This window comes from Oncorhynchus clarkii, chromosome 23 (assembly GCF_045791955.1).
Source record: "Oncorhynchus clarkii lewisi isolate Uvic-CL-2024 chromosome 23, UVic_Ocla_1.0, whole genome shotgun sequence".
In the NCBI taxonomy this organism is placed as follows: Eukaryota; Metazoa; Chordata; class Actinopteri; order Salmoniformes; family Salmonidae; genus Oncorhynchus; species Oncorhynchus clarkii.
In genome coordinates, this window is record NC_092169.1 from 11,852,088 (window position 1) to 11,924,176 (window position 72,089).

The window sequence follows — 72,089 nt, forward strand, 5'->3', positions numbered from 1 at the left end:
ATAATTACGATTTTTTTTATTCACAGGCGTCACCCTTCCTACACCTCTGAATATAACTTGAAACCTGTTTGATCACCATGCACTGCAAAATCATTCTGGCTGTGGATACGGAGAACATCACCACATTAACATCAACACGCCAGAGGATATACCCATTGGACTTGGGGCTTTGCAGGGAGTTTACCTCATAATTAGATGTTTTAATTCTGCTTTGCAACTAAAATCATAACAAACACTAACAACTAAAATATTGTCTTATTGTTCTTAATGTTATGCGCATTATTCATAATAATAATACAAATTATTAGGGTGGGGGTAGTTCAAAATATACCCCAAAAGGTTCTTCAAAATATTCTTAGAGGATCCATTAAAAGGGGTTCTTCGCATCAAATCAAATGTCTTCTTTGAAGAACTTATAGGGGTTCCTCCACAGTTTCAATTTGAAGAACCCTTAAAGGTTACTCCAGGAACCTTTTCTTTTTAGAGTGTGTGACGTAACAACAGGGCCTGGCCTATGCTAAAAGTGTATTAAAAAATAAAAAGTGGTTGTTAGGTGTTAAGCCTGGGTTAAAAGATCATTACAATTAATACAAGACAAAAAGCTATTGTGATTGTGTTGCATTTAGGAAATAAAGATATCATTGGTTTTAACAAGGTAATGGTAATATTTCACTCAGTACAGAAACTAGTAGGTGACTTAACTTACCCAGACCTGAGGCTTAATTTACCTCATACCCAGGGTAAGTTGTGCCAAGAGACCACTTTTTGGACAAGCTATGTTTTCAAAACTAATGTTTACATGAATTGTGATTATTTACAGGGATACACAACATCCTGTAATATTTATGTGTGTAGGTATCTTTCTGGGAAAGAATACTATATTTCCCTTGACGGAGTCATGCTGATTGTAAGGAAATTGCTCAACTTACCCCACTCTCCCCCTACTGATTACAGGCAGAGCAGAGCAAGCACGCACCCTCACCTCTCCCTTTTCATTTTCTTTCTCTCTCCTTCTCTCTCTTTCTACCTCCATCCATCTGTTTCTCTTTCACTCTTTCTCTGAATCTCTCTCATCCCCTTCTTCCCCTTCATCTCTCTCCCTGTCTTCCTCTGCTGTTTCTTTCTCTCACTCTTCATCCCTCGCTCTTCATCTAGCCCACCCTATCATACTAAAGACCTACCCTGCTTCTCACTCTTTAAACAGGTTGAATTATTTGAACTGCACTCTTCAGTATTTCTCCAGACAAATCACATGACTCCCACCCTCCTCTTCATTATCCATTCTTCCTCTCTTCTCTTTTTTAACAGCTCTTCAGCTCTTTCCCTCCTCTCCAGCACCTAACTCATCTCTAAGCCTTAACCATGCAGCATTAAAGTGTAGAGCTGGAAAAGTGGCTTGTATTTGTTTGATGTATCCCTCTCATAGGGTACACACACAGTCACACAGATAGGCAGTTGCACACGCACGCACGCACGCACGCACACACGCACGCACGCACGCACGCACACACACACACACACACACACACACACACACACACACACACACACACACACACACACACACACACACACACACACACACACACACACACAAAGTCAATGGTTGTTTAGGAGCACAACACTGGAACAGCAGTTACATACGTTCACATTGTAGCATGAAAGTGCACACACACGCCTATCCATCCCCCCCTACACACACACAGCACAGGGGTTTTTCATTGAGTCAGGCAGTCAAAGCCGTCCAAAGTTGGCTGTAATAATCCATTGGTTCTGTTCTCTGCTGATTCGGGGCTCTAAGCCTGTACAATTATTCAAATCCAGGCTTTTAGTTGCAACACACCTCTCTCCATGGGGCTGTGGCTCTGTAATCTTGCCTTTGGCCCTGCGTTTCAAATGGCCTTAACTCCCATAAAGAATACATATGAAGAGCAACACTAGTGGCTAATCTGCCTGTTTAAGTTGCTGAAATTTACACCTGTCATGTTGTCTCGTGCCAGGGCTTGTGGCAACTGATAGCCATAGCAGCCATTTTTTCAAGATCATCCTGTGGAGAGCCCCGTTTTTTATTAGTTATTAATCTCCTCCTCTTCCTACTCCTCCTCCTCTGCCTGCTGTCATACTTTCTAACTTGCGGAGACAAGAGATTGAATCCCCTGGCTGGTTGTGCGAGCTCGCCACTGCTGTGACGCAGGTCGTGTCACAGAAACGTAATCCTGAGTTGAGGATTGTGTGCATGTACACACAGAGAGAGCTGTAGGGAAAGGAGAGAGAGGGGTGGGTGTCAGAGAAGAACTTGAAAATCCAATGGTTGCTTTAGGTTAAAATGCTGTCAAATGTTTTTTTTATGTGCTTGTTCATTTAATCTTTGCAAATAGGAGTTGAGTGGGATCCCCACCCTCTGTGTTTTGGCATCCGAGTCAGCCTGTGTGTATGTGTGTGTACATGTTTGTGCACTGAGTATATTTTGTAGCAGTGTTTTGAGCTCAGGGACATTGCTGCACACATACACACACACAAACACACACACACTGGAGCAAGCATTTGTAGGGCTGGGACAACGATCAGCTCAGGACAGCTGCACAGCAGCCCCAGGTAACAGGGAACTTGCAAAACCTCAAAGCAATAGGGGACCGCTGTCGTTCCGACATCTGTCTCGGCACACTCACACACATACTGTTTTCAACTGCTTTTTTTGTCTATAACAAGCTTTTGTATGAGCTGGCCACCATATGTTCCCATAGCCTCAATAACATGCTACAAGTCACACTCCCCTGAGTTCATATGGACACAGAGCATGTGGATGTACTATCCTTTAGGAGAGTCTAGATAAGGATTTTAAAGACTTCTTGAACTATTTAGCTGGCAGGGTGTAGCTGTTCTTAGGCCGTTTGCTGCTGGCTGACAGGCTGTCAGGGCCTGGATGTTTACCCACTGCCAGCAGGCTAAGGCTGTACGAGCGGCCCAGGCTCGGGTGCGGTCTGGGAGGTTTAGCCCCAGTGGTGGATCTAATATCCATGTTGGCTGAACAGCGTGGGCACCATCTGGCTGTCTATCCCTCTAGGTCTGCAGCATGTCCCACACACCCATTTAGGCCTTTGTATGAGTCACACACATTCATACATACAGGCTTTGGGTATTCCGTTTCATGGTGTGACACACAGTGGTTCCTCCTTTAAAAGTTTCGAGCTAATGCCGCAACCTTATCACATTTTTAAGGGAACATTAGATAATGTTCTGGAAATGTTCTTGGTTTGCTGTGACCCTTGTCCATGTCATGTGTTAGCTGCATTGAATTGTAAACCATAAACATAGGTTTTACAGGACTTGTTGTGTTCTTATGTTCATCTGACATAATACCATAGTTGACTTGCTCAATACGGACATGGTCATGCTACAGGACTATTATGGACTACAAAGGGAAACCCAACCACGAACTGCCCAGTGACGCGAGCCTACCAGACGAGCTAAATTCCTTTTATGCTCGCTTAGAGGCAAGTAACACTGAAGCATACATGCGAGCACCAGCTGTTCTGGACGACTGTGTGATAACGCTCTCGTAGCTTATTTGAGCAAGACCGTTAAACAGGCCAACATTCACAAACCTGCAGGGCCAGACGGATTACCAGGAAGTGTACTCAAAGCATGCGCAGACAAACTGGCAAGTGTCTTCACTGACATTTTCAACCTCTCCCTGACCGAGTCTGTAATACCTAGATGTTTCAAGCAGGCCACCATAGTCCCTGTGCCCAAGGAAGCGAAGGTAACCTGCCAAAATTATTACCTCCCCATAGCGCTCACAACGGTAGCCATGAAGTGCTTTGAAAGGCTGGTCATGGCTCACATCAACAGCATCCTCCCGGACACCCTAGACCAACTCCAATTTGCATACTGCCCCAACAGATCCACAGATGACGCAATCTCAATTGCAATCCACACTGCCCTATACCACCTGGACAAAAGGAACCCCTATGTGAGAATTCTGTTCATTGACTACTGCTCAGGGTTCAACACCTTAGTGCCCTCAAAGCTCATCACTAAGCTAAGGACCCTGGGACTAAACACCTCCCTCTGCAACTGGATCCTGGACTTCCTGAAGGGCCACCCCCAGGTGGTCAGAGTAGGCATCAACATATCTGCCATGCTGATCCTCAACACGGGGGCCCCTCAGCGGTTCAGAATGGCACAAATTCCCCGACAGCATGGCCAGGCATGAATCCAACACCATCATTAAGAATTCCGACGACACAACAGTGGTAGGCCTGATCACCACAACGATGAGACAGCCTACTAGGAGGAGGTCAGAGACCTGGCAGTGTGGTGCCAGGACAACATCCTCTCCCTCAAAGTGATCAAGACAAAGGAGCTGATCGTGGACTAAATGAAAAGGAGGGCCGAGCACGCCTCCATTCATATCGACAGGGGCTGTAGAGTAGCGGGTCGAGAGCTTCAAGTTCCTTGGTGTACACCATCACCAACAAACTATCAGGGTCCAAAAACACCAAGACAGTCATGAAGTGGACATGCCTTCAAAAAGATCTACAACTGCACCATCGAGACCGTCCTGACTGGTTGCATCACCACCTGGTATGGCAACTGCTTGGCATCTGACCGCAAGCTGGGGCCAAACTTCCTGCCATCCAGGACCTCAATACCAGGCGGTGTCAGAGGAAGGACCTAAAAATTGGTATTGACCCTCTTTTTTTACACTGCTGCTACTCAATGTTTATTTCTATTTCCACATTTTGTTACATCAGAGACTTATTCTAAAAATGATGAAATTACATGATTTACTCATCAATCTACACCCCATAAGGATAAAGCAAAAATTGCAAATGTATAAACATTTTAAATAAAGAAATACCTTATTTATATAATTCTTCAGACCCTTTGCTATGAGACAAGACATTGAGCTCAGGTGCATCCTGTTTCCATTGATCATCCTGAAGATTTTCCAACACTTGATTGGAGTCCACCTGTGATAAATTCAATTGATTCGACTTGATTGGGAAAGGCACGCACCTGTCCATATATGGTCCCACAGTTGACAGTGCATGTCAGAGCAAAAACCAAGCCATGAGGTTGCAGGAATTGTCCGTAGAGCTCCAAGACAGGATTGTGTGGAGGCACAGATCTGGGGGAGGGTACCAAAACATTTCTACAGCATTGAAGGTCCCCAAGAACACTGTGGCCTCAATCTTAAATGGAAGAAGTTTGGAACCTTCAAGACTCTTCCTAGATCTGCCCGCCTGGCCAAAATGAGCAATCAGGGAAGAAGTCCTTTGGTCAGGGAGGTGACAAAGAACCCGATAGTCACTCTGACAGAGCTCCAGAGTTGAGAGAACCTTCCAGAAGGACAACCATCTCTGCAGCACTCCACCTATCAGGCCTTTATGGTAGATTGGCCAGACACAAGCCCGCTTGGAATTTGACAGCCTGCTTAGAGTTGGCCAAAAGGCACCTAAAGGACTCTCAAACCATGAGAAACAAGATTATCTGGCCTGAATGCCAAGTGTTTTGCTTGGAGGGAACCTGGCACCATCTCTACGGTGAAGCATGGCAGTGGCAGCATCATGCTGTGGGGATGTTTTTCAGCAGCAGGGACTGGGATACTGGTCAGGACTGGGAAAAATGAACAGAGCAAAAACAGAGAGATCCTTGATGAAAACCTGCTCCATAGCGCTCAGGACCTCAGACTGGGGTGAAGGTGCACCTTCCAACAGGACAACGACCCTAAGCACACAGTCAAGACAGCACTAGCTTCAGGACAAGTCTCTGAATGTCCTTGAGTTGCCCAGCCTGAGCCCGGACTTGAACCCGATCGAACAAGAATAAGAATAAGAATAAGCCTGTAATGAAACAAAATGGGGAAAAAAGTTAATGGGTCTGAATACTTTCAGAATGCACTGAATGCAAAGTCATCAAATTGATCAGAAATACAGTGTAGACATTGTGAATGTTGTAAATTACTATTGTAGCTGGAAACAACAGTTTTTTATGGAAAACCTACATAGGCCCAGTATATGCAACCATCACTCTTCTGTTCCAATGGCACGTTATGTTAGCTAATCCATGTTGATAATTTTAAAAGGCTAATTGATCATTAGAAAACCCTCTTGCAATTATGTTAGCACGGCTGAAAACTGTTGTTCTGATTAAAAAAGCAATTAATTCCGGCCTTCTTTAGACTAGTTGAGTATTGATCTGGAGCATCAGCATTTGTGGGTTCGATTACAGACTTAAAAATGCCAGAAACAAAGACTTTCTTCTGAAACTTGCCAGTCTATTCTTGTTCTGAGAAATTGAAGGCTAGCATCCTGGATTCGCCTCTTCACTGTTGGCGTTAAGACTTGTGTTTTGCGGGTACTATTTAATGAAGCTGCCAGTTGAGGCCTTGTGAGGCGTCTGTTTCTCAAACTAGACACTATCATGTCCTCTTGCTCTGTTGTGCACCGGGGGCCTCCCACTCCTCTTCTTATTCTGGTTAGAGCCAATTTGCACTATCCTGTGAAGGGAATAGTAGACAGCGTTGTATGAGATCTTCAGTTTCTTGGTAATTTCTCACATGGAATAGCCTCAATTTCTCAGAACAAGAATAGACTGACTAGTTTCAGATGAAAGGTCTTTGTTTCTGGACATTTTGAGCCTGTAATCGAACCCACAAATGCTGACTCTCCAGATGCTCATCTAGTCTAAGAAGGCCAGTTTTATTGCTTCTTTAATCAGGACAACAGTTTTCAGCTGTTTTAACATATTGCTAAAAGGGTTTTCAAATAATAAATTGCCTTTTAAAATTATAAACTTGGAATAGCTAATTTCAATGTGCCATTGGAACACAGGAGGGATGGTTGCTGAAAATGGGCCTCTGTTTGCCTATGTAGATATTCCATAAAATAATCTGCCGTTTCCAGCTACAATAGTCATTTACAATATGAATAATGTCTACACTGTATTTCTGACCAATTTTATGTTATTTTAATGGACAAAAAATGGGCTTTTCTTTCAAAAACAGGGACATTTCTAAGTGACCCCAAACCTTTGAATGGTATCGTACATGTACATTGGACTTCAATAACATTGACTAACCCGTATCCATGCAAATTCACTCTGTACCGATACCTCCTGCATATAGCCTCGTTATCGTTATTTTATTGTGTTACTTTTTTTTACTTCACTTTATTTAGCAAATATTTTCTAACTCTGCACTGTTTGTTAAGCGCTTGTAAGTAACCGTTTCACGGTAAGGTTGTATTCGGCGCATGTGACAAATAAAATGTGATTTTATTTGAATAGATTTATTATGAACCCCATTAGCTGTTGCCCATGTGGCAGCTACTCATCTTGTGGTTGAACTTGTATCAGTGTGCACAGAAAGAGAGGAAGTTCGTGCATGTCTCACTGTCTTACAATAGAGTGTATTGTGGACTGAAACACTCATACACATCCTATCTGAGATTATAATCAGTGACCATCCTTTCCCAGGCATGGAGAGTTCAGTGGTGCTGAGTGGGAGGGCTACGGTGAGCTGATGCTATCGTGGCTTTGACAACGCTCTCTCCTCTTTGTGTTTGTAGTACGTAGCTCTGTCTCTCTCGCTCTCTTGCTCTCGCACACAAACAAACACACACTCTATCGCTCTCTCTAGTCCCCCCTCTCTCTCTCTCTCCCTCCCTCTCTCTATCTCTCTCTCCTCCTATCTTTCTCTCTACTTTTTTTTCTCTCTCTCTCTCTCGTTCTGACTCCTGTACCTAATGTTCTGTACCACCTGTCAGTGTGTTCGGGTGCAGGGTCCTTGTGGTGATGTGTGGGTGGGCCTGGACAGGGTGCAAAATGCCCAATGACTCATTAACTGTTTTCTCCCTTGGATAGTCTGTTCAATAGCAAAACACAAGGCTACAGTCTCATTTCACATTCATCACAGACTCAAAGACGGAACTTGCTATTATCACCATTACATAATTACCTTCAACCTTCACATCATTTTTGCTTGTTTGTGAGTAATATGTCTGTCCAGTTTGTTGTGGTGGTTTTCTTCAATATTTGAATTTTGAAGTAGAGGGGAAACTCCTGTGTGACAGTTGCAGGACTAGATAACGGGGTTGAGGGTTACGTCTAGTTGTGGTCTGTTGTTGAGCTTATAACCCAGTTACAGGGGGAATTAGCTCAGGTTTGGGGTCTCTTGCTAGTGTTTGGGGTCTCCCACTCTCTCTAAACAGTAGATAAGTGTAGCAACTAGGGAGAAGAAATGGCTAGCCTTTTAGTCTTTCTCCACTCCTCTATACTGAACCGACTCTCTCTATTGCAATCTCCACTCATCCTTGTGTAATCTATCCTTTCTTTTCTAACCATCTTTACCAATCACAGAGTAGTTGTTTTAAACCTCTCTTCATCCTATCATCCTTCTATACTGGATCCCTCCCCCATCTCTGGTCACCTGTGAGCTGCCCCTCACTTTCCCTCACTTCCTAAATATCATATATTGGAGAAGGCCTCAGGGCTTCCTCTAAAGGTGGTTGTTTCCTTAGACTATGACCTCTGACCTTTGTGACTGTTGACCCTGCAGCATCCCAGCTGTGAGAGTGGTAGCATGGTTGGATTGTTTTGATGCAGAACAGCTCAAGACAGATACACAGATGAACACAAACACACACACACACACATTTCAATGATCATAAAGAGTTTGATTGTGTAATATCTTAAGTTAATGGCTCTTCATTGGAAGCCCTACTCCTACAGTAGTAGTGCTGGGTTTTAACTGCACCAGGCCTGTGGCTAATATTCCCACATGAGTATTATTTATGTGTTATCATATAATGGCTTAACGCCAAAAACTGCAGGGTATTTCTTTCCATGGAATGTACATTTGATTAAAGGCAATATGTGGAATTATATAAGGGATCATAATCTGACCAGCGCATGATCATTCAACACAGACTCAGACGGCTCATGTTTCGTCCCCACACACTGGAATCAAATGGTGCAAAGCCAGGAGCATATAGGCTTTCAACACTCTCATTTTACCCTGTATTTTCCTAGCACCATAACTGTGAAATGTCTTCCAGTTTTATATACATTGAGTGGACACATGCCAAATTGGGAGGACCATTCTAGATCTAGAGCGAGGGGCCTTGTCAAAATCCGTAAGTCTGACATGTTTCAGAAAATTGCCCGCAACGTGGTGAAGTGGTGTGGAATGGTGGGTTGGACTGTCGGATTGTTGCCTTTAATACTGAGATCACTACTACAGCCTCTCGCTCATTCCATTTGAGAGAGAGAGAGAGTGAGAGTGGGAGAATGTATGGGTTAAGCAACTCGCCCAGCGAGAGAGAGATCCTCCCGAAAGCACTTCCATGTCCATACTATTATCCATTTTTCACGTCCAATTGCTCTGTTACGGTAATCGTCAGAGGCCCACCATGGGCCGATTACTCACAGCTGACTTCAGAGGGGCCTGTGGAACACTCCCGCCGTTCTCCTGCTGGCTCTTTATGCACTATTAACCCATTCCTGCTTATTAATTCCCTCCCAGTCATTCCGGAGCGGCTACTGCATGATATCCGTCATCATTCCATGACTATTAGCAGAACGACCAACAGTTATTCTGTGTGCACTACCGTAGTCCTGTTTTCTGCTCCGCTCTTGAAGGAAATGTAATCGCTTGAGTGCTGTGCACAGAGACAAGAACAATTTATGTTCCGCTTTTATGAGGTAATCCTGGAGTTGTTAGATGTTTTTCATATCAGCAGTTGTCCAAGTTCATTTCTGCATGTCTTTTGTGGCTAAATGCTCCTAGGAAGGTTATTGTGAAGGTGTCTGTAAAATTCTATTGTTTTTAATCTCATTTGTTGGTAACAGCTCATAGGCCACATGATTTGTTTCAACATTGTAAAGGCCATTTGCAAGGTTATTGAGAAGGTAACACTTCATTTTAATGGGGTCCTTGTTACAGTGTCATTACAAATGATAAGCATACCCATAACACGATGCAGCCACCCCCATGTTTGTAAATATGAAGAGTGGCACTCAGTGATGTGTTGTGTTGGATTTGCCCCAAACATAATACTTTGTATTCAGGACATGAAGTTCCTTTCTTTGACACATTTTTTTGCAGTTTTACTTTAGTTTTTTTGTTGCTAACAGGATGCATCTTTTAGAATATTTTTATTATGTACAAGCTTCCTTATTTTCACTCTGTCATTTGGGTTAGAATTGAGGAGTAACCATAATGTTGTTGATCCGTCCTCAGTTTTCTACTATCATAGCCATTAAACTCTGTAACTGTTTTAAAGTCACCATTGGCATCATGGTGAAATCACTTTATTTTTAAATGGTTGTAATGATTTTATCTTCATGAAGGTCTTCATCCGTAAACGTCAGTTAAATGGTTGTACAGTAATTGTGCCCGTTGTGGAATCCAATTGGCTGCTTGAGAATTAGCTAACTTAGAATGCTGAAGAAAAAGGCAGTGTTTTAAAAAACTAGCAGTATTTCAATCTTCTCCAATTTGCGACTTAGATAATGGGATAATAGTAGTACACCTTCCATCCTTGGACGGAGATATGTCTTCAAGCCAAATCCCTTGTCTGTCACCGTGGCATAGGAGCATTTCTACTTGAAGGCAGACTGAACTTAAGTTGAGTTTTGGATAGCTTATAATAGTAACATATTTAAACTCAAATTATGCTATTCTGTTCTTTTGAAATATATTTTCTTAATTTCACAATGTTTCTTCAGATCAGGCAAAAAATAAATATATATATATTATTATTATTTGACTGTGAAAATGTAGATGCCCCAAGGGCATGGCATTGGCTGCTATTTGTATTTGTTGAGGACCGGCTATTCTAGTGTTAAAGAACAATTCCACCATTTTATAAACAGTTATTATGCTATTAGTATATATATGCACACATTGTGTTTGTCGTACTGCATGATTCCTCGTTTTTGTCATTTTGAAGCTTCTGTATTTCCCTCGTCTACAGCATTTTATCTCCCATGATGCAATGCTTTGCCTGCAGTTAGCTTAGCTAACTGCCTATCAAGCCCAGTTGAAGCTTAATCTAAATATATTTTTTATGTCATAAGCTATGAGTGCATTTCACATTACTTTTGGGTTGTAAATATATTACAATGTTTGCATTAATGTCATGCTGAAAATATGTTCATTCCAATGTCACCAATCAACTGCAATACACTCAAAAATAATTTGAATTTGGATGATAACTAGCTACGCTAACCATAACACAGAGTTACTGTATCTAGTTAGCATGATAGCTGGTTGGACTGCTAATGTTACATCCAAAATAATATTGTTTGCAACAATAACAGTCAATAATTTTAGAGACTGTCTTCAACTACAGTCCAAACAACATGTAGCCCTTTTAGAAGAAAATAAATTTGCAGACAAATCATTTAGGAATCCTGGTCTCTCAGCCTGTATCTTTGGTGCTAACAGTAGCAATGCTAGCTAGCTAAGTAGCTAAACCTGCTGCATCTGAAATATAGTTTTTTTAAATGATAACAGACAAATACTGCCTCAGTGACGGTCCAAGCACCCATCCAGCAACATTGGAGGCCAATTGGAACTAATAAATGTATGACGTTTACAAGAAATCCAATACAAAAAAATATAGGCTATTGTGCCCCTTTTAAAGCACATATTGGCAGCTGGAGCTGCAACTTCGGTCGATAATGGTCGGAGTGGTTTTGCCAAATGCCTTGAACAACAGAAAATGATTGGAGTAAGCTGACGATAAATATCATTCAATAGGTTTTTGAGGGTCTATTTTAAGTATTTACTGATGTTGCGGAAGATGATGATCACTTGTGATTTATCAGGCCTTTGATAGTGAATGGCTGCAGTTATAAAGCTATTAAATATGAAACTGAAATTGTTCAGGAAAGAAGTTCCTGCAATAAAATGGGTTCTGAAGTTGTTATTTTTTTAATGTATTTCCCCCCCTTATACTTCCTTGAATTGTGTACTTCTTTTACGATTGCATCTTTTAGGTAATATTTTGCCATTGGTGGAGAATCAGGTACTGTGTACTAATGTAGCCAGCTTTCGGGGTGTAACAAGTCTTTTATAAAGTATATATAGTGCACACTTTAGATGAGGAGCTGCAAAATAGTTTATTAATAGCTAAATGGTAATGTTACATGAAGTAAAATTATGGGACCTGTTAAATTTTTATTTTTTGTGGTAGTTGAAGAATTGTACATTACTTTACTTAAACAAACAGTGAAATATAGTCAAATTTAAATGTAGTAAAATAATTGGTCTGATAATTTTGATACTCTACAACCCTGTGTCAAATCGGAGGGCCTGTTGTCCGGACCTATGGGGGTACCACATGGTTAAATTCTCGGGCTGACTCTTTTCTCTGTATATATCAACAATGTTGTTCTTGCTGCGGGTGATTCCCTGATCCGCCTCTACGCAGACGACACCATTCTGTATACATCTTGCCCTTCTTTGGACACTTTGTTAACTAACCTCCAAACAAGCCTCAATGCCATACAACACTCCTTCCGTGGCCTCCAACAGCTCTTAAACGCTAGTAAAACCAAATGCATGCTTTCCAACCGTTCGCTGACCGCACCCGCCCGCTCGACAAGCATCACTACTGTGGACGGTTCTGACCTAGAATACGTGGACAACTACAAATACCTAGGTGTCTGGCTAGACTGTAAACTCTCCTTTCAGACTCATATCAAACATCTCAAACATCTTCCAAAATCAAATCTAGAATCGGCATTCTATTTCGCAACAAAGCCTCCTTCACTCACGCCGCCAAAAACTGACTATCCTACTAAAACTGACTATCCTACCGATCCTCGACTTCAGCGATGTTATCTACAAAATAGCTTCCAATACTCTACTCAGCAAATTGGATGTAGTCTATCACAGTGCCTTATGTTTTGTTACCAAAGCGCCTTATACTACCCACCACTGCGACCTGTATGCCCTAGTCGGCTGGCCTTCGCTACATATTAGTCACCAGACCCACTGGCTCCAGGTCATTTATACGTCTATGCTAGGTAAAGCTCCCGCCTCATCTCAGCTCACTGGTCACCATAGCAGCACCCACCCATAGCACGCGCTCCAGCAGGTATATCTCACTGGTCATCCCCAAACCAACACCTCATTTGGCCGCCTTACCTTCCAGTTCTCTGTTGCCAGTGACTGGAACGAATTGCAGAAATTGCTGAAGCTGGAGACTTACATTTCCCTCACTATCTTTAAACATCAGCTATCTGAGCAGCTAACCGATCGCTATAGCTGTACATAGTCCATCTGTAAATAGCCCACCCAATCTACCTACCTCATCCCCCATATTGTTTTTATTTACTTTGCTGCTCTTTTACACACCAGTATCACTACTTACACACCATCTGCTCATCATCATCTGCTCATCTATAACTCCAGTGTTAATCTTCTAAATTGTAATTACTTTGCTACTATAGCCTATGTATTGCCTTACCTCCTCATGCCATTTGTACACACTGTATATAGACTTTATTTTTTTCTATTGTGTTATTGACTGAAACGCTTGTTTATTCCATGTGTAACACTGTGTTGTTGTTTCTGTCGCACTGCTTTGCTTTATCTTGGCCAGGTCACCGTTGTAAATGAGAACTTGTTCTCAACTAGCTTACCTGGATAATGAAAAAAATAATAATAATAATAACAAATATCAACCTTAATACTTTGGATTGTGGGACAGTTAGATCGCACATTTCATCGGAAGTTACTACACTAAGATCACTACACTTTTATAAACTATCCTACTAGAATACGACAGTATAGAATACTACAGTATAGAATTCCACAATATATGCCAACAATATATGCAAAGACAATGAGACACAGTTGAAGTTTTAAATGAATAAAATCATTTTGGACGACAGCAGGATGTTCATGAAGTCCTCTCTGGGCTGGTGGGAGATCAGTGGGATGAGGGGCCAACTGGCCGGAAAGGGGGAACCCCTTCACTCGGAGCACTTCAGGGGGGACACACAAGTTAACTTAGCACAGCATTCATAGGGCCCCATAGAATCCATTCGATTTTTTGCCTGTCAATTTATTTTTCCCAGTTTTCCATTTTTCACTCTCAAAATCACACGTTTTTAATAGAAAAACAACCCAATTGGATGATCTAAGTCCACAACAATGCTTAAACCATCTCAGGAGAATTTTTGAGGTCTGAGAAAAATAGAAGCTATTTAGATTTTTGGGAATAGTTACCCTTTAACAATAGAATTGCAGGGCCTCGAGGGACCCCCCCTTCAAGCTAATGAGCATTCATTCTGACTGCAACGTTCTAACAATGTAATTAATACAAGTCGTGTATGCGATTGCAAAATCATTATTTTGTTGTGTTTGTGAAGGTCTTAAGTAACATTAGAATGAGAAATAAATATATATTTCAAATAACACAATAGCATTTTCATTCGTTATATGTTCGTTATATGTTATGTTATACAGTATGTAAAAAAAGCTATGAACTAGAACTATGAAATCATATGTGCTGGAACCCGGTAACAGCTTATTTTTATAATGACAAAAATATAAATTCCAAAAACCACCAAGATGAATGGTCAAGTGATGAAAACATCAGTAGCCTAAACATAATTATAGCAACAAGTGTATTTGATAAACAGTGAAAATCAGCACAAACTCAATAATGTCACAATTGATAAAGAAATAAACTACAAATACACTATTCCATTCAAGGTAGGGAATGTTGTAAAATAATTTGTATTCAAATTTCTATTTATAGTATTTATAAATAGGTCAAATATACCATTAGAAGATAGGACCATTAATGAAATAATACATCTTCAACTATAAGGAGCTGGAACACAAAAGTACAAAAGTATTTAAAAGCCCGAAATTAGGCAGGAATCAACATGGTTGAGATTAAAAACAAAGGAAACAGGGGACATAGAAGGCACAGTATGTGGGTATGTACTTTTGTATATGTGGTGGGAGTGGTTGTGATGGAAGATGGGGTGTGTGATTGGTGTGATTGGAAAAGTGTATTGAGTTAAGTGAGGGAAAAGGTAAAATGGTTGCAAAATCCAAAGCTAGGAGTTGTGACAGAGAAAGAGTTTTCAAGTTTGTGCAGATATGGAATGTATTCAGAAAGTATTCAGACCCCTTGACATTTTCCACATTTTGTTATGTTATAGCCTTATAGCAAAAGAGTCTCATAGCAAAGGGTCTGAATGCTTATGTAAATAAGTTGTTTTTTTTAACTACATTTTTTCATAAATTTGCAAAAATGTCTAAAAACCTGTTATTGCTTTGTCATTATGGGGTATGTCTGTAGGTTGAATCCATTTTAGAATAAGGCTCTGATGTAACACAATGTGGGAAAAGTCAAGGGGTCTGAATACTTTCCTAAAGCACAGTACATGTTAATTAAAATAAATTACAAATATAGTTTATTTATTTATTGTCATGTCATGATTGAACAGTCCCCAACCATATATCCTAGACACCCGACTGAGCGACCCACACACGAAGAAGATGTGGGTCATAGCAATACTGCAAGTAGCCAATATTCTGCCAAGACAGAAAGATAAACACGGTCAGAGACCCACTAAAGCAGCACCGCCCTTCAAAAGTCTGAGCCTGCCTGGCAGGGTTGGTCCAGCAATAGCCAAAGCCCCTGGATGGGGATGGGGAATAATATTCAAGGAATCTCTGAAAGCTGCTAATGAGAACCTTGACGACCTCATACCTAGCCAGTGGGAATTACGGTGGCGTACACCAGCCCAGGTAGTGACAGTGCTGGCAACACTAGCTGCAGTAACCCATGGGGAAGGGGTCACACTTGGACAATCTGAGAGGGGGAAAATTATTCTGTCCCTGGATACACAAAATAATCGAATGGTCTGACTTCACATAGGTGCTTGGGAAAATGGCCACAATGGGGGACCAGCATGTGTGTGTATCGTGGGAAAGGGGTGTATCCAAGCTCAATCAGCTAGGATAAGACATTGCTTAATCAAATCTCTGCATTGTTGCTCAAACAGCTACAATTGTATACATATTCACACATTAAGTGTCTCTTGAGTTGGGCTTAGGGTTAGAACAACTGTGAAATATCTGAGCTTGTGGTTGTTTGTGAGGGAGGGGTGGGTGGGAAGTGTGTGTATGTTTCCCACATCTGTTGCTATGGGGTAATGATGTTAGAAACAGCATAGGATGAATCACAATGGTTTGCTGCCCGAAAAAGTACGTTTTGCAATGTCAGTCCTGGTTATATTTAACAATCCTTCGTAGGAAGTGCCTGCATTATTAATAAGCATATTATTTGTTGATTGTGGAAAGAAATTAAGATATACAATTTTTTTTTCATATACACTACCGGTCAAACGTTTTAGAACACCTTCTCATTCAAGGGTTTTTCATTATTTTGTACTATTTTCTACAATGTAGAATAATAGTGAAGACATCGAAATAACACATGGAATCATGTAGTATCCCAAAAAGTGTTTAAGATATCGAAACATATTTTATGGAATTCTCTCAACCAGCTTCACCTGGAATGCTTTTCCAGCAGTCTTGAAGGATTTCACACATTTGCTGAGCACTTGTTGGATGCACTTGTTGGAAGTCAAGGGATTATGGAGGAGAGGACATCTGATGCAGCACTCCATCACTCTCCTTCTAGGTAAAATAACCCTTACACAGCCTGGAGGTGTGTTGGGTCATTGTCCTGTTGAAAAACAAATGATAGTCCCACTCAGCCCAAACCAGATGGGACGGTGTTATCACTGCAGACTACTGTGGTATCCATGCTGGTTAAGTGTGCCACCCCATAGCACCTCCTCCTCCATGCTTTACGGTGGGAAATACACATGCAGAGATCATCCGTTCACCCACACCGTGTCTCACAAAGTATCAAAATACAGAGAGGTGTTGGTAAAGGTATATTGTCCTGCTAATATTCCATAATGGGCTATTATAATACTATGCATGGTGTCCAGGTCAGGCTAACCAAACCATTTCTTTATTAAAGACTATCAGAAAGAACGTTGGTACTTATTAATTTGGATCCAAAACCATGAATGTGTGAGTCACTCAGCTTTATGTAGGTGCCAGCTATATGATTGTGCCATCAAGTTGATAATATATAATGATATTTTGGATATAAGCCACCTCCTTTTGTTTATTAGGCTATAGCAAAACAGCATAACGGTCCGGACGGCCCTTGTTGTGCCTGTTGAGCAGTTGGTGAACTTCTGTTGTCAGAAGAGGATTGGAAATGTCAAGGTGAATCAACGACCTGATGAACCCGCCAGGTATGTTGACTCTACCTATTGTAGGTGGAGTTCCAGAGCTTACAGGTGATACTGGCGTGGATTGTGACTCCATCTCGTTCCTCGCCCTCTTCAACGCGTCATTATCTGTCTCTCCGCCAATGCCACCTGGCTCTGGACCAATGCATCAGCTGTCGCTCTTATCTCTGCCCTCCGATAACGTTTCTCTTTCTGCTGGTCTGCCTTCAATGACTCAATCTCAGTCTTCAACGTTTGAATCTGATCGATCTGCACCTTCATCAGATGAGCAGAATGGTACTGCCCTGAGCCCCCATCGATTACAGTGGCATATGATAGAAACGGTAGATCAATTAAGAATTAAAAGTGACTCCAACACACAAATGCTGCGTACACATTTTAAGAATCTAGCAACACTAACCGCTTTCTTAGCAACCATGCATTTTTAGGTGCGGCCCGTGGTCCAGCTCTTTGTCCACTGATCTCCACGGATGGTTGTCGACATGTTTGTATGCTCTGCAAAAACACGTTTTTAGTACGTAATCATATATATATTTAACCTTCATTTAATTGTCAATTTTATTACACAGTATGCCTAAACATTGACAGGCTATATAAAAAAAATGTAAACAAAAAATCAAAAATACCTTAAGTATTGGTGATCCTTTCAACTCCGGCTCATTTTCAAGTCTTCTCGTGTTTACGGGCTTAACCCTGGAATGGGTAGCACCATAGAAAGAAGCTGTCTTCATGAAAACGATGTCCATTTTGTCTGTTTTTTGGTCGCAATGTAATTTCTTTCAGATAGAGGAATGTTAGTCAGGCTATAAAGAGTCTATTGCCCTGCTAATCGGGCTACAAGTGTTTGGAAATCTGTTTTCAAAATTCCAGCAGCTGTCCATTCTTTATTGTAACCACAATGTCACAAATCATTTGTATTAACCTTTCCAATTACTTTTAGATTTTGGGATTTACAAAGGTGTGCTTTTCATGTCATTTTTCGATAACTTTTGAGTGACGCCTTTAGTGAGAAGTCTAATGCTTTCACATTTAATAATATCTGCCCTTCGAATTGATATCTCAGGGGTATTTTTCATGCCATTATTAGTTACATTGTCTTAGTTTGAACGTGCAGATTGACACTAAGTACAGCGGGAATGTTTCCCTAATCAGCACCATTATTAGTGCAATTCCCCTTAATGTGTTGCTCTGTGCTACCCAGTAGGGCGGGGTGGGGGTCCACCCCCCCACCCCCTATCCTCCTCCTCCCTCTCCCCATGGGCTAGGTCAGTCTTCTGTGCGAGGCTCTGCTGCCCATCCAGTGCCCACAGCTGGAGAATTGCAAGACAATCCCATTGTGTGCCACTCGGGAGCCATGACCCATATGACCAATATATACAGTGCCTTGCAAAAGTATTCATCCCCCTTGGCGTTTTTACCATTTTGTTGCAATACAACCTGTAATTTAAATAGATTTTTATTAGGAATTAATGTAATGGACATACACAAAATACAGTGCCTTGCGAAAGTATTCGGCCCCCTTGAACTTTGCGACCTTTTGCCACATTTCAGGCTTCAAACATAAAGATATAAGACTGTATTTTTTTGTGAAGAATCAACAACAAGTGGGACACAATCATGAAGTGGAACGACATTTATTGGACATTTCAAACTTTTTTAACAAATCAAAAACTGAAAAATTGGGCGTGCAAAATTATTCAGCCCCCTTAAGTTAATACTTTGTAGCGCCACCTTTTGCTGCGATTACAGCTGTAAGTCGCTTGGGGTATGTCTCTATCAGTTTTGCACATCGAGAGACTGAATTTTTTTCCCATTCCTCCTTGCAAAACAGCTCGAGCTCAGTGAGATTGGATGGAGAGCATTTGTGAACAGCAGTTTTCAGTTCTTTCCACAGATTCTCGATTGGATTCAGGTCTGGACTTTGACTTGGCCATTCTAACACCTGGATATGTTTATTTTTTAACCATTCCATTGTAGATTTTGCTTTATGTTTTGGATCATTGTCTTGTTGGAAGACAAATCTCCGTCCCAGTCTCAGGTCTTTTGCAGACTCCATCAGGTTTTCTTCCAGAATGGTCCTGTATTTGGCTCCATCCATCTTCCCATCAATTTTAACCATCTTCCCTGTCCCTGCTGAAGAAAAGCAGGCGCAAACCATGATGCTGCCACCACCATGTTTGACAGTGGGTATGGTGTGTTCAGGGTGATGAGCTGTGTTGCTTTTACGCCAAACATAACGTTTTGCATTGTTGCCAAAAAAGTTCAATTTTGGTTTCATCTGACCAGAGCACCTTCTTCCACATGTTTGGTGTGTCTCCCAGGTGGCTTGTGGCAAACTTTAAACGACACTTTTTATGGATATCTTTAAGAAATGGCTTTCTTCTTGCCACTCTTCCATAAAGGCCAGATTTGTGCAATATACGACTGATTGTTGTCCTATGGACAGAGTCTCCCACCTCAGCTGTAGATCTCTGCAGTTCATCCAGAGTGATCATGGGCCTCTTGGCTGCATCTCTGATCAGTCTTCTCCTTGTATGAGCTGAAAGTTTAGAGGGACGGCCAGGTCTTGGTAGATTTGCAGTGGTCTGATACTCCTTCCATTTCAATATTATCGCTTTCACAGTGCTCCTTGGGATGTTTAAAGCTTGGGAAATCTTTTTGTATCCAAATCCGGCTTTAAACTTCTTCACAACAGTATCTCGGACCTGCCTGGTGTGTTCCTTGTTCTTCATGATGCTCTCCGCGCTTTTAACGGACCTCTGAGACTATCACAGTGCAGGTGCATTTATACGGAGACTTGATTACACACAGGTGGATTGTATTTATCATCATTAGTCATTTAGGTCAACATTGGATCATTCAGAGATCCTCACTGAACTTCTGGAGAGAGTTTGCTGCACTGAAAGTAAAGGGGCTGAATATTTTTGCACGCCCAATTTTTCTGTTTTTGATTTGTTAAAAAAGTTTGAAATATCCAATAAATGTCGTTCCACTTCATGATTGTGTCCCACTTGTTGTTGATTCTTCACAAAAAAATACAGTTTTATATCTTTATGTTTGAAGCCTGAAATGTGGCAAAAGGTTGCAAAGTTCAAGGGGGCCGAATACTTTCGCAAGGCACTGTACATCGAGACTTGCAGCTGTAATTGCTGCAATAGGTGACTCTACAAAGTATTGACTATTGAATGGCACACTCACGCTCACATTTTAAGTTTTTTAAATTCTTATTCTTGTTTGTTTCAACCCCAAAATATTTTGCATCTTCAAAGTGGTAGGCATGTTGTGTAAATCAAATGATACAAACCCCCCAAAAAATATATTTTAATTCCAGGTTGTAAATAAAGCTGTTTTGTGATTTAAAAGGATTTATTTATGTTTTTAGAGGGAGCGATACCGAAAACCTATAGTTATCTCTTTGGTCTCCCAGTCAAGGCCGGCACAGGTAATGAACCAGTATCTGTAGCAACACAGCTTGCAGTGCTATGCGGTGTCTTAGACCATTGCACCACTCAGGTGCTGTACAACGTGACCGGTCGGGAGTGGGTTACAGTACTACAGTAAGTGCAAAACAATCCTAACAAAATAAAATTATAAAAACCTTAGTGTAACAACAGTTTTAGTATGTAATACTGAAGTCGTGCACAATTATCAGTTTCTAATTGGGTTTATGTCACCCATTCATTGTCAGTTAGAGACACAGTAGGACCCAAAAGCATAATCAGTGCTCTAACTCCCCCTTGCACTGGTCTGGAGAAATGAAGTAGTCATGCATGGTACTGAACTAAACCACAAGTTACTCCTAAGTCCCAGAGCATAATCACAACATTTTTGTGTAGCTTTCATCCTTTGCCAAGATAATCCATCCACATGACAGGTGTTGCATATTAAAAGAAGTGGTTAAACAGCATGATCATCACACAGGTGCACCTGGTGCTGGGGACAATAAAAGGTCACTCTAAGATGTGCAGCTTTGTTACACAACACAATGCCACAGATGTCTCACCTTTTGAGGGAGCTTGCAATTGGCATGCTGACTGCAGGAATCTCCACCATAGCTGTTGCCCGAGAATTGAATGTTAATTTCTCTACCATAAGCCGCCTCCAACATCATTTTAGAGAATTTGGCAGTACATCCAACCGGCCTCACCATCAAAGACCATGTGTATGGCGTTGTGTGGGAGAGCTGTTTGTGGTTTTGAAACGTAGTGAACAGAGTGCCGCATGGTGGCAGTAATTGTTGATGTGTCAACATTTAAGACCATGGACAACATTGGCTGACAAAACCAAAGACTTTCAACATACACACGTTAACACAAAAATAATAAGGGAGATTAAAAGATGGACAGACCAGCCACACGGACAGCTGATGAAACTGAGGAGTATTTCTTTCTCTCTGCAGAAAAGCCCTTTTGTGGTGAAAAACACATTCTGATTGGCTAGCAATGGCTGCACCCCTGCCCAGTCAAGTGAAATCCATAGATTAGGGCCTGAATTTAATCATGATTTTAATCAATTGACTGATTTCCTTATATGAACTGTAACTCAGTAAAACCATTGAAATTGCTGCATGTTGGGTTTATATGCAGTATATCTATGTGTTGAATAACTGCCTTCAGTATAATCAGTTAAATACCGATGTTGGCTGTTGATATGCAAGTGGCACTGTGTGCTCTTTTCAAAGGATGGGTCTCAATCTTTCAAGGGCCCTAGGATCCAGGTGGACAGGGTTGGTCTGCCAGTCACTTGGGCATCAACCCATCTTGGGATGTGGGAGGTTTTAGCAGGTATTGGAGGTTTACTCAGTAGCAGTGCACATATCATGATACAGCTGTATGGACAGTCAATCATCATGGTACTTTACAAACATACTTTTATTTCACCAGGCAAGTCAGTCAAGAACAAATTCTTGTTGTCAATGACGGCCTCCCAACAGTGAGTTAATTGCCTTTTTCAGGGGCAGAACGACAGATTTTTAACTTGTCAGCTCAGGGATTTGATCAAGCAAATTACAGTTAATAGTCCAACGCTCTAACCACTAGCCTACCTGCCGCCCCATATATTATGATAAATAGAATTTAAACTTGTATCTCATTACGGTAAATGGTGAAATAAGTATAGCCAGTTATAATTGTAATGGCTGAGCAGATAATAAGAAAAGACGATCAGTATTTACCAGGCTAAAAGAGAAGGAATATAATATATTTTGTTTAGGAAAATAATAGAACAATTTTAGATTATGTTGCGTGGAAAAAGGTCCATAAACAGATTTGGCTCATTAATCTATACAGTCCAAAAAATGATGATCAAGCCTACAAGCAACACAAGACTCTATTATTATGGTAGGCGATTATGATACGATTTTGAATACCTCGATGGAATGTAAAGGAATCACACTACAAAATATCACCCTCATGCACTTAAGGAAATCACACATATCATGGATATATTGGAACTAGTGGATATATGAAGGCTTAAATATCCTGACCTAGTGAGATATATATGGAGGAGGCTCAATCCAGCTCGTCATCTAAACTATTTTCTAATTTCGTTCTCCCTGGCACCAAAAGTTTAAAAAGTGTTGATAGGGGACAGAAAGCGCTAAGATCATCAACTATTTGGCATATACTACATTACTCTTACAGAATTTCCATGTGGTCGAAGATATTGGATATTTAATCAAAGCCTATTGGATGACAACTTGTTTTTAACCAAAACAGAATAATGTCAACTTATTGTTTTCCATCATAACATAGGAACAGTACATCATATCTCCTTATTGTATGGGACAGTTTTAAATGTGCCTTTAGAGGCCCTGCAATGCAATACTCATATTTAAAACAAAACTCATTTCGGTCAAAAGAGTTCATATTAACAAAGGAAATAGCGGGACAATCAGTACAGCAATAAAACTGAGCTGCTTGAATTTTTGCATAAAGAGTCACATATAGTCACCCAAAATCAACGTGAAAGACTGGTGGAGAGCATGCCTAGACACATGAAGCAAAGGTTTCTGTACCAAATATTAAGTTCTGCTTTTCTGATGTATCAAATACGTATGTCATGCAATAAAATGCAAATGAATTACTTAAAAATCATACAACGTGATTTTCTGTATTTTTGTTTTAGATTCCGTCTCTCACAGTTGAAGTGTACCGATGATAAAAATGACAGACCTCTACATGCCTTGTAAGTAGGAAAACCTGCAAAATCGGCAGTGTATCAAATACTTGTTCTCCCCACTGTATATGACGAAAACATATTCAATTTTATTTGGAATGGCAAGCCAGACAAAATTAAACTGGCCTATTTATATAATGAATATTCATTTGGAGGGTAGAAATGTATAAATATTAAAGTGTTAAACCTCTCACCAGGCTGCAGTCATACAAAATCTATAAATTGGAACTGGTTCTCTAGCAGATTAGTAAGAATGTCACACCCCATGTTCAAGAAACTATATTTACAGCTCTGGAAAAAATCATGAGACCACTGCAAAATGATCAGTTTCTCTGGTTTTACTATTTATAGGTATGTGTTTGGGTAAAATGAACATTCTTGTTTTACTCTTTAAAATACTGACAACATTTCTTCAAATTCTAAATAAAAATATTGTCATTTAGAGCATTTATTTGCAATGACAACTGGTCAACATAACAAAAATTATGCAGTGTTGTCAGACCTCGAATAAGGCAAAGAAAATAAGTTCATATTCATTTTTAAACAACACAATACTAATGTTTTAACTTAGGAAGAGTTCAGAAATAAATATGTGGTGGATTAACCATGAGTTTCAATCACAGCTTTCATGTGTCTAGGCATGCTCTCCACCAGTCTTTCACATTGATGTTGGATGACTTTATGCCACTCTTTATGCGAAAATTCAAGCAGCTCGGCTTTGTTTGATGGCTTGTGACCATCCATCTTCCTCTTGATCACATTCCAGAGGTTTTCAAAGGGGTTCAAGTCTGGAGATTGGGCTGGCCATCACAGGGTTCAGCCTTGATGAAGTGCCCCCAGATCATCACCTGTGATTGTGGAGGCCAGGACATCTGATGCAACACCCCATCACTCTCCTTCTTGATTAAATAGCCCTTAGATAGCCTGGAGGTGTGTTGGGACAATGTCCTGTTGAAAAACAAATGATAGTCCCAATAAGCGCAAACCAGATGGGATGGCGTATCGCTGCAGAATGCTGTAGTAACCACGCTGGTTAAGTGTGCATCAAATTCTAAATAAATCTCCAACAGTGTCACCAGCAAAGCACCCCCACATTATCACACCTCCTCCTCCATGCTTCACGGTGGGAACCACACATGCAGAGGTCATCCGTTCATCTACTCTGCGTCTCACAAAGACACGGCGGTTGGATCCAAAAATCAAAAATTTGGACTCATCAGACAAAAGTATAGATTTCCACGGGTGTAATGTCTGTTGCTTGTGTTTCTTGGCACAATCAAGTCTCTTCTTCTTATTGGTGTCCTTTTTGTAATGGTTTATTTGCATCAATTTGACCATGAAGACCTGATTCATGCATTCTTCTCTGAAAAGATGTTGAAATGTGTCTGTTACTTGAACTCTGTGAAGCATTTATTTGCGCTGCAATTTCTGTGGCTGGTAACTCTAATGAACTTATCCTCTGCAGCAGAGGTTACTTTGGGTCTTCCGTTCCTGTGGCGGTCTTAATGAGAACAAGTTTCATCATAGCCCTTGATGGTTTTTGCAACTGCACCTGAAGAAACTTTCAAAGTTCTTGAAATGTTCCTGACTGACTGACCTTCATGTTTTAAAGTTGAGATGGACTGTCATTTTTCTTCGCTTATTTGAGCTTCTCTTTTCATATTATGGACTTGGTATTTTACCAAATATGGCTATCTTCTGTGTACCACCCCTACCTTGTCTCAACACAACTGATTGGCTCAAACGCATTAAGAAGGATATAAATTCCACAAATTTACTTTTTACAAGGTACACCTGTTAATTGAAATGTATTCCAGGTGACTACCTCATGAAGCTGGTTGAGAGACTGCCAAGAGTGTACAAAGCTGTCATCAAGGCAAAAGGTGGCTACTTTGAAAAATCTCAAATATAACATATATTTTGTTTTGTTTTTGTTTATTGTGTTTTTTCCTAGTTTTGATCTCTTCACAATATTATTCTACAATGTAGAAAATAGTTAAATAAAGAAAAACCCTGGATTGAGTAGGTGTGTCCAAACTTTTGACTGCTACTGTATTTCCCCAAAAATAAATGGGGGATTGGAAATTATCCAGATAATTACATTGATAGAAGGCACAATCTTTCTGCAATATTAAGCCCGATCTACCACCCCCTGGGTCGATAAGACAGTGAAGAAATAGTAAATTATTGTCAGCTCGTGCTTACATGGTGTACATCTGTCACGTCGTGTATGTAGGTGGCAGGGAAGTCAAGCGCAGGAGAATCAAACTTGGTAGAAATTGAGTATTTTAATAACTTAAAACACAAACTCCAAAACCAAAGTCCATAATAAAATAAATGTGGGTACAAGAACCCACAATCCATAAAACATGAACATAACAAAAAAGGACATGGACATGAGGGGAAACAGAGGGTTAAATACACAACATATAATGAATGGGATTGGAACCAGGTGTCAATCGCCGAGCACCGCCCGAACAAGGAGAGGCATCGACTTTGGCAGAAGTCGTGACAACGTCTTCATGCGATGGCGTTAGTATTATCATGTCCAGTTGTAACATGTCCATGTCACATAAAAAATAAAAGGTTTTGAGTGTGTTGTTTTTAGCTTGAGATGTAGGGTCTGCTCTATCAGTGATGGTATTTTGTGCTGATAATCAGTGTTTAAAATTGAGCACACAGCTATGCAATCACCATAGACAAACAGTGGCAGTAAAATGGCCCATACTGAAGAGTTCAGTGACTTTCAACATGGCACCATTATAGGATGCCACCTTTCCAACAAGTCAGTTAGTCAAATGTCTACCCTGCTGGAGCTGCCCAGGTCAACTGAAAGTGCAATTATAAGTGGAATCGCTATGGAGCAAAAACAGCTCAGTCACAAAGTAATAGGCCATACAAGTTTACAGAAGCAACGGTGAGTGCTGAAGCTTAAGGCACTTAAAAATTGTCTGTCCTCGGTTGCAACACTCACTACCATGTTTCAAACTGCCTTTGGAAGCTTCGTTAGCACAAGAACTGTTCGTCGAGATCTTCATGAAATGGGTTTCCTTGGCCGAGCAGCCGCACACAAGCCTAAGATCAATGTGCGCAATGCCAAGCATCGGCTGGAGTGGTGTAAAGCTCACGCCATTGGACTCTGGAGCAGTGGAAATGCATTCTCAGGATTGAAGAATCATGCTTCACCATCTGGCAATCTGATGGATGAATCTACGTTCTGCACAGAGCCCTGACCTCAACCCCATCAAACACCTTTCGGATTACTTGTAACGCAGACTGACTGTGGCTGAATGGATGCAAGTCCCAGCAGCAATGTTCCAACATCTACTGGAAAGCCTTTCCAGAATAGTGGAGGCTGTTATAGCAGCAAATGGGGGACCAACTCTATACTGTCTATCCTATTAGATAAAGGACAGACACTTCAAAACTGTGTTTCTTATTCTTTACTTTCTTCATGTCTTGATTTGTGATTTATGAATGTGTTTTTCAATGCTTTAAAAGAAAGTACGACCGTCTTAAAACAATTGAGGTCCTAGATGAGCTTCTTTGCCTTCCCGTTCCACTGGCTGCTGTAGATGTCCTGGAGGGCAGACAGTGTGCCCCGATGATTCATTGGGTTGACTGCACCACCCTCTGGAGAGCCCTGCAGTTGCAGGCGGTGCAATTGCCATACCAGGCAGTGATACAGCCCGACATAATGCTCTCGATGGTGCATCTTTATACATTTTTGAGGGTCTTAGGGACCAAGCCACATTTTTCAGACTCCTGAGCTTAATGAGGCACTGCTGAGCCTATTTTACCACACTGTCGATGCGGGGGGGGGGGGTAGATGGGCAGGGACTCTGGTGTCCTAGCTTCATGGGGAAGCTGGTACCACCATTGGGGTGCCAGGACAGAAATAGCTTTGACTGGGCTGAGCTGGAGCTTCCCTCCCGTAAGGGTGGGAGGGCCAAGAGACCAGAGGTGTCAGAACAGAGAAGGTAGAGAGGGGCAGTTCCGTAGGAAAATACCATGGTCTTGTAGTGGATGCAAGCCTCGACTGGAAGCCAGTAGAGTGCCCTGTGGAGCGGGGTGACATGGGAGTGCTTGGGAAGGTTGAACACCAGGCGGGCTGCGCCATTCTGGATAAGTTACAGTGGTTTGAGGGAAAAAGCAGGGAGCCCAGCCAACAGAACATTTCAGTGGTGCAGTTGGGAGATGACAAGTGCCTGGATTAGTACCTGACCCTCTTCCTGTGTGAGGTAGGTTCATACTCTACATGTGTTGTAGAACATGAACCTGCAGGAGCGAGTCACGGCTTTGATGTTTTCAGAAAGCAACAGGGTGTTGTCCAGGGTAACCCCAAGGTTGTTTGCATTCTGAGGGGAGTTGGTAACCATGATGGAGAGTTCTTGGAGCGGCCAGGCCTTCCTCGGGAGAAAGGGTAGCTCTGTCTTGTCGAGGTTGAGCTTGACGTGGAGGGCTGACATCCAAGCTGAGATATCTGCCAGCCACGCAGACATGTGTGTTGCCACCTGGGTGTCAGAAGGTGTGGAGGAGAAAAGTAGTTGAGTTTCATCTGCATAGCAATGATTGGAGAGACCATATGAGGATATGACAGAGCCGAGTGACTTGGTGTATAGAGAGAAGAGGAGAGGGCCTAGAACCGAGTCCTGGGGGCCACCAGTAGTGAGAGTATATGGTTTAGACATATCCTGGTTGTAGCGGCCTGCCAAGTAGGATGCAATCCCAGAATGTGCAGATCTTGAGATGCCCGCCCTGAGAGGGAGTAGAGGAAGATATGATGTTCCGCAGTGTCGAAGGCAGAGGCTAGACCTAGGAGGATTAGAACAGAGGGGAGATAGTCAGCTTTGGCAGTGTGGAGAGTCTCCATGACAGAGGAGAGCAGTCTCAGTTGAGTGACCTGTCTTGAAGCCTGACTGTTTAGGGTCAAGAAGATCATTCTGAGGGAGATAGCAAGAAAGTTGGTCAGAGACAGCACACTCAATTTTTTTGAGTCTGTAGTGAGTCTGTAGTTTTTGACATCAGTGGGGTTGAGTGTTGGTTTCTGCAGGAGGGCCACATTCCTTGTGAGTGACAGAGGCTCACGTCAGCGGCTCTGTGTTGTTTTCCTCGAAGCGGGTGAAGAAGGTGTTTAGCTTTTCCGGGAGCGAGGCGTCAGTGTTCACAACTTGGCTGGCTTTCCCTTTATAATCCGTGATTGTCTGGAGTCCCTGCCACATGCATCTAATTTCTGATACATTGAATTGCATCTCCACTTGGTCCGTGAACTGTTGTTTTGCCTTACGGAGGTCATAGCTGTTCTTTTTGTTCATGTTCATGTTTCCAGTCACCTCGATGGTTCACCCTTTCAGATTTGAGCGAATGCTGCCATCTATCCACACTTTTTGGTTTGGATAAGTTGTAATCATCACAGTATGAACAACATCCTCTATGCTAGGGGTCTTCAACCTTTTCTTGCCCATGGACTCCCTGCCATGCCAGGGATCTTCAACATTTTCTTGCCTAGGAACTCCCTGCCAAGTAAACTTAGGGACCCCAACTTTGTTTTTGAAAATACATCTTGTCTAATCATCAGGTGACTGATAATGGCAAGAAGAAGTAAACAACATTTGGTAGATAGTTTTTCATTATTTTGACCTCCCCACATTATCATTGTTAGAGGAAGTGTAATCTAACATAGGAGTTACCTTTCTAGCTAATAGACTAAGACATTTTTGCTAATGAAGGTTAGCCATATTGTAACAGCCGTTGGTGGAAGAAGGTGAGGACCAAGGTGCAGCGTGGCACGTGGTCGTCATTTTTATTTTACTGAACACTGAATAACCAAAGGAACAACCGAAACAGCTCCATCAGGTGCGAAACACACAAAACAGAAAATAACTACCCACTCCACACAGGTGGCAAAAGGCTACCTAAGTATGGTTCTCAATAAGACAACGATAGCTGCCTCTGATTGAGAACCACACCCGGCCAATCACATAAATCCAAAACATAGAAAATGAACATAGAATGCCCACCCTAGTCACACCCTGGCCTACCCAAAATAGAGAATAAAAACCTCTCTATGGCCAGGGCGTGACACATGTCTTAGAAAAAACAAATGTACAAGTCAATAAAGCTTACCAGGAGCCAGCAGCACTTGCCGCAATGGTAGAGTAGTCACAGGTGCTTTTTTAAAGCCCATTTTTGATTCTCCAATGAGTGTAATTGGCTTCAATTAGTGTAATTTGCTTAATAATAGCAGATGAGAAATAAGCTTAACATCATTAGAAATAAGATATTATCCTCTTTTCTTATGTAGGTATGCCATTCTCATTCCTAATTTATTCTGTTGTTGCTAGCGGTATTCGTAATAACATAGAATAATAATGAGTGAGAAAGTTACTAAGGGTCAAAGATCATACCACCAAGATATGCTAAGCTCTCAACAGTAACAATAACAGGGGAGGTTAGCATGTCAATTCTTGTTCAGCCTCATAGTAGCATGATTCTGGTTCTGAGTCTGGAAAGCTGAACTCTTATGAATAGTAAACCATAAGATTGTATGAGTTTTTCCAACTTGAGACACTAAAGAGGATAAATGACCTGTCGAACTACAGCAACTGTTTACTTGTTCATTTGGGTGTACAGAGAAAACAACTGCAATTGGACAATAGAACAAATCGGGCTGAGCTTGCTTTATGCGTGGTGCATCATCTAGTAAGCACCTGTAATTAAACAAATATTTGCACAACATCCGCTGTATGTCATCACTATGCTGATAGGTTCATTTTAGTCAATCATTTAGAATGAAAAGGTCTAGGTAGCCTACCCAGCCAGTGCATTTGCGGCACACAATGCATGTCAGTGACGGGCGGCTGGCTTGTGTCTCTGAGCCTTTGAGTTGTCTGTTGTCATCCGCAATACCTTCTTGAGGTACTACATACTTCATCTTCTCTACATCCCACAGCAGGAGAAGTGGAGAGAAGAGAGAGAGGGGGGGAAAGAGGGAGGGGTGTTAAAATGTATAGACGGTGCCTTGATGCCTGTGCTGTAGGGTAAGTTGGCAGGCATCGCCACAGACACCTACATGGGCTTCTGATGTTAAGTTAAACCACCTCTGCCACCATGTCTTTCAATAAATGAGAAACACCTTGTTTCCATAAACCATTCCACAGGCATTCCCTTCATAAACCAGACTATACAGTCGTTAGACTCTCCCCCTCTCTCTCTATGTCACTAAGTTGTCGTGTCTTTACTATCATTAAACTGAAGACTTTGTTTTTATCAAAGATTCTCTGTAATTAGTTACTTGATTAAACTGAATAATCATGTAACTGTAAATAACTAGGAAGTTGGGGCACCAAGGAAAGTATTCAGATTACAAAGTTATAATTTCCCAATATAACCTTTCAGATATTTTCATATCTGATCAATAGTCTTCTGATTAATGATTTATTTATTTTACCTCACGTTAGTCTCATTCCAAACATCGTAAATTGTTGGTTATCTGGACGAACCCAGTCTTCACTATGAGTCATCCATACATCAATTGTCTTATATCATTTATTTATTACTAACTAAGTAAATCAGAAATGCATAAACAAACAAACAAACTTGGTAAATGTGGTTACATGAAGTGATAGGAAAATGTGCCCTAGTGGGCTGCACCGGCATGGCGGTTTGTTAGACAAAGGGGAAATGGGGGGGGGGGGGGGGGGGGGGGGGGGTTCGACCAAGAAGTCACTACAAAGTGATAATTCTAACAATTAAAATGCTAATCCTTTACACATGAACGCTCACTCATTCGGGAACAATTGCAATCAATATATATATTTACGCTCAGTGTGTCGTCTTGATCGCTGGTGAAAAGTCATTATTTTCTAGAATTGTCTGTCTCTCTCCCTCTCTCTCTCTGTCTTGGTTAGAGGGGATAGTTGAAAGTGACATTCGTTACAGAATGGATGTTTCGGCGGTTGTCGTTCTTCACGTTCAATGATATCGAATTCCTAGCTGCAGACTAGTAATCAATATCAAAGACTTGTTCTTATTCTGTCGGTATCGATAGTCTAAGAGTTTAACCACGTGGTATGGTTAAAAGATTCAGCAATGGTCTACAACCTTTGTACTCCTGTGATTGAGAGAAACATGGTCTGCTGATCATTTCTCAAAGTTGGGTTTTATTCGGAATGGCAGAAGAGGCCTGTCCCAGGATGTCTGACCCTAACTGGGCTCAGGGGCGGTCCTCTGATTTAGTTCAAATCAAAAGGGAATTATATTTTTCTTCATTAAACAGTCCACAATCATATTACCCAATTATACAAAGAGTATCATACTCACTCATTCATCTTATACAACAATTAGATGTATACTTCATATCTGAGGCTATTATATAAACAGCGTTATGGTAATGTGGCCACACCGTCTCTCTTGAGCTTCCCAAGTTGTGCCAAATGCACCAGTTCATAGCTGGATTCTTCACCAATCTTTTACATTTACTCTGGAACATGAAATTTGTTTGTACTTCAAGTTCTGTGAGGTGGAAGGATTTCCTTTGTCTCCATGAAAAACTACTCTCTATAACTGTGTGTCCATGAGGTCTTCTCAGGAATTTACGACTTCTGACCACAGCAGTCTGGTTGTAGAAGCAGAGAGCGGGGGATGGTGCTCGCTGTACTCAAAGAGTGCAACGTCATGACAAAGTCATGCTGGCACTAAGAAGACATCCTTTACCAACAGTATTATTTGTTGGCATTGGGAAATGACGCAAAATTAATACCTCATTAAAAGGCCTAGAGTTTTTTGTTGTATGTTTTGTTTCACTTTGACGACACTATCTATGAGTGGCCATGGCCCCTAGTAAACTAAACAGTCGACATGGCCTATAATCCATAGTATCTGAAGCCTTCTCAACATGGCTCCTCATGTTTAACTCCCTCTGTCACTCAAATAATGTTGCCTGATACCACTTTTAAACATTAGGTGCTCATATATTGTAATCTCATTTTCTTTCACCAAAGACCGCAGTTCTCCAAGCTTGCTGAAACTCTTCCCGAAAGGCAAGTTTTCATTTTCAGCCCTGGCCCTTACAGAAAGAGTGTTGTTAAGAGTGCTGACTGTGATAAACAGTAGGCTACAGATTCTTAATTCCCATCCTCATTCAGAATACATGTATAACTGGAAACAATTCAAAAATATTGAAGCCCATTTGATTACTCTGCTAGCAGTTGTTGCATAAGAAAATGTTATCTGTGGGGTTCCCATAGTGTAATCCAGTAAAAATACTTTCTGTAGTGCCTCTTTCAGCTCTTATGCTGAAACAACTCATTTATGATGCAGTTCTATCACTTTATTTAGGCTATTCAATGTCTTATAGGCCTATCATGCAAACATGTCATGCAAACAAAGACCTCTAACTCATTGCATTTGTACAAATACAAAAAAATATACATCAATCATTCACTCCTGTGTCATCACTCTAATTTCCATTCGGACAATACATGTATCCATCACAGTGATATTCTATACCATCAAAGTACAGTTCTAGGTCATTGTATGTACATATTGTATACAGCTCCAAAATCTTTGGAATCGTCTATGTACCGCAGGTCATATAAACTTCATCCACAACAATTCCAAAGATTTTGGAGCTGTATAGGACATAGGCCAACACATCTTTCCCTGTCTTCCCTAACCAGCTCTCCAGTTTTCTTAAGACAAGGTCTCATGCACCCTCCCCTATAGCGTTATTGTCTTCCTCCATAACCACCGCTCTGAGACCCATGGCTGTTGCCTCGTGGCTGTTGCCTCTGTTCACCACAGCCTTTAGCAGAGACACAACTGTCCGAATTGGAGGATGTTTTCCTTGCTTCTTGAAGACTAGAACTAGCTAGCTAGCTGGTAAATGAAGCTTTTCCCCAAAGTCCCTTGGCAAGACCGTTAATACTTCCTTCCCTCATACAAAGGCTTGAAATGCTTCAAAATTCTCCTATTTAAATTAAATCCCTGAATTGGTCATTACTATGTGGCAGTGTTGTCTTTCTATCGTCTTTTCAGAAAGCTCGATCACTGAGTTTTTCCCCCTCACAGTTTTAGGTAGCCCTAACTTTAATTTGACTTGTTTACCTCTCTAGTGCGGCTTCGATGAGGAAGCATGGGGGGTGTTGCGCATGCAAATAGAGTGCATATGAGAACCAATCAAAAGTCTCTCAAAGACGCTAAAAATGTAAAAGCTAAAGATGGCACAACCAGTTACGGATTGTAAAGGGCACTCACTTACTTAATATTAGGTTGTGGTTGAAGATCTGATAACAATCAGTGTCAAAAATATGCAAAAATATGCAAAAATATGCAAAAACAGAGAAAATCAGAAAGGGGGCAAATACTTTTTCATGGCACTGTAAGCATATTATAATTGCTAATAGGTAACTATATATGCATGTAACATGCTCCGTAGTACACAATAATTACAAGTAAGTGCTCCTCAAGATACACTTCATTTTAACTAGCTAAATCCTGTGTAACACCTTGTAATTACGTTGTACTTAGGTACTGTAGATATTACATGTACTCTGTAGTGTACTACTGTGCTTATCCTCCCACTTGGATGGCAAAGAGGTTCAAGTTGTCATAATGGTTAACGCACACATTAATGTTAAGTACATGTTTTAATTATAATCTGGTATGACACCCTTCTGCGGTTGAACTACATCTGATCTGTTTCTGTTAAACGCAACCAAATAAACACAGATGGTACAGTTTTTGGGGGCAAGTGCTCGCAACAACATTGAGTGGAGATTTTGAACAGAGCATTCACAGGTAGGTAATTAGAGCCTATTGAGCCTCCGACCTTTCTAATCTCGGACACCCAGCACATGTGTCCACGAGAGATGACACCCTTGTAACAGTTGTTATTGTATCGGATGCAGCTGAGAAAAAAAACAACACTAAATATGTGAATTTAGTGGAAACTTGCACATTGCAGTAACAAGCATGGTAACAAGCATTCATTGTTAAACTTCTGTAATTACAGACTGCAATTACCCCCAGTTACATGTTGCTAGAACAGTGTAACTTTGAGATATTACAATTAACAACAACATTTGTAACAGTGTAATTGCACATGTAATTACACTCTACCCCTTTCTCTTTTCCCTATAATACGCATCGCTAAAATGAAGTGTTACCGACTATGTATAGATGGGGATTGTCCCTGAGTGCTTTATGTTCCACTGCCGTAAATCCTAATGGTGCGCTAGCTCCTGGAAGCAAGACTCAGATATTCCTTACAGTGTTCTTGGCCACTAGCTAGCCTCTGGAATCCCACCATGAGAGAGCTGTGGTTTGGAGCATCTATAGACAAGTGAGGGAATATGGGAGCTTCACTGGGGTTTAGCTCACAGGGCCACATCTCACCCACGGTCTCCGGTTTCTCTGTGACCACATGAAAGACGAGGATTAGCCTTGAGTGTGGTCTTTTTGATGAAGCCTCCAACTGACATTTGGACAGGCATGGTGGAGCAGCTCAATTCATTAATCAAGATGTATTTATTTAGCCATTTTTATTCTTTTTTGAGAAATGCGTTTGACATAAAGTGCTTAAAGGAAAACTCCACCCCAAATTATGTTTTTGTATTTGTTTCATTTGTTCATTGCTGATATAGTCCCACATTTTTTTCACATTTCAGCAATTAAGATTTCAAGCTATTTAACTTTCAAAATACAGAAATACAGCCGGTATGACGCATTTTGCATCATGATGCAAAATGCGTCATACCACCTGTATTTCTGTGTTTTTAAAGTTTTGTGAATATATCAACAATGGACTAATGAAACAAATACCAAAAGATTGCATTTGGTGGAGTTTTCCTTCAACATTAACCTGAGCCTAAACCTCTTTAATCACAAATCACATCAGAAAACATTCCAGACTACTTATGCAGTTAGGGGTTTGAAAGGAATGGAAGATCTGAACCCTCTCAAACACAGTCACACAAACAATGTGAGACAATGTCCAATATCCAATTTCCAGAAACCAATACCTTTGGAATGTACAAAAAAAGGTGCTAACTAAAACCTAAAGGGGTTCTTTGGCTGTCCCAATAGGAGAACCCTTTGAATAATCCTTTCTGGTTCCTGGCAGAACCCTTTTGGTTCTACATGGAAACTAAAAGGGATTTACCTGGAACCAAAAAAGGGTTCTTCTCTGGACAGCCGGTGAACCCTTTTGGAACCCTTTTTTTGTAAGAGTGTAGGGTCTACCATTGTCTCTGCACTGACAAAACCCACTTCTCCCTTCTCATCTTATTCAATCCTAACCCTGACGATTTGGCATTCACACCAATTTACCATTAACAACTCCTGCTAATAACTACAGCTTTTGTTGCATGAGCTATCCACTGTTCCACAGCGGAAGTCATAGCCTAGTGCTCCACTCTATACTGTGAGCTCCCTTTGATTTCCAGTTGCATATGTCAACCTGCAATTATAGGAGCTGGTCTGGAAACTGTCAAGCTTGACTGCGGCGGTATTGGAATTATTGCAATTACACCCGTGTAATTGACCCGCCATCGGTGAAGATGTTAAACGGTGTGTCTGCTGTGTAAGTCCATGTCAGGATCTCACTCCACTTTCCCTCTCAGTGTGACACACTACAGATGTAGGATCTTCATTTGATCACTCTTTTGATGATGAGAATTATCATCAAATCAAATTGTATTGGTCACATACACATATTTATCAGATGTTATTGCAGGTGTAGTGAAATGCTAGTGTTCCTAGCTACAACAGCGCAGTAGCATCTAAGAATTCACAACAATACACACAAGTCTAAAAGTAAAAGGATGGAATTAAGAAATATATAAAAATTAGCACGAGCAATGTCAGAGTGACATTGACTAAAATACATTATACAACGGGTGGGTCTAATCCTGAATGCTGATTGGTTAAAACCACATTATAGCCGTGTCTATTTCACAAGTTACCACCGGCTAAATCTATGACGTTGAAATGCCTATTTACTCTGCTCCATCTCACTGCGCAATCCACTGTCTCATCAACCCTACCAGGAAATGTATAAACTTGATCTCCACTTTAAAAATCATCTAGACATTATCTCCTATTTCTTTTAGACTAGCATTTGGTTTTCACCAGCAGAGATTAGTATAAAACCTGCTGTCTTTCTCTCTGACCTTTTCAATATTGTTTCATTATTAAATTGCGATCACCACCGTCCCATATAAAGTGAATGTGTCCAAACGACACTGACAGCAAATTGAGCTAGTTGTCATAGCAACATACAACTTTTTTTCAGTTGACTGGCTAAATCAATACTTTGTTGCGAAAACTGAAATGGATGTGTGGAACATTTCTTTTGATCTTTTGGTGGCATGACTATGGACGAATGTGAAAAGAGATGGCAATAATACCCAGGCATGCAGATTTGGAGGCTGCTGCATTGATTGACCTAGAGAAAAGCTGCAATGAAAAAAAACAAAGATAAGAATACAAACTGGGCTGTGCGTTGCTTTACGGGCTGGTTAGCAGAGAATAAAAAAGTTGTTGACTTCAAAACTCTCACTAAGGAAGAGTTTAACATCCTTCTAGAAGCCAGGGAGATTATGCCAGTGAGTGTGCATCAGTGTGTAGGTTCTGCTCCATAGCTACTGGCATCCGTCACTGACAGACAGAAAACGCTGGAGGAACATCCTGGCTGAAAACAAAGAGAACACTGCAGCACCATCAACACCCAAAAGGAAGACGTAAGGCAGCGGAAGTAGTAGCGCAGAGACTCCGACAGATATTTCAACCAATACTAAATCTAGAGCAATGTACAGATAAATGTGACATACAATAAGTAGAGCTCCATAGCTGTGTCAGCTGTGTTGGATAACAAAGAGAATGTATGGTTTCATTTATTCAAATCAGTTCAAATGAATGTCATGGAATGCCACACAAAGTCGTGCATCATAACAGCTTAAACAAATGCAAATGCAGCTACTTTCAAATCAAATTGGGGCGGTAGGTAGCCTAGTGGTTAGAGTGTTAGAGTGTTAGACTTGTAACCGAAAGGTTGCAAGATCAAATCCCTGAGCTGACAAGGTAAAAAATCTTGCCTAGTTAAAAAAAGGTAAAATCAAACTTTATTTGCCACATGCGCCGAATAGAACAAGTGTAGACTTTACAATGAAATGCTTACGTACAAGCCCTTACAAAGCAGTGCAGTTCAATAAGAAAATATAGGCAAAAATATTAGGCTCGGTAGGCTAAAATAAAAAGTAATATTAATAAGTAACACAATAAGAATAACAAGGCTATATACAGGGGGCACCAGTACAGAGTCAATGTGCAGGTACAGGCTAGTTGAGGTAATCTGTACATGCAGTTTGGGGTGAAGTTACTATGCATAGGTAACAAGCAGTGTACAATAGGGTGTGTGGGGGGGGGAGTCAGTCCATGGAAATAGTCCGGTGGTGATTTTTATGAATTGTCCAGCAGTCTAATGGCTTGGGGGTAGAAGCTTGGTGGTAGAAGCCTTTTTGGTCGTAGACTTGGCACTCCGGTACTGCTTGCCGTAGCAGAGAAAACAGTTTATAACTTGGGTGATTGGAGTCTCTGACAATTTTATGGACTTTCCTTTGACACCGCCTATTATATAGGTTCTGGATGGCAGGAAGCTTGGCCCCAGTGATGTACTGGGCAGACTGCACTACCCTCTGTAGCGCCTTACGGTCAAATGCTGAGCATTTGCCATACCAGGCTGTGATGCAACCAGTCAGGATGATCTCGATAGTTTAGCTGTAGAACTTTTGAGGATCTGTGGACCATGCCAAATATTTTCAGTTTCCTGAGGGGGAAAAGGTTTTGTTGTGCCCTCTTCAGGACACTCTTGGTATGTTTGGACCATGATAGTTCATTGGTGATGTGGACACCAAGGAACTTGAAACTCTCGACCTGCTCCACTACAATCCAGTCGATGTTAATGGGGCCTGATCGGCCCGCCTTTTCCTGTAGTCCATGTTCAGCTCCTTTGTCTTGCTCACATTGAGGGAGATGTTGTTGTCCTGGCACCACACTGCTAGTTCTCTGACCACCTCCCTATAGGCCGTCTCATCGTTGTTGGTGATCAGGCCTACCACTGTTGTGTCATCAGCAAACTTAATGATGGTGATGGAGTCGTGTTTGGCCACGCAGTCGTGGGTGAACAGGGATACAGGAGGGGACTACGTACACACCCCTGAGGGGCCCCAGTGTTAGGAATCAGCATGCAGACGTGTTGTTGCCTACTCATACCACCTGGGGGCGGCCCGTCAAGATGTCCAGGATCCAGTTGCAGAGTGAGGTGTCTAAGTCCCAGAGTGCTTAGCTTAGTGATGAGTTTTGTCTGCACTATGGTGTTGAACGCTGAGCTGTAGTAAATGAACAGCATTCTCACATAGGTGTTTCTTTTATCCAGGTGAGAAAGGCCAGTGTGGAGTGCGATTGAGATTGCGTCATCCTTGGATCTGTTGGGGCTGTATGCAAATTGGAGTGTGTCTAGGGTGTCCAGGAGGATGCTGTTGATGTGATCTTTTAGGAAGGTTACCTTTGCTTCCTTGGGCACAGGAACTATGGTGGTCTGCTTGAAACATGTAGGTATTTACAGTCTCGGTCAGGGAGAGGTTGAAAATGTCAGTGAAGGCACTTGACAGTTGGTCCACGCATGTTTAGGGTACACGTCCTGGTAATCTGGCCCTGGCCCAGCGGCTTTGTGAATGTTGACTTGTTTAAATGTTTTGTTCACATCGGCTACTGAGAGCATTACCACACAGTCATCCAGAACAGCTTGCCTCGAAGTGAGCATAAAAGGCATTTAGCTCGTCTGGTAGGCTCGCGTCACTGGGCAACTCGCATCTGGGTGTCCCTTTGTAGTCGGTAATATTTTTCAAGCCCTACCACATCCGCCGAGCATGAGAGTCGGAGTAGTAGGATTCAATCTCAATCTTGTATTGGCGCTTTACTTGTTTGATGGTTTGTCTGAGGGCATTGCAGGATTTCTTATATGCGTCCGAATTAGTCTCCTGCTCCTTGAAAGGGGAAGTTCTAGCCTTTAGCTTGATGTGGATATTGCCTGTAATCCATGGCTTCTGGTTGGGATATGTACGTACAGTCACTGTGGGCACGATGTCATCGCTGCACTTATTGATGAAGCCGATGACTGAGGTGCTGTATTCCTCAATGCAATTGGATGAATCCCAATGTGAATCCGATGGGGCATCTGCGTCGTCTGACCACTTCCGTATTGAGCGAGTGACTAGTACTTCCTGCTTTAGTTTCTGCTTGTAAGCAGGAATCAGGAGGTTAGAATTATGGAATTTTTTGATTTGCCAAATGGAGGGCGGGAGAGAGCTTTGTATGCACCTCTGTGTTTGGAGTAAAGGTGGTCTAGGATTTTACCTGGTTGTACATGTGACATGCTGGTAATAATTAGCTGGTAAAAATTTGCTGGTAAAAATACTTTGCTTTTATTCTGGCTGAGCTTTTGACGCAACTGTAAATTAGCCATAGTTGCCTAGCTAGCAAGCAAGGGATAAGAACGCTGATGTGGCAATAGAACATTTAGAATGAACGACTGGGTTGCATCTAAAGATACAGAACAAAAAGTACAAATGAGTGGGTGGCGTCTCTAGCAACCCTACATTTGTGTCGGAACTATATCTTGTGGAAGGATGAAATAGTACGAATAAATGAATCAAAATAACGTTTTTAATAAAAATATGTACATCATTATTTGAATATGTTGGTAACCCGTTGTATATAAGTGATAATGCCCCAAAAGGCAGTGTTTGCCAATATATCCAACAAACACTGGCTTCTCTTGCATTATCACTTAACTAGAATAAAATACAGTATGCACATATGAAATTAGTAATTCAGTATGTAAACATTATTAAAGTGACTAGTGTTCCATTATTAAAGTGACCAGTGATTCCATGTCTATGTACTGTAAATAGGGCAGCAGCCTCTAAAGTGCAGGGTTCAGTAACCGGGTGGTAGCTGGCTAGTGACAGTGACTAAAGTTCAGGGCAGGGTACTGAGTGGTAGCCGGCTAGTAACAGTGACTAAAGTGAAAGATATTTAACACTATGATGGCCTTGAGATAGAAGCTGTTTTTCAGTCTGTCGGCCCCAGCTTTGATGCACCGGTACTGACCTCACCTTCTGGATGATTCCGGGGTGACCAGGCTGTGGCTCGGGTGGGTCCTGGATGTCCTTGATGATCTTTCTGGCTTTCCTGTGACATCTGGTGTTGTAGGTGTCCTGGAGGGCAGGCAGTGTGCTCCGGGGTGCTGCGTTGGGCAGACCGCACCACCCTCTGGAGAGCCATGTAGTTGTGGGCAGTGCAGTTGCCTATCAGGCGGTGTTACAGCCCGACAGGATACTCTCAATTATGCATCTGTAAAAGTTTGTGAGGGTCTTAGAGGCGCTGTAGCGCCTTCTTCACCACACTGTCTGTGTGGTTGGACAATTTCAGATTGTCAGTGATATGTTGGACTTTGAACTGTGGATAGGGAGGTGCTCCCGCTGTTGTCTCCTGAAGTCCATGATCAGCTCCTTTGTTTTGTTGACATTGAGGGAGAGGTTATTTTCCTGGCACCAGTCTGCCAGAGCGGCCACCTCCTCCCTGTAGGCTGTCTTGTCATTGTTGGTAATCAGGCCTACAACCGTTGTTCATCTGCAGACTTGATGATTGAGATGAATGCGTGTGTGGCCACGCAGTCATGGGTGAACAGAGAGTACAGGAGTGGGCTGAGCACGCACTCTTGTGTGGCCCCTGTGTTGAGAATCAACGTAGTTGTTTCCTGCCTTCACTACTTGGGGATGGACCGTCAGGAAGTCCAGGACCCAGTTGCACAGGGCGGGATTCAAACACAGGGCCCCAACCTTAATGATGAGCTTGGAGGGTACTATGGTGCTGATGGCTGAGCTCTAGTCAATGAACTGCATTCTTACATACAGTAGGTATTCCTCTTGTCCAGGTGGGATAGGGCAGTGTGCAGTGTGATGGGGAATGCATCATCTGTGGATCTATTGGGGCTGTATTCAAATTGAAGTGGGTCTAGGATGTCAAGTAAGTTGTAGGTGGTATGATCCTCAACTAGCTTCATGATGACAGAAGTGAGTGCTACGGGGCGATAGTCATTTAGTTCCTGCCCAGCAGAAAATGCAAATCTGTAGTGTACTTGAGTTTGAAAAGGCTTCTAAAGTTTGTAATTTCCACTTTGAAAAATGTATCAACCCTCCAAAAATGTTCATTATTATTATCCACATAATAATTCACATTTAATGTTGCTGCAAGATTATTGTCCTGCTGTAGCAAACTGACTCAAAGTAAGATCCTACATCTGTATATGAAATGGTACTTGTATAGCAACGACACATTGTTATATGACTGGTGAACAGACATACTATACTTGACACTGTGGGACGAGTGGAAAAATATGGAGAAAGTAGTGGGATGACATACTAGCTGGAATCCCCTTTTTTAAACCTCTATATTGCATTTTATAGGTCGATGATGAATCAAATAATACCATTATTATTTATTATATTGGGGTGTTCTTAATAAAACTCAAGCCTGCGGTCCCCCCACGGCTCATTCCAGGCAGACAGAAGGTGAACATTAGCTAAACTTTATCTCAGTGAGTGTGTTATCTGTGGTGGCGAGGTCTATCTGTAGCAGAGTAGAGTGTCTGTTGTCTTTCACTCGTGCTTAGTCTAACCTAGTGTTTTCCCTGAGTCCTCTCAGTCCAGTGTTGCTATCTGGTCTAGGCCAGTCCTCATTACTGCCAGGCAGCACAGAACAACACAGCAGCTGCTGCTCTCACAGTTACATCACCCATTGTTGATTCCTCCCTCGTCCCCTCAGTGTGCTCCACTCACCAGAAGTAGATAGAGGGAAGAGAGGAAGAGAGGGAAGGATGGGAAGAGGAGATAGAGGGATAGAGAGAGAATGAGATTTAGGATGAAAGAGAGAGTGAAGAATATTTAGTAAGTAAAATAGTGAGGGTGAGTGATATTGAGATATAGAAAGTGGGTTAGTGAGAAAGAGATTGAAGGAGGGGAGGAGTGGGCCACTCAGCCAGTTACGTGCACCGTCGTCTCATCTGAATTAAGCTGTGCAAAACAGGCCCCAGGGCTTGTTGCTAAGCAGTGAGATAGGCTCAGTGATTTCCACAGAGACAGTGGTGCGAGAGCTTACTGATGGCCTGAACCAGACACCCAATAATGAGCGCTCACACGCATAACCACAGCAACAATGGAGATCCAAATAATGGGGTGCATACACTTTCGCGATGTAATGTGTGATATGTAAAATAAATGTTATGTGCGATAATTACATAGTTATATTCCATATGTAGTGATATTGATCTTATAAGCTGCTTTATCAAAATGTGTTAGACATAGTACATTCATGTCCAAAAACATTTATATTCAAAGATGTAATTTGTGTTTTTATTCTTATATTTTTAGGTTTGGTTTATGATATTCAGACAAAGTGCTTCTCCAGTTCGTTCCTCTTTGTTAACCTCTCTGGCCAAAGGGCCACATTTTGTGCCATGTCTGTAAACCTGGTTGCTGTGGCAGCGAGGGTTTTGTTTGTTTCCTGAGAGCTCTTGAGATGTAGCTTGTAGAAGGGCCTTTTACCTAGGTCCTGTTTGGGGCTGGCTGAGGAAGCTGGTTGACCTTTCATTTTAGAAGTTGGGAGAAGCCAAACAAGCCAAGTCTGTAGGTCTGTCAACAAACACAGAGGAAATTAAATGAGGACCCTGTAGGCCGGGCCAAACGCTATTCATTTTAGAGTGTGGATGAGCAAGCAGCCCACTGGATCGATGCTTCAACAGGCCATGTAAATAATGACAAAAGTCTATCTATTCCCCAACTTAATCCACTACTTATAGGTTGTTTGTAGATGCAGGATGAGGTATTTGTTTATTAAACCGTTGAATGTAAAGGTTAAGTGAAACATATGAATAAACACGTACCGTATCAGCTCTTTTTGGTTTCCTGAAAATTCCTTGTCATTTGTAAATATTTCAATTCACAATGTAAAGGCATGATAAAGTAAGGCTAGTGTGTATAGTTAAAACCCAGCACTACTGCTGTAGGAGTAGGACCCCCATTGAATAGCCATTTTTTAAACTTATCAAGATATTGCACAATCAAACTCTTTATCATAATAACAACACGTGTGTGTGTCTGTGTCTGTGTCTGTGTCTGTGTCTGTGTCTGTGTGATGAGTGATGCTGTAACACAGTTAGAGCCTGCAGGCAAAATAACATGTAATAGTTCTGATTCATGGCTTAAAACTCATCCCCATACAACAACCTAAATAGTAACTGCTTGTTTCATCCAATCCTTTCACTATCATTAATGACTAGAGTATAATACCTGAACATAGTGCATGGGTAATCGTGACGAGCAGACACAACAACAAACATCTATATGAATACGCTATTCACGACATTAAAGTATCTGTGGATATTTCCAAGGCCTACTTTTTTTCTTTATACTTTCGTCTGTGACAAAAGCTACAGAAATCCTATGTAATTAAAAAGAAATGAAAACGAAACAGCATATTAAGAAAATAAGGTTGGACTGACATCATTGGCAATGTCCCATCATATCAAGGCAATTAGCTGCTGCCAGAGAAGGAGACTGGCCATTTTTCTTGTTTAACTCGTTAGAGGGGTCCTCAGCACGGTGCTCACTCATATCAGACCTCTCTAATTACTTTAAAACCCAAATTAAAGTGGCCACTATCTGACATTGTTCACTGCCCCCTCATCTAGGAATTTAATTAGGCATTGGTTTTTAATAAAATACCAATTTTGGATGAGAAGCATTGTTAATAAAGTGTGCTTCTCACGTGTCTTAATCTGTAGGGTAGAAGGACCAGCACAGGTTATTCCAAAGTCTTCTACAAGTATCATACGAGTGACATAGTCATAGGAGAGACATAAGGTCAGATAACTGGTATAGCTGATCTAGAACCCGAATAAGCACAATATCTTGTGCCATTACCGCCACTGAGAACATATGTAGAAGATCGTTTCCGTCAACTTGAAGATGCAATGTTTTCACTAAGTCAGAAAACCAGGATTTCTTCCTGGTAATTTTGTGTTGGCAATGGGAATCACTAGGGGTGTTGTCAGTACGCTTTGACAATAACAACACCGTGCCCACTGACCCAGAAGACTGGGTGATCTCACTCTCCGAGGCCGACGTGTGTAAGGTCTTTAATCAGGTCAACACTCTCAAGGCCGCAGGGCCGGACGGTATTCCAGGGCACGTTCTCAATCCATGCACGGAACAGCTGGCAGGCATACTCACTTTCATTTTCACCCTCTCCTTGTCCCAGTCTTTAATCCACACGTCTTAAACTGACCACAATCATTCCTGTTCCCAAAAACTCTTAAGGCTTCCTGCCACAATGACTACCGCCTGTAGCACTCACATCTGTAATCATCAAGTGCTGGTTACAGCACACATCAACTCCATCATCCCAGACCCCTAGACCCACTCCAATTTGCATATAGCCCAACAGATCCATAGACGACTCACTCTCAATTACAGTCCACACTCCCCTCACCCACCTAGATAAGAGGAATATCTGTGTGAGAATGCTGTTCATTGACTACAGCTCAGCGTTCAAGACCATTGTCCCCTCAAAGCTTGCCACCAAGCTTAGGACCCTCCCTCTGCAACTGGATCCTGGAATTCCTGGCGGGCAGACCCCAGGTGGTGAGGGTAGGTAACATCACCTCCGCCACCCTGACCCTCAAAACGTGGGCCCCACAGTGGTGTGTGCTTAGTCTCCTCCTTTACTCCCTGTTAACTTCTTGATTCTACTTGAGACGCATATGTCTCAAGTAGGCACCTGGAAATGCAAATGCGCTACGCTAAATGCTAAATGTACTCGTTTAAACTCAAACCTTGATCAAAATTCACAAGCAGGGTATTGAATTAAAGCTACACTCGTTGTGAACCTAGCCAACAAGTCAGATTTTTTAAATGCTTTTCGGCGAAAGCATGAGAAGCTATTATCTGATAGCATGCACCACCTGAAAATGCATGAATGCGACGTAAACAAAGACTCTGCTTATCCGACACAGCACAAAACGCAGAAATAAAATATAAAACATTCATTACCTTTGACGAGCTTCTTTCTTGGCACTCCTATATGCCCCATAAACATCACTATTGGGTCTTTTTTTCGTTTAAATTGGTCCATATATACCCAAAATAGCTTTGTATGGAAGCTGTGTCATTCAGAAAAAAACATAGTTTTTAAACGCTGCATAATTTTTTACAATTAAAAAAGTCGACGATAAACTTTCACAAAACACTTCGAAATCCTTTTGTAATCCAACTTTAGGTATTAGTAAACGTTTATAATCTATCAAAATGATTACAGGGCGATGTATATTCAATAGCTCCTCGTTTGCAAATCAATGGCTGCCCATGTCCACATTAACAACATCCGGGTGAAGACTGGAAGAAACGGATGCCAGATAGATGGATTTTCCAACAATTAATTCAATTGAAAATGACGACAATGGCGACATCGTGTGGAATTTGTATGAATTGCATGCAGGTCGATATTAAATTCTGTCCTCTTTTAACAACTCATGGAAGTGACTTATGGAAATTATTTTTAGCTTTCAGAGAGCAGTTTTTCTTGCGTTTTTCAATGAAACACACGATCTGTTATAGTCACAGCCGTGATTTAACCAGTTTTAGAAACTTCAGAGTGTTTTCTATCCACACATACTAATCATATGCATATACTATATTCCTGGCATGAGTAGCAGGACGCTGAAAAGTTGCGTGATTTTTAACAGAATTTTCGAAAAAGGAGGGGGTAGAAGTAAGAGGTTTTTAACCCACGGCTGTGTGGCCACGTATGACTCCAACACCGTCATCAAGTTTGCTGACGACGGTGGTAACATGCCTCATCCCCCTCATGGGGTTGAAAAGGTTTGGCATGGACCCTCAAGTCCTCAAAGAGTTATACAGATGCACCAATGAGAGCATCTTGACTGGCTGCATCACCGCTTGGTATGGCAACAGAACCGTCCTCGATCGCATGGCGCTATAGAGGATGGTGCTGACAGCCTAGTGCATCACTGGGGCCGAGCTCCCTGTCAACCATGACCTCTATATCAGGCGGTGTGAAAGGAAGGCCCAGAGAATCGTTAAAGACTACAGCCACCCAAGTCATAGACTGTTCTCTCTGCTTCCGCAAGGCAAGCAGTACTGGTGCATCAAGTCTGACACCAACAGGCTCCTGAACAGCTTATATCCCTAAGCCTTAAGACTGCTAAATATCTAACAAAATCGTTACACTGACAATCTGATATGACCCTTGTATTTTATTTTTACACTGTCTTCATGAACACTCACAGGACTCTACACATTCACGCACACTCACACACACACACACATACATGCACACACTCACACAATAATGTACATTGCTGCTACTCTATTTATCATACACTACATTGATTTGAACAACCCTTAAAATGAGTGGATTTGGCTATTTCAGCCACACCCATTGCTGAAAGTGCATAGATCTCCATGCAATCTCCATAGACAAAAATTGGCAGAAGAATGGCCCATGACTTTCAATGTGGCAATTTCATAGGATTCCACCTTCCCAACAAGTCAGTTTGTCAAATGTCTGCCCTGCTGGAGCTGCCCAGGACAACTGTAAGTGCTGTTATTGTGAAGTGGAAACGTCTAGGAGCAACAACGGCTCAGTCGCAAAGTGGTAGACCACACAAGTTCACAGAACGGGAGCGCCGAGTGCTGAAGCGCGTAAAAATCATCTGTCCTCAGTTGCAACACTAACTATCGAGTCGGGAGCTTCATGAAATGGGTTTCCATGGCTGAGCAGCCGCACACAAGCCTAAGATCACCATGCGCAATGCCAAGCATTGGCTGGAGTGGTGTAAAGCTTCCCACCATTGGACTCTGGAACAGTGGAAATGCGTTTTCTGGAGTGATGAATCATGCTTCAACATTTACCAGTCAGACGGACGAATCTGGATTTGGCGGGTGCCAGGAGAATGCTACCTGTGCGAGTGCATACTGCCAACGGTAAAGTTTGGTGGAGGAGGAATAATGGTCTGGAGCTCTTTTTCATGGTCCGGGCTAGGCCCCTTAGCTCCAGTGAAGGGAAGTATTAACCCTACAGCATGCAATGACATTCTAGACAATTCCCTTTTTACAACTTTGGGGCAGTTCCTTTTCTTTTTCAGCATGACAATACCCCCGTGCACCAAGCGAGGTCCATACAGAATTGGATTGTTGAGATCGGTGTGGAAGAACTTGACTGACCTACACAGAGCTCTGACCTCAACACCTTTGGGATGAATTCGAACGCCGACTGCATGCCAGGCCTAATCACCCAACAGCAGTGCCCAGCCTCACTAATGCTCTTCTGGATGAATGGAAGCAAGTCCCCGTAGCAATGTTCCAACAACTAATGGAAAGTCTTCCCAGAAGAGTGGAGGCATTTATTGCAGCAAAGGGGGGACCAACTCCATATTAACGCACATCATTTTAGGGCGGCAGGTAGCCTAGTTGTTAGAGCATTGGGCCCGTAATCAAAGGTTGCTGGATCGAATCTCCGAGCTGACAAGGTAAACATCTGTCCTTCTACCCCTGAACAAGGCAGTTAACCCACTGTTCCCCAGTAGCAATCATTGTAAATACAATTTTTTTCTTAACTGACTTGCCTAGTTAAACAAATGTTAAATGTTAAATGTTAAATATGTTTGTCAAGCAGGTGTCCACATACTTTTGAGCGTGTAGTGTATATCCTTGTGCCTAGTCACCTTACCCCTAAACACATCTACCTCTATCACTCCTGTATCCCTGCACATTGTACATATGGTATTGGAACTGATCCTGTATACAACTTACCCTCTTTCTCGTGATTATATTATTTGTATTTATTGTGTGTTTTATTTTTACCCTCATGTTATTTTGAGTAATACATTGATATTGACTAGCAAGAAAGGCATCTCACTGTACTTGTGCATGTGAAATTAAAACGTGGAACTTGAAACTTGAATAGCAATGTTTTGAGTAGCAAAGTGTTCCTGAGTCCATCTCATGCTGTACTGTAGAGGCTGAGACCTTACCTGGAGAGTGGAGTCTGTAATAAGATGTAATGAGACCTGTCTGAGTATGTGGTCTCTGTGCTTTCAGTGCTACCCCGCAGTATCTGTTGAGATAATGCCCTTTATTTCATAATTTTGTCCATACTCAGGACCATCGGAACAACAGGGGTTCCTGCTAGCCAATCAGATGTGTTTGTTTGGCCCCACTCCTCCTTGCAGCCTCCGTCTAATTGGTCACTGGTGAGTTCCGTGTTCTTTCCTAGAATGTTTATGACCGTGGATGAACCGGGTCCCTATGAATCTCCAGTGATCACAATAGAATTTCAAACACCCCCTCTTAAACACATCCCACCATTATACAATGACAAACACATACTAAAGAAGCACATAGGTCATATCTCATCATTAGGTAAGAATGACCTGTCTCCTGTCCTTGACCTCTGTATTTTGCTACCTGCTGAAGCCAGATAAACAGGGGACTTTGTTTTTCATTATGATGAGGGAGGGAAGGAGTAATGTACCTTACACTAAGTGCCTCACTACTGGGACTGTATAGAGCTGCAGTACTGTAGATCAGGTTTATCTATGTTTATCCTGGTCTCACTCCAGTTAGGCAGCGGAAAAACATTGAAAATCAACTATAAAAAATACCATAAACAAGCAAACGATTGGTTGTTTAGAACGATTCAAATAGTTTGGCTATAGTTAGGCTAGATGTAGTTGACATGAAAACCCTCATCTCTGTCAACTTGTGCCTCCTCTCTGTTAATCTTGACCTCTGACACTGGACAATTCCAGAGCAGAGACATAGGAATTATTTCCTATCATTATAATGGCAAAGCTAGTAGAGAGAGATGGGAGGGAGGGGGACAACAGTGAGTTTTAGCTCAGGTCAGTTCAGTTGAGAGAAGGGGGACTGGTGAAGGAAGCGCTCATGACAACAAGCCTTTCATTAGACCTTCCACTCCTACTGCAGTAACGGCATAAGTTGCTCCGTGTCAACCTGCGACCATCATAGTGAAATAGGCAGACACATTATTATAGAGTCTGTTCTACCTCATAGCAACCGCAAATTCATTGTCTGCCTTTATCAGTGGAGCTGTAATAGACAGGCGATGTGTGTACGTTTGCTTGTTTATGTGTTAGTGTGTATGTGAGCATGGGCTCTGTAGAGCATCACCTGAGAACAGCAAGCTCCTCCATCACCCTGTCGGCCACACAAAGCCATGATGTCACCACCTGCCAGTTGCCACAAAGGGGTTAACTCCTGGGTGGGTCCCACTCCTGACAGGGGAGCACTGTTGGTCACTTATCTTTTTAATTAGCTTTTCACTCCTCCAAGCCCCCGTCCTCTATCTCTGTTTCTCTTACTCTCTGCTTTACGCTTTCTCCCCATCCCCATCCCTCTCTCTCTCTCTCTCTCTTTTACTCTCTTTACCTTTCCATTTCAATCTCTCTTCCCCCACTTTCTCTTACTGTTTCTCTCTCTTCCTTCTTCCTCCTCTCCCTGGCCACCCCTGGCGCCCCCCACCCCTGCATACTCACAGAGTCATAATTAATACATTTTCTCTGTCCATATTTCATTGTGTTTGCTTTAAAAACCCAAGAAAGAAGGGGTTAGAGGAGGCATTCTAAAACAGCCTCTAAGATTAATTAAGGTGGAGAGAAAAGGAATGTGTCCCGGGAAAGAGCCGAGCTCGGCACAATGCGGCAAGCTTCATTTAAATAAGGGCCAGAGTCCGCCCTGGTGTATGTGTCATCGCAGCGCCTCTCCACCTGAAATGAAGGATAACTACTCCACCAGATTAGGATATGTACCATCTATTCCCCCCACCCCCCTCTCTCTCTCTCTCTCTCTCTATCTCTCTCTCTCTCCACTATTTGTCTTCAAGGTTTTTGAAATGACTTTGCAATCTGATGATGCGCCGGCCTATTATATTGTCTAGCAGGACAAATATCCTGGCGTTTTCCTCTGTAGAACTAACACAATTTTTCCATGTCAGAGGTGGGTAATATCCCGGTGGTCCGGGGAGGCGTATGGGCTGCATTTGAGAATGCCGTCATTAATCCTGGTGGGCCATCTCACGCTCAGACTATTAGGGAAATACATTTGCATGCTGAATATGATCCAGGTGAAGCACTGAAGGCACAAATTATATTTCCTGACAGTGAGGTGGAGAATGGAGCCAGACACTGCATCACTCACCTGCACACACAAAAGCATGCACACACACACACATGCACGTGAGCACACACATACACACACGTGCGCTTACACACACTAACAAACACTTATCCACACACAAAGGAAGTGCAAATTGTGTTCTTTCACATATACAACGACACACCTCCTTTCCTCCCGACCCAGTACTGCTGGCATATCTCTATCTATTACCTAGAGAGAGGGGAGTCCAGGTATCTGTTGCAGTTTGTGTGTGTGTGTGTGTGTGTGTGTGTGTGTGTGTGTGTGTGTGTGTGTGTGTGTGTGTGTGTGTGTGTGTGTGTGTGTGTGTGTGTGTGCCTGCCTCTGTGCGTGGGTGTGTTTGTGTGTGTGTGTGTGTGTGTGAGCGTACGTGCGTGTGTGTGTGTGTGCGTGTGTGTGTGCCTGCCTCTGTGCGTGGGTGTGTTTGTGTGTGTATGTAGGCCTCTGGCTCTTGAGTGTCCTCTAACCCTGACAGTAATGGTCCATAAAGGCCTAGACTAATGGGGCGGGCCGCAGTGTCAACTTCATTATTTAACATCTCCCTCAAAGATGAAAAGTCTCTCTCAACTTTTCTTGTTGCACACACGGCTAAGCAACTCTTTTCATCCTCTCTGTTTTTTTAAGTCTAGCTTCAAAAGTATGCAACTATTTTCCACCATATTAGTAAGACAAATGGTTATTATTGTCGTCATATTGTTGTTGGTCAGTGCTAAGGTCCTATGGATTTGGAATTGGGCATTCACCCCCCTCCCTCTCCATTAAATGTATGGTCAGTAGTTGTTGTTGTCCTATAAATTCATAATGGTCTAACTCATATAAAGACCTTGGGAAATAACTGTTGTATTTTTGAGAGACTCTGATATAACCATCCCTTTAGAACAGAAAACACTTCCTTATTTTCAAACGTAATTCTCCTTTGCCTTAACCCCTCACAACATACACCATTAATGAGGTATGTCGTCAAGGACACTCAGTTCCAGGGGACAACATGAACGGGTAATGATAACAATAACAACAACAGCCATTGCTTGGTTCGGTCTGAACTGTGATCGTTGGGTTTGGTCTTAATTGTTGATAGGTTCAGGGAGCTAGAAACAGCCTGTCAGGTGTTTTGTATAAAACAGTGTCAAGATAAAAAGATACCCACCCAAGCCATCTCTATCATCGGTTGTGAGGGCTTGTTCTTTGTCCGTTGTGTGGTATCTTTGTCATTTATCCTTCATCAGTTGATGGGGCTATAAGCATTGAGGGGTTATTCTTCACTACACACCCTGTTTAGACATGCATATATTCTTATTGAAGTCACAGATCCCAGAAAACAAGACGAGAAAACAGAATAACCTTGAAACATTTATCTCCAGACCCACTTTGGAGAATTAAAGGTAACATCAGCGAGATGACGTTGCATGCACGAAGTAAAGACAATACTGGGTCAATTTACGTAACAACTAAGAGCAACTGCAACTAAAATTGCAAACGTTTCTCTGTGTAGCACTGTTATTAGGTAGTTACTGTAGCTAGCGTCCACCTCAAATAGTCAAGTACAGTATTATATTTTGTTGACATATTTTGGGGGCGGAAATTCCGTAAGCTCCACCTCATTTAGCTAGACTGAAGTTGACATAGCTAATGTTTGCTGAATAATAAATGTCCCTGTATTTGCTGTGTGTGTGTGTGTGTGTGTGTGTGTGTGTGTGTGTGTGTGTGTGTGTGTGTGTGTGTGTGTGTGTGTGTGTGTGTGTGTTGACGTAGCATACAACACAGGTAGCTTGTTAATGCCACCTGATATATTTGGGTTTAGTTTAGTTTCTTAACAACATATTTGTTTGTTTTTAGGATGACATTTTCATCCCTGAAAAGGTTTTCATCCTGGAGGAGACTGTGCAAGAGGAGGTACATGCAAATCCATGCAATTTCTAAGGCTATTGTTAATTTCAAGACACAATCTATCATCCCTGAGGCAAAAATGGACAACATACAGTATTTGCAGTGATTCTTGAATATAACTATAGCCTAATAGATGCCTTAATTGTTTTCTACCAACAGGAAATAATGGTTAGTACAGCATGCCAAACTGACCCCTGGGTGCCAAAGTGTTCCTGTGCTGTGGTGGAGAAGAGGTCCATCGGGACCATTACTAAAGAACTCGAGGCCCAGCTAGATTGCGCCCATGACCATCAGTATAAAACCGAGTCCTGCCCCTATACACCACAGATGGAGCTGACAGAGAGTGAGATCAGTGAAGACCATAACTCGCTGTATGAACCTGAGAGCTCAGAATCACAATAATCACAGTGCGAGCCAAGATATATCAATCAATCAAATGTATTTATAAAGCACTTCTTACATCAGCTGATGTCACAAAGTGCTGTACAGAAACACAGCCTAAAACCCCAAACAGCAAGCAATGCAGGTGTAGAAGCACAGTGGCTAGGAAAAACTCCCTAGAAAGGTCAGAACCTAGGAAGAAACTTAGAGAGAAACCAGGCTATGAGGGTTGGCCAGTCCTCTTCTGGCTGTGCCGGGTAGAGATTATAACGGAACATGGCCAAGATGTTCATATGTTCATAGATGACCAGCAGCGTCAAATAATAATAATAACAATGGTTGTTGAGGGTGCAACAGATCAGCACCTCAGGAGTAAATGTCAGTTGGCTTTACATAGCCGATCATTCAGAGTATCTCTACCGCTCCTGCTGTCTCTAGAGAGTTGAAAACAGCAGGTCTGGTACAGGTAGCATGTCCGGTGAACATGTCAGGATTCCATAGACGCAGGCAGAACAGTTGAAACTGGATTAGCAGCACAGCCAGGTGGACTGCGGACAGCAAGGGGTCATCAGGCCAGGTAGTCGTGAAGCATGGTCCTAGGGCTCAAGTCCTCTGAGAGAGAGAAAGAAAGAAAGATAGAGAGAAATAGAGAGAGCATACTTAAATTCACACAGGACACAGGATGAGACAGAATAAATACTCCAGATATAACAGATTGACCTTAGCTCCCCGACACATAAACTACTGCAGCATAAATACTGGAGGCTGAGGCAGGAGGGATCGGGAGACACTGTGGCCCCGTTCGACGATACCCCCAGACAGGGCCAGACAGGTAGGAAATAACCCCACCCACTTTGCCAAAGAACAGCCCCCACACCACTAGAGGAATATCTTCAACCGCCAACTTACCATCCTGAGACAAGGCCGAGTGTAGCCCACAAAGATCTCGCGCCAACCCAGACTGGAAGATCACGTCATTGACTCAACCCACTCAAGTGACGCACCCCTCCTAGGGACAGCATGGAAAAGCACCAGTAAGCCAGTGACTCAGCCCCTGTAATAAGGTTAGAGGCAGAGAATCCCAGTGGAGAGAGGGGAACCGGCCAGGCAGAGACAGCAAGGGCGGTTCATTGCTCCAGGACCTTTCTGTTCACCTTCACACTCCTGGGCCCAACTACACTCAATCGTAGGACCTACTGAAGAGATGAGTCTTCAAAAAAAACTTAAAGGTTAAGACCGAGTCTGTGTCTCTCACATGGGTAGGTAGACCATTCCATAAAAATTTAGCTCTATAGGAGAAAGCCCTGCCTCCAGCTGTTTGCTTAGAAATTCAAGAGACAGTAAGGAGGCCTGCGTCTTGTGACCATAGTTTACGTGTAGGTATGTACGGCAGGAACAAATCGGAAAGATGGGTAGGAGCAAACCTAAGTAATGCTTTGGAGGTTAGCAGTAAAACCTTGAAATCAGCCTTTGCCTTAACAGGAAGCCAGTGTAGAGAGGCTAGCACTGGAGTAATATGATCAAATTTGTTGGTTCTAGTCAAGATTCTAGCAGCTGTGTTTAGCAGTAACTGAAGTTTATTTAGTGCTTTATATGGGTTGCCGGAAAAGTAAGCATTGCAGTAGTCTAACCTAGAAGTGACAAAAGCATGGATAATTTTTTTTACATCATTTCTGGACATAAAGTTTCTGATTTCTGCAATGTAACGTAGATGGAAAAAAGCTGTCCTTGAAACAGTCTTGATATGTTCGTCAAAAAGAGAGATCAGGGTCCAGAGTAACGCCGAGGTCCTTCTCAGTTTTTTTTTGAGACGACTGTACAACCATCAAGATTAATTAATTAATCAACAGAAGATCTCTTTGTTTCTTGGGTCCTAGAACAAGCATCTCTGATTAGTCCGAGTTTAAAAGTAGAACATTTGCAGCCATCCACTTCCTTATGTCTGAAACACAGGCGTCCAGGGAGGGCAATTTTGGGGATTCATAATGTTTAATTGAAATGTACAGCTGTGCGTCCTCCGCACTGCAGTGAAAGTTAACATTATATTTCATGACATCACCAAGAGGTAAAAAATATAGTGAAAACAATAGTGGTCCTAAAACGGAGCCTTGAGGAACACCAACATTTACAGTTGATTTGTCAGAGGACAAACCATCCACAGAGACAAACTGATATCTTTACTATAGAAGAGCGTGTGCAAGATCTGAAATACATAGTTTTTGATAGCAAGCTGAAGGAGTTGTTCATTGTCTGCATGAGCCAGGATGTTGAGCAGGTGTCATCAGTTTATCCCTGAAAGAAATGTTTTTGCCATCACCATGGAGACAGTGTGTTGTGGGAGGAAGTGGGAGTCCCAGACCAGAGTGGGAAAGTTGTTTACAGGGAATCTGTTGTTGCCATCAGCGGTCTTTCTTACTGGTGGCTTCCACTCCATATTTGTGGAAACTTGTCACTTCCTCAGCCTGGAGACCATGTCGTTGCGACAGCTTGCAAACCAACTGCGCATCTACAGTTGAAGTTGGAAATTTACATACACCTTAGCCAAATACATTTAAAATCAGTTTTTCACAATTCCTGACATTTAAACCAAATAAATATTCCCTGTCTAAGGTCAGTTAGGATCACCACTTTATTTTAAGAATGTGAAATGTCAGAATAATAGTAGAGAGAATTGTTTATTTTAGCTTGTATTTCTTTCACCACATTCCCAGTGGGTCAGAAGATTGCATGCACTCAATTAGTATTTGGTAGCATTGCCTTTAAATTGTTTAACTTGGGTCAAAGGTTTTGGTTAGCCTTCCAGAAGCTTCCCACAATAAGTTGGGCGAATTTTGGCCCAATCCTCCTGACAGAGCTGGTGTAAATGAGTCAGGTTTGTAGGCCTCCTTGCTCACACACACTTTTTCAGTTCTGCCCACAAATGCTATATAGGATTGAGGTCAAGGCTTTGTGATGGCCACTCCAATACCTTGACTTTGTTGTCCTTAAGCCATTTTAACACAACTTTGGAACACAAAGTGCATTTGGAAGACCCATTTGTGACCAAGCTTTAACCTTTTGCGACTAACAATCCCGGATACGGGAACGTAATCATAGCCTCAAATGAATTAGCATAACGCAGCGGACATAAATAGCCCTAGAAACTTTTCCTATTCATGAAAATCGCAAATTAAATATATTCAAACACAAGTTTAGCCTTTTGTTAATCACACTGTCATCTCAGATTTTCAAAATATGCGTTACAGCCAACGCTAGACAAGCATTTGTGTAAGTTTATCATGGCATAATGCTATGCTAGGCTCTGCTGGCAGCAGGCAACATTTTCACGAAAATAAGAAAAGCAACCAAATTACATCATTTACCTTTGAAGAACTTCGGATGTTTTCACTCAGGAGACTCCCAGTTAGATAGCAAATGTTCCTTTTTTCCAAAAATATTATTTTTGTAGGCGAAATAGCTCCCGTTTGTTCATCATGCTGAGAAATCGACCGGAAGATGCTACCACTATAACGCCAAACTTTTTTCAAAATTAGCTCCATAATATTGACAGAAACACGGCAAATGTTGTTTAGGATCAATCCTCAAGGTGTTTTTAACATATATATTCGATAATATACCCGTCGAGGCAATTGGTTTCTCATAAGAAGCGATTGGAAAAATGGCTACCTCAGTATTTGCAGCCTTGCGAGGGTTAACACGTTTAAATGTCTTACTCACCTCGGCTGCAGTGAAGGAGAGACCGCAAGTTTTCGTTGCAGGCCGTGTCAGTGGCACTGTATTGTCCTCAAAGCGGGCAAAAAAGTTATTTAGTCTGCCTGGGAGCAGGACATCCTGGTCCGTGACTGGGCTGGATTTCTTCCTGTAGTCCGTGATTGACTGTAGACCCTGCCACATGCCTCTTGTGTCTGAGCCGTTGAATTGAGATTCTACTTTGTCTCTGTACTGACGCTTAGCTTGTTTGATAGCCTTGCGGAGGGAATAGCTGCACTGTTTGTATTCGGTCATGTTGATTAAAAGCAGTGGTTCGCGCTTTCAGTTTCACACGAATGCTGCCATCAATCCACGGTTTCTGGTTAGGGAATGTTTTAATCGTTGCTATGGGAACGACATCTTCAACGCACGTTCTAATGAACTCGCACACCGAATCAGCGTATTCGTCAATGTTGTTGTCTGACGCAATACGAAACATGGCGTTGGACAGACCTCAGCGTGGGAGCCTCTTGTTTTAGTTTCTGTCTGTAGGCAGGGATCAACAAAATGGAGTCGTGGTCAGCTTTTCCGAAAGGGGGGCGGGGCAGGGCCTTATATGCGTCGCGGAAGTTAGAGTAACAATGATCCAAGGTCTTTCCACCCCTGGTTGCGCAATCGATATGCTGATAAAATTTGGGGAGTCTTGTTTTCAGATTAGCCTTGTTAAAATCCCCAGCTACAATGAATGCAGCCTCCGGATAAATGGTTTCCAGTTTGCAAAGAGTCAAATAAAGTTCATTCAGAGCCAACGATGTGTCTGCTTGGGGGGGGATATATACGGCTGTGATTATAATCGAAGAGAATTCTCTTGGTAGATAATGCGGTCTACAGAAGGATTTGAGTTCCTGTATGTTTCTTTCATCACACCATGTCACGTTAGTCATAAGGCATACGCCCCCGCCCCTCTTTTTACCAGAAAGATGTTTTTTCCTGTCTGCGCGTGGAGAAACCTGTTGGCTGCACCGCTTCGGATAGCGTCTCTCCAGTAAGCCACGTTTCCGTGAAGCAAAGAACGTTACAGTCTCTGATGTCCCTCTGGAATGCTACCCTTGCTCGGATTTCATCAACCTTGTTGTCAAGAGACTGGACATTGGCAAGAAGAATGCTAGGGAATGGTGACCACATGCTAAATATGGTCCCTTACGGCTATTCTTCAACGGAAATGCGTAAAAAGACGTCACAATGCTGTAGACACCTTGGGGAATACGTAGAAAACGTAAGCTCATTCGTAACTCATTCACAGCCATATAAGTAGTCATTGGCATGAGGCGGTTTAAAAAAATGTGGCACTTCCTGGTTGGATTTTTATCTGGGTTTCGCCTGTAACATCAGTTCTGTTGCACTCACAGACAATATCTTTGCAGTTTTGGAAATGTCAGAGTGTTTTCTATCCAAAGCTGTCAATTATATGCATAGTCGAGCATCTTTTCATGACAAAATATCTTGTTTAAAACGGGAACGTTTTTCATCCAAAAATTAAAATATCGCCCCCTAGTCGCAAGAAGTTTTAACTTCCTGACCGATGTCATGAGATGTTGCTTCAATATATCCACATAATTGTCCTTCCTCATGAAGCCATCTATTTTGTGAAGTGCACCAGTCCCTCCTGAAATAAAGCAACCCCACAACATGATGCTGCCACCCCCATGCTATACGGTTGGGATGGTGTTCTTCGGCTTTGCAAGCCTCCCCCTTTTTCCTCTAAACATAACGATGGTCATACAATTGGTGACAGTCCTGTTATCGTATCTGGAGGCGCACTGTTGTAATTCGCCAGGCCATTGTGCCTCCTTTGGCACTTACACCATCCTGGACTCTGCTTCCCACCTGATCCTCGCCCTGGAGACTGTGCATATGACCGAAGTGTAGAACAGCTATTCCTTGGAGAGGGAGGGATTAGAGAGATGCCTGCAACACATTGAGGTAAGCTATAGCCTAACCTATATTTTGTAGCAAGCCTAAGGGTTGTAAGTGTGTAATTTGGTGTATGTATGAAGAGGACGTAGGTACTTCTAGGATAATAATACAAACGGACGTGCTACCTTGCCTCGGACCTGCTGTTTCGACTCTCTCTCCCTTTTTCCCCAGACGTGCTGTCTTGACCTATGAATGCTCAGCTATGAAAAGCCAACTGACATTTGCTCCTGAGGTGTTGACCTGTTGCCCCCTCTTTAACCACTGTGGTTATTATTTTTATGTAAAAAAAGGTCTTTGTCAAATACATTTGATTGATTGATTGTTTGCTGTCCTACATGCTTTGTATTCACTAACAGTGGGAGTGATGTGCTGTTTTTATAGTATCTAAAACGTATTTTTGTTTGTATTTAATCTGCAATTTAACTTCTTAAATTGGCAGTTGAAACAATAAGAAAGTGTCTTCCCTGCTCCTCTCAGTAAAAAGCTGAGGGACTGGAGAAATGTAACCACTCTCAAATTCAAAGAGCAATAGATGCAAGGACTGACTATCCATTATATAAAAATGATAGTTTTAACCATGTTTTGAGGCTCTATGGTGTTTGCTTACATAGAACATAGAATATTGTTTACAAAATTGAATTAAAACAAGCTTATATTTGGGGTTCTGTTCGGCTACGACAGTTGAACTAAGCTCATGAGGCATTTATAAGTTAGATTCTTCAGGAATCAATAGATACATATCATACATTTTTAAGTGCAAAAAAAATCGATGTAGCAACAGCTGATTGCCCCTTTAAGGTATGCTACAGTTGTTTGTCTATTGATCCGGTGCATGAGACAAAGACTTGCCTTTTATTAGAATCCTCTTCTTGTTTCAGTGGAACTCATAAAAACACCTAAATAACCCAATAATTGACTATGTATGTTTGTAATCCTGTTTCTATGATCTGTTTCCACTACCATGTAACCAGGTCGCTTTGCATCAAGGCGTCTGCTAAATGGCATATCTTATTAAAGTCTCATTTGACTAGCTGCCCAGTGTAGTTACTATACCTGTGCAACAGATGGCAGCCAAATCTAGTTGAAGTCTCTACTCAAAATCAAATCAAATCAAATGTATTTGCCACATACACATGGTTAGCAGATCTTAATGCGAATGTAGCGAAATGCTTGTGCTTCTAGTTCCGATAATGCAGTAATAACCAACGAGTAATCTAACCTAACAATCCCAAAACTACTACCTTGTACACACAAGTGTAAAGGGATAAAGAATATGTACATGAAGATATTTGAATGAGTGATGGTACAGAACGCCATAGGCAAGATGCAGTAGATGGTATCGAGTACAGTATATACGTATGATCACACTGGTTATATATTATTTGTTTTATTACTTGTGAAGCAAAATTTGAAAAAATATTTGCATTTTTTCTGTTTTACTGGACTGATGGCGCCTGCATCTGATAGTCAGCGATCCCTTCCTCCGCTGAGGGATGACTGACCAAAAAGGGAACACCGTCTTCCAGCTGACGATGAAATTCAAGTCACACTTAATTATTTCTGACATGCACCAATTCATGTTGTTACTCGTACGAACAGAGAACGGGAAATATCCCTCCATATTAAAAAGACACAAGCCGCTAATAATAATTGCCAAGTTTATCGATACACTTTGGGGTGCAAGTGGACAAGGAGAAGGCGTTTTATGGCTTATAAAAGTGTTGAATAAGGTGTGAACAGTGCTGAATAAAATCTTAAACATTAAGTCACTCATTAAAACAACAGCCCTTTGCTGTATTTGTTGACAGTCTCTCTCTCTCTCTCTCTCTCTCTCTCTCAATAGTCATGTTTTTTGAAGTTTTGAAATCTCACGAAGAAGAGTTGACTATATATTTAACTGTGGGCTTCTGGAAGCTGCAGACCAATGACTGCATACACTGCAGGTATACTTCACTGGTCACCCCCAAATCCAATTCCACCTTTGGCCGCCTTTCCTTCCAGTTCTCTGCTGCCAATGGCTGGAACGAATTGCAAAAATCACTGAAGCTGGAGACTCATATCTTCCTCTCTAACTTTACGCACCAGCTGTCAGAGCAGCTCACAGATCACTGCAGCTGTACATGGCCCATCTGTAAATAGCCCATCCAACTACCTCATCCCCATACTGTTATTTATTTTTTTGCTCCTTTGCACCCCAGTATCTCTATTTGCACATTCATCTTCTGCACATCTATCACTCCAGTGTTTAATTGTTAAATTGTAATTATTTCACCACTATGGCCTATTTATTGCCCTACCTCCCTTAACTGACCACGCTGTATATACAGTGCCTTGCGAAAGTATTCGGCCCCCTTGAACTTTGCGACCTTTTGCCACATTTCAGGCTTCAAACATAAAGATATAAAACTGTATTTTTTTGTGAAGAATCAACAACAAGTGGGACACAATCATGAAGTGGAACGACATTTATTGGATATTTCAAACTTTTTTAACAAATCAAAAACTAAAAAATTGGGCGTGCAAAATTATTCAGCCCCCTTAAGTTAATACTTTGTAGCGCCACCTTTTGCTGCGATTAAAGCTGTAAGTCGCTTGGGGTATGTCTCTATCAGTTTTGCACATCGAGAGACTGAATTTTTTTCCCATTCCTCCTTGCAAAACAGCTCGAGCTCAGTGAGGTTGGATGGAGAGCATTTGTGAACAGCAGTTTTCAGTTCTTTCCACAGATTCTCGATTGGATTCAGGTCTGGACTTTGACTTGGCCATTCTAACACCTGGATATGTTTATTTTTGAACCATTCCATTGTAGATTTTGCTTTATGTTTTGGATCATTGTCTTGTTGGAAGACAAATCTCCGTCCCAGTCTCAGGTCTTTTGCAGACTCCATCAGGTTTTCTTCCAGAATGGTCCTGTATTTGGCTCCATCCATCTTCCCATCAATTTTAACCATCTTCCCTGTCCCTGCTGAAGAAAAGCAGGCCCAAACCATGATGCTGCCACCACCATGTTTGACAATGGGGATGGTGTGTTCAGCTGTGTTGCTTTTACGCCAAACATAACGTTTTGCATTGTTGCCAAAAAGTTCAATTTTGGTTTCATCTGACCAGAGCACCTTCTTCCACATGTTTGGTGTGTCTCCCAGGTGGCTTTAAACAACACTTTTTATGTATATCTTTAAGAAATGGCTTTCTTCTTGCCACTCTTCCATAAAGGCCAGATTTGTGCAATATACGACTGATTGTTGTCCTATGGACAGAGTCTCCCACCTCAGCTGTAGATCTCTGCAGTTCATCCAGAGTGATCATGGGCCTCTTGGCTGCATCTCTGATCAGTCTTCTCCTTGTATGAGCTGAAAGTTTAGAGGGACGGCCAGGTCTTGGTAGATTTGCAGTGGTCTGATACTCCTTCCATTTCAATATTATCGCTTGCACAGTGCTCCTTGAGATGTTTAAAGCTTGGGAAATCTTTTTGTATCCAAATCCGGCTTTAAACTTCTTCACAACAGTATCTCGGACCTGCCTGGTGTGTTCCTTGTTCTTCATGATGCTCTCTGCGCTTTTAACGGACCTCTGAGACTATCACAGTGCAGGTGCATTTATACGGAGACTTGATTACACACAGGTGGATTGTATTTATCATCATTAGTAATTTAGGTCAACATTGGATCATTCAGAGATCCTCACTGAACTTATGGAGAGAGTTTGCTGCACTGAAAGTAAAGGGGCTGAATAATTTAGCACGCCCAATTTTTCAGTTTTTGATTTGTTAAAAAAGTTTGAAATATCCAATAAATGTTGTTCCACTTCATGATTGTGTCCCACTTGTTGTTGATTCTTCACAAAAAAATACAGTTTTATATCTTTATGTTTGAAGCCTGAAATGTGGCAAAAGGTCGCAAAGTTCAAGGGGGCCGAATACTTTCGCAAGGCACTGTATACTTTTCTATTGTTTTATTGACTGTATGTTTGTTTATTCCATGTGTAACTCTGTGTTGTTGTTTGTGTCACACTGCTTTGCTTTATCTTGACCAGGTTGGTGTTGTAAATGAGAACTTGTTCTCAACTGGCCTACCTGGTTAAATAAAGGTAAAATAAAAATACTTTAAAAAAAAATCACTGATCTGAGCTATCTGATTGGTTAGAGGTAGGCCTATAGGTGCACTTGATTTTGTCCCCAGGCCCGCCAGGTGGGTGAAGTTTGTACCTTCCTGAAATTGTTCAAAATGGGAACACCTAGCTCGCAGGGCAGCTGAATCAATTGCACCGAATGCAAACAAAGCGAAACAAATAAAAACTAGGCTTTATTATTTGTCTTATTACAGAAATGTTTGGCGATCAACTAGGAAAGCCTTGGAGATCGACTAATCGATTGCAACCGACCCATTAGTGACCACTGCTATAGTATTGTATATCCCACCTCATGCGACACTCAGCAACAGGGGAAGCGCTGCGCAAAGGCATTACATTTCGTCTAATGGACTTGGAAAGTCTACGAAAGTGAGACTTTGCCTTCGTGTTTCTTGGCAATTTAAATAGTTTTGTTCACAAGCTAAGTTGTTTTTAAATGTTTGAGTTTGGTTCAACTGCTAGGCTACTAGTCACACTATCTCTCACAGGCATGCTGTCACTGAGGACTCCAGCAGCTCGTTGCCACGGTAACATCTAGCCCTTAAAGGGGCAGCTGAAAATGTTTGTCTTATCTGGGATATTTTGGTTAAAAGACATTGGTCACAAAAAAATGAAATAACGTTGAACAATATACCACATCACTTCTTACTGATGCAATTCTTGTTTTAGAAACATTACAAAGAATATTCATCTATGTTGGGGGGGGGGGGGGGGGTTATTGGTTGTAAAGAATCTGACTGTCTGGTAGAACTTTTTTATCTACTTGCCACAGTGGCTGGGAGGCTTTGAATGTGACAAAAAAGGTAGACACAGAGGATTTTAGAGCATTGGAGAGGTTGGGGCGGGGGATAAAGGAAGGGATGCAGTGAGGACTGAAACTGCCCCAGTCTGAGGAGATATGGGTCATTGTGGAGAAGTGGAGAGGAGAACAGGACATCTTTGGTGTTGGTATACATAGGGCTCTATGGACCAAGCTGCTACAATACTATTAGTGACACCGAAATATAAGATGTGTGTGAATAACCAATTTTTATTTATACAGTATACCTAAGAACTATTCACAGATAATGGGACCTACACACTTACTAGTAGGTCATTACTAATTTTTCTACATTCATTTTTGTTCTTCTCTTTTGTTGTATTGTTCTTCATTATATTCCTTTATTCAGAGACCAAGGCTGTCTGTTTGTTTCAATTATGTACTCTCCATCTTTAATATGGAAACAGTTTTGAAACTTAACAAAGCAACTGTCCACAAATAAGCCTCATGTTCCCATATTTCTCTGTGTTAAGTGTGTGTGAGTGAGCGCAGAGAATAATGGCTGATTGGAGAGGAGAATAGGATGCAATGGCCAGTGTGTAGGGGAATGCATCTTGGCAGGGTGTAAAAGAAAGCCTGCTGGATCAGTGGAGCACAGTGGAGGATGCCTGCCAGTTTTTGGGCCACTGGGATTCTCTGACCTGAGTGTGTTTCTGTATGTGTGTGTTTCTGTGTCTGTGTATGTGAGTCTGTGTTTCTGTATGTGTGTGGGAGGCATAGAGATGAAGACCACACTCGCTTCATATTCAATTTGATCTGAAGCCTAACCCAAGTCATTAAATTTAGCATATGATCCTGCTCCACATTTCACAATACATTCACATCCACAGAGATATGGATGCAGTGCAATGTGAATGTTATAATTCAATTAATGTCTCGGAGATGGATGTAAAATGTATTTTCTGATAAAATGATTGTTAACAGTAAACAGTACAATTTTACTTGAGTCACACACATATAGGCAAGCAGACATGGACACACACACGCACGCACACACTGCCCTTGGCATCATCATCCTCTCTTTGTTGGGACAGGGTAGGGTAAATTCCCGTCCCTCTGAAATGTCAACGGTCTGACACCCAGCGTTACTGATGACTGATGACCCTCGGGCATCTACACTGACCGCTGCCAGATCAGACCAATCACTACAGATATAAGATCTAATCTCTAAAATGTTATCCTCTTAGTTTATTTTTAATTCATTATAACAGAGTGTTTTAGGCAATAACTGTACAATTATTTTCCTGCCTTATTATTTCGGTAAAATATGATTGGGATTGTTTAGTTTAACAAAGTAAAAGGTTAGATATTTTCCAAATGAATAAACAACACAAAAATAATTCTCGGACAGATGTTTTACTTCTGAAAAACTATGCCACGAATAAATTATCTACCATTTCTGTTAATTAAAAATTAAAAACCTGTCTCTTCCTTTAGAAGTAAATAATGATTAACCACTTTCTTGTTGTACATTATAAACAGCATATAATATTAAAATTGTATATATAGTACTGTAGCTGAGGCGTTGTCTGAGAGTTAGATAAATGGATGCCATATGGGGCTGGATGTCGTGCGGGCCCAATTAATGAGGAACATTTAGCCGGATGCACTGTCACTTTCTTATTTCCTTACACGGCTCCATGTTAGGGCATAGTTGTATAACCATAACTTTTACTTTCTTAAACTAATTTTGTGATATAAGGTTTAACCCATTTGAGTCTAAGCCCTGTCTAAGCAGGGGGGGGGGGGGGGGTTCAGCTAAGCTATATGGAATTGTTTTAAGAAGGTCATACCAAGGATAATTTTACTATTTGATTCGGAGTTGTAAAACTCCTTAAAGTAGGAAAAAATTAGGTAAACATTATTATTTGATGAACATTTTTATTTGGCCTTACTGCAATTAGCCCATGCAAACACATTGAACAAAATATTTGCTACATGGAGCAACAAATAGTCCCCCCCCAAAAAAAAGAAAACCGAAAGGTAGTTTGTTCTGAAGTGTCTGTCCTTTATCTGAGAGATATAAGAAAGTTCAAGAAACTTTTTCAGTCTTTTTTTTACATGTATTTATTACCTTATTTTTGGCACCCAGCAGTCTCTATACAGCATATACACTGTACTTCCATTCAGTTTTTACATTTGTACCGGGGGACCGACAGATGAGTCTTGTGAGGCCTGTGGGCATCCTAGAGCAAAACAACCCACACATACGTCTTCGTGAGAGTCACACCTTTCTATAGAGGGATATAAGCCCATAAGAGTCTAAGCACTGTCTAAGCCTGGGGAAGGGGGGGGGGGGGGGGTTCTACTAAACTACATGGAAATATTTTAAGAAGGTCATGCCAAGCATCATTTTCCCGTTTGATTTTACATTTTTAAGAAGCCTTGAAGTACCAATAAAAAAATATATATCAAAAAATGTATTTGGCCTTACTGCTATTAGCCCATAAAAACGCATTGAATAACAGATTATGTACATGGAACAACCGATAGTTCTCCACAGGTGATATTAGTGTGTAGCCCAAACTATTCTTACGCTACAGACAGAAGATGGCATGTCGGCTGTACTGACTTCAGACGAGTTCCAAGACTCTTTTGGGAGTCTTAGAGCAAAACAGAGGATCTCATCTTTCCATAGAGGGTTCATACGTTTTTAGGCCATTTGGACGGGACAGCTGATTCTGTGAGAAGACCGTTTTTCGGGACGTCTCATGGTCCGACAAACACGGCTCGAGCTCTGTCACCTTTCACCGCAGATGCGAAAGTGCAACATAGGCGCATGTGGTGGATTGAGCTTAAACTGACCGATTTTTATGGGGATTTTTGTATTATGCTAATTCAACTTCAGTGGGGGGGGGCGGGGGGGGACAGACGTCGACCTTTATAACTGGTATCCTTTTTATATGTTTCGGATATGCATACCTGTTTGTTTTTGAGTACATGCATGTTAAGTATGGGCGGGAGAGACATTGACATACTATATGTGTGCTTATTTGTACCCACGCTCATATGTGTCTTTGTGTATGCGTTTTTGTGGACGTGCACATGTGTCTTGGTGTGTCTGTTCCCAGTCCTAGTCCTCCGTCAGGCGGCTAGTTTTGGCCACTGACGTCTCACCCTGAGGCAGCCGTCTCCAAATGGCTGGAGCGGTTGACACAAGCGCTCACCGCCCGGTGTCAGCCTAATGTCTTGTGATAAGGAGCTTAAGCTCGTTTTCCCCAGAACATCACCCCCAAGCCTTTCTCTCACTGGCATTCAACTCATACGAGAAACCAAGCTCAACGAGGCACCCTTGACCATAACTTCAGGGAGCACACGCTCCATTGTTAGCCCCGGCTAATGAAGAAGGGAGGCCAGAGACATGATAGGAGAGAAAGCCATTGTTTTGATGAAATGAATAGACACCTGCATGCCTGAAGCTACAGGGTGGGTAATATGAAATCATAGGCAATTATAATAGAGATATGAATAACAGACTGTTTTGTGTGTGTGTGTGTGTGCGTGTGTGTATGTGTGCTGTATGTGTGTGTGAGTCTCATGGGAATGGGCTGTAGGACGTCAATACCCAACCTGTAAATGACAGGCACAGAGGGAGCGTGTTTATCAGTTTGTCTGGATCTTAAAAAGGTCACACACACCGTCACACACACTCCTCCAACAGCTGTCTGTCTTTCAGAGCCTTGTTCTCAGAATTCATACATGTACTCAATCTAGATGTATTCATTCTCATATGGCGCTACCTACCACATAGAGCACATATTTGTCCTTAATGGTGGATACTTTTTCATGTATGGCAGGTTGTGAGTGAGATGTTTTCATGTTTGTGTCTGTCCCTGTGTGTGTGTCTTTCTTGTTGTAAATGTCTGCAATGAATATGGACATACTGTATTTGATGTGTTGGAGGTATTCATTGGATATGGTGTGTGTGTGTGTGTGTGTGTGTGTGTGTGTGTGTGTGTGTGTGTGTGTGTGTGTGTGTGTGTGTGTGTGTGTGTGTGTGTGTGTGTGAGTGTGCATGCGTGTGCGAAAGAGAGACAGCATGCTATCCCGCTGGCCTCTAATTCAAACCAAACCGGCACCATGAAATAGCTCTTAGACATCATTACACGCTGTGCATGTAGATGGGCCCTACCTCCAAACATGGCCACAGGGATGGTGTGTATGTGTGTGTCTGTGTCTATCTGCAGTGTGGGCAGCTAGTGTCACAAGGGAATAAAATGACTAGAAAGATGGTAGGCCTACTGCAGATAATGCTTCCAACAACAATGAACCTTCCGTTTTCCAGGAAAAAAACAGACATTTCAAATCAAATCAAATTGTGTTTGCCACATGCGCCGAATGCAACAGGTGTAGTAGACCTTACAGTGAAATGCTTACTTACAAGCCCTTAACCAACAATGCAGTTTTAAGAAAATACAGTTAAGAAAATATGTAGTAAATTAAATACATTTGAAAAAATGTGTAAAAAATGTAGCACAATAAAATAACAATAATGAGGCCTATATACAGGGGTACCGTTACCGAGTCAATGTGCGGGGGTACAGGTTAGTCGAGGTCATTTTTACATGAAGGTAGGGTTAAAGGGACTATGCATAGATAATTAACAGCGAGTAGCAGCAGTGAAAAAACAAGGGGGGATGGGGGGGTCAGTGTAGTCCAGGTGGCCATTTGATTAATTGTTCAGAAGGCTTATGGCTTGGGGGTAGAGGCTGATGAGGAGCATTTTGGACCTAGAAGTGGCACTCCGGTACACCTTGCTATGCGGTAGCAGAGAAAACAGTCAATGATTTGGGTGACCATTTTTTGGGCCTTCCTCTGTCACCGCCTAATCTTGGTATATAGGTCCTGGATGGCAGGAAGCTTGACCCCAATGATATACTCTGCTGTACGCACTACCCTCAGTAGCTCCTTACGCTGGGATGCCGAGCAGTTGCAATACCAGGCGGTGATGCAACTGGTCAGGATACTCTCAATGGTGCGCTGTATAACTTTTTGAGAATCTGGGGACCCATGCTAAATCTTTTCAGTTTCCTGAGGGAGAAAAGTTGTTGTCCTTCCCTCTTCACAACTTTCTTGGTGTGTTTGGACCATGATAGTTTGTTGGTGATGTGGACACCAAGGAACTTGAAGCTCTCAATCCACTATACTACAGCCCTTTCGATGTGAATGGGGGCGTGTTCAGCCCTCCTTTTCCTGTAGTCCACAATCATCTCCTTTGTCTTGCTCACGTTGAGGGAGAGGCTGTTATCCTTACACCACACTGCCATGTCTCTGACCTCCTCCCTATAGGCTGTCTCATTGTTGTTGGTGATCATGCCTACCATCGGTGTGTTGTCAGCAAACTTAATGATGGTGTTGGAGTTATGCTTTGCCACGCAGTGGTGGGTGAACAGGGAGTACAGGAGGGGACTAAGCACGCACCCCTGTGTTGATGCCTACCCTCACCACCCAGGGGGTGGCCCGTCAAGAGGTCCAGGATCCAGTTGCAGAAGGAGGTGTTTAGTCCCAGTGTCCTTAGCTTATTGATGAGCTTTGTGGGCACTATAGTGTTGAACGCTGAGCTATATTCTCACATAGGTGTTCCTTTTGTCAAGTTGGGATCGGGCAGTGTGGAGTGAGATTGAGATTGCGTCATCTGTTGATCTGTTGGGGCAGTATGTGAATTGGAGTGGGTCTTGGGTTTCCGGGATGATGGTGTTGATGTGAGCCATGTAGTCATTTAGGCAGATTACTTTAGCTTTCTTGGGGACCTTTCAAGTTAAAGCCAAAATATGCCGTTTGATCTTTGAGACATTTTTTGTTTTGTTCATGCGTAATGCCCACCTCAACATTAAATGATCATACAGTGGACTACTTGACTACTGTAATCTTATCCCTATTAATTACTGTATATGCTCCGGTTTTGCTCCTGTCTAACTTTTCTGATTCCCACTTCCTGTCACTGGCCATCTGATCTGATCCGATCAATCAAGCCACTGTGTAACCCCTTCACGAAAAACCCCTTCTCTCTCTCTCTCTCTCTCTCTCTGCTGAGGAGAGAGAGAGAGAGAGAGAGAGAGAGAGAGAGAGAGAGAGAGAGAGAGAGAGAGAGAGAGAGAGAGAGAGAGAGAGAGATCTGATTTCCTCTCCATTGGATCACAGGAGCAAAGTCTAAACCCCCACAAAACCACAGAATGTTCTTGCATTGGACAAAGAGCCTGCATTCAAAAATATGTGGACTAAGCTCCCTATTCAGACCCAGGGTATTGAATTCCTTATTTAGGTAATTTAGACTGAGCATAATGTATAGGATGCAGCTTAAATTTGCTGCTCTCTTTTCCTATCTCTCTGTCACTAAAAGAAAGGGAGAGAGAGAGAGTAAGTGAGGGAGGGAGTAACCATATGAGTGAGTGACCATGTGTTTGAGTTACCATGTTAGAGAGAACAAGAGAGAAAGTGTCTTTCTGTTTGTGTGTCCAAGGAAAATTAGTGCGTAACTGTTCCAGTGAGAGGTTATGAGGTTTTCTCCAAGCAGAGTCTCACAGGGGGTTGGAAGTAGATCCTGCTCCTGCCTTCACGTTTAGCAGGCCTTAATTGGCCATTAGGCTAAAGAATAGTCTGCACCTCCTCTCCTCTCTCTCCCCCCTCTCCTCTCGGAACCTAACACTGATTAGGACTTTGATGCCCTAATAAACACAAAGAGGTAAATTAGTCACGGAGTGCGGTAAACATGAAACATGGACTATGCTGTGTGGTATAGAATACACAAACACCATACAGTATGGCCTAGCAGTATACATAGAACAAATACTGACCGTACAGCAGCTGGCTGTAAAATATAGCCTTAGTCATTTGGGATAAAATCAAAGCTGGTATAAGTTCAGGGTCTAAGGTCTGGGTTGACCAATTGTACTCACACATTATTGCTGTAAACTCATGCATGTTCCATTTGACACTAGACAGGTTCAACTGACAGTCTCTGCTGTGCTTAGTTGAACATAACCAAAGCAGTATTGAATGACGGAACCAACATTTCCACTATGCCTTCGGGACAGTGTTTTTTGGGTGTGCATCTTCAGTTTGTGCTATGACTCCATTACCATGCTCTATTGCCTAAAACAAAAGCATGGCATGCTCACATCACAGTTTCCGATTTGAACTATTTCTCAGACTTAATTCAAATGTAGTGTGGTCTCCCGTAAATAAAGACATTGTCCACAGCGAGAGAAACACAATTAGAGAGTTAGCTGGCTGAGAGTGGGAGAGACATGGATAATTACTCACTTAAGATGCAATCACAGAGGTAGTGCCTGCGCAATCAGGCCTGTGTGTGTGTGATTGTTGTTCTGGGCAGGCTGCACTGCAAACAGAGTTATTCCGACTGGCCGATGGGTTTTAAATGAGAAGGAAAGCTGTGAGGTAGTTCTGCATTGGTCCCAATAGTCTAATTATAGGGTATGGTTCAGAGCAGTAGTATGGAGAAGAACAGTTTTCCTGAGTTAGGCTCAGATCTGGGTTCAAATAATAATTTAGGGTATTTCAATGAATTTCAAAGACATTTGGAAGTACGTATTTCAATATTTTTATTTGAAAGACAAGTAGTTTAATATTGGAATGTATTTGGAAAAACTAAAATACACTGACTCAAATACACTCCCATTTATTTAACCCAAGTATTTGTAAATACTTTCGAATAGTAGGCTATTTGTGGGAAATAGTTGCTATTATCTAGAAGAAGTTGATTTGGGCCACACTATTTAAAAATACTCACATACACAATACAACATACAGTTGAAGTCGGAAGTTTACATACACTTAGGTTGGAGTCATTGAAACTCGTTTTTCAACCGCTGTCACGTTCTGACCTTAGTTCTTTTGTTATGTCTTTGTTTTAGTATGGTCAGGGCGTGAGTTGGGTGGGTTGTCTATGTTCCGTTTTCTATGTTGTGTTTTGCGTTTGGCCTGGTATGGTTCTCAATCAGAGGCAGGTGTCGTTAGTTGTCTCTGATTGAGAATCATACACTTGTGTTTCGCGGGTGTTTATTTTCTGTGTCTGTGTGTTCCACATGGAACTGTTTCGGTTGGTTATTTCACGTGTTGTTTATTGTTTTGTTTCAGTGTTCGCTTGTTTTAATAAAGAGAATGAACACGTACCACGCTGCGCATTGGTCCTCCGATCCTTACTACTCCTCCTCACGCTCCAAAAATGTATTGTAAACAAACTATAGGTTTGGCAAGTCGGTTAGGACATCTACTTTGTGCACAATTGTTTACAGAAAGATTATTTCACTTATAATTCACTGTATCACAATTAAAATGGGTCAGACGTTTACATACACTAAGTTGACTGTGCCTTTAAACAGCTTGGAAAATTTCAGAAA